Below are 72,089 nucleotides of genomic sequence, written 5' to 3'. Positions count from 1 at the left end.
AAATAACTATTGCACATGTGGAAATTAATTCCCTATAACCTTAAAATACATTAAGCTACTTTGAATTTTGGAATTTGGGTGGATGCATGTGTTTATGCTGTTGGTAGATAGAGTCTTCTTAGTTAAAAAAAAACAAAAAAAACAAAAAAAAATTGGGTTATAATATTTTCAATATTCTTGATGAGTTTTGAACTGAAAATTTACTAATTATGGATATAAAACATGCACAAAATATCTGCTGTGGTGTAGGAGTTAATTATTTTGGAATCAGTCAGCCTACTTTTTATATTGGTATGCTCACACAATATTATGTTGAGAAAAAGTTGTTTTATTTTGAGACAATGATGAAATAAATAGAATCATTCAAAACTCCTTAATACAGGGTTCACATTCATGCCAAATCTATTGTTGCACATATTTAAACAAAATCAGTGTATTAGGTTAGATTATCAGAAGAGAATCTGATTCTAATTTGCATGTAATAAGGAATGGCTGGTCATTCTCCTACTGCACTATTTTAAAATGCCAGAGATATTGCAAATCATATTTTCAAAGACAATGAATAGAGCTATGTAAGAAAACAGAATTATATGAACCAAAATTTCACAGAGTAAATAGCCTTTCTTATGCAAACACTCTATCAGAGGTGGTTTCTTTTCCTGGGGTTATTTCCTGGTTCTAGATGTGGGCTATGTATTGAGCTTTGGCCCACAGACAGAGACAGAGAGACATGAGTTGGCACAGCAACTTGGAAATTTAAAAAGGTCTAAATGTGCAGCCTGTTTCCCCATGGTACATTTATTCTCTTGAAGTCTTCTATAGCAAATGTATGATGGCCTCTCCCTTAAGACAGTCACCAAATTTGGAAGCATAGTGAGTGGGAGATCAATGAATAAAAGCCCAGCTCTCTAAAGGGTTGACAGGGCTAGGGAGAGCCAGAGCTGCCAGATTCTCAGTGTGAAACCCATGTTCAGGAAACAAGAGAGGCAAGTGGAACTTCATCAGACCTGTAATACAGCACTGTATGTCCCAAATGCTCACTGAATTTAGGTAATCAACCTCTAATTCTGCTTATTCAGAGAAATAAAATAGTTGCACTAGAAAATAAAATTACCCAGAGTCGTGATAGTTCCTATACACCCAATCTCTGAAACATAGTTAAAACTTAATAATAGGCATGAAGAAGTGCTATTAAATTAATACTCATTAATAGGTTTAAATAGGATAGTGCTTGAGTGTGCATGCTCAGTTGTGTCCTACTCTTTGTGACCCCACTAGGCTCCTCTGTCCATGGAATTTTCCAGGCAAGAATATTGGAGTAGGGTGCCATTTCCTTGTCCAGGGGATCTTCCTACCCAGAGATCAAACCCAAGTCTCCTGCATTGGCAGGCAGATTATTTACCAGAAGAGGACAGAGGAAAAAACCAAGAATGGATAAAAAAAAAATTTCCAGTTTTTTCATCTTATAAAATTTTTGATATTTAAAACTCATTGGATGAGTTTCACAGTAGACTGAACACATACAAAAACATAACTTCAGTGAACCCAAAGATAGGGCACTCAAGAATATTCAGAGTAAAGTAAAAAGAGGAAAAAAGAATGGAAAAAACATAAAAGAATATAAAAGGAAGAATTAATCCCACAACAAAACAGAATAAAGTACAAAATTGATACAACTGTCTCAATATACATAAAACTAAATTTCAAGAATCTGTTCATTTTTTAAACTGAGGAAATTAATAAATCATTTTTTAAGGTGGACGCTATAATTTTATTTACTTACATTAAATTATTTCATGATTTTTTATTAAATTTATTTTTTAATTGGAGGAAAATTGCTTTACAGTATTGTGTCATTTCTGCTCTACAACATGAATCGGTCATAATTTTACATAAATTCTTTCCCTCTGAGCCTCCCTCCCCTCCCCCAATCCCATCTCTCTAGGTCATCATAGAGCAACAGGCTGGGCTCCCTGTGCTGTGCAGCAACTTCTCACCAGCTATTTCACACGTGACAGTGTATATATGTCAATTACTCAAAGTTCTTTAGTTAAGAGCATCAACTATCCTCCAGTTAACATGAAACTTAATGGTGGAGTTTTAAATACTTTTCCTCTAAGATTATAAATAAAACAGGAGTTTCACTATCAATCATTCAAGTTAACATTGTACCTATAGAAGAGAGAAAAACACCATCATTTTTGGCTCTCTGCTGCTGCTGCTGCTGCTAAGTCGCTTCAATGGTGTCCGACTCTGTGCGACCCCATAGATGGCAGCCCGCCAGGCTCCACCATCCCTGGGATTCTCCAGGCAAGAATACCGGAGTGGGTTGCCATTTCCTTCTCCAATGCATGAAAGTGAAAGGTGAAAGTCGCTCAGTCGTGTCCAACTCCCAGCGACCCCATGGACTGCAGCCCACCAGGCCCCTCTGTCCATGGGATTTTCCAAGCAAGAGTAATGGAGTGGGGTGCCATTGCCTTCTCCGTTTGGCTATCTAGTTGGGCCTAAGAATTGAGTTGACATAAAATGGGATTATAGGGGAAAAGCATACACATTTTATTGAATTATTTACATTTCAAGGGAGCCTTCACAAGAGAATGAAATCCCAAAGAAGTGACTAGAATGGGAAGCTTTTATAACTTTTAGACAAAGAAACAATAAATTCTTGAAGAATTGACAAGACAAAGGGATTTGTTCTAAGTGTAGCAAATGGTGAAGAAGTAACTGGGAAAATAAGGGTGAGATGGATAATGTTTGTTCATACAAGTGTTCCTCAGTATTCATGGGAAATTGGTTTCAGGACCCCTGTAGACACCAAAATCTGTGACAACTCAAGTTTCTTATAAAAATGGTATAATGTTTGCCTATAACCTACCTACATCCTCTAGTGTACTTTAAATCACTCCCAGATTAATTATTATACCTTTTACAATGTAAATGATACATAAATAGTTGTAAATAAAATATATGTGGTAAATGCAAATAGCTACTGATTCTTGACAAATTCAAGTTTTGCTTTTTGGAAAATTTTTGGAGTATTTTCCATCTCAAGTGCTTGAATCTATAGATAGAAAACCCACAGATATGGAAGGCTAACTGTATAACCTTTTTAGCCTTAAATTCTTTCTTTTGTGATAAGAATGTCTTCTAACCTCCTGGTACAAGAAGGGTATCTTTCACATGAGAGACTTGTCTTCTGCCTTCAAGAGGAGAAAGAAGGATCAGATTCTCTGTTTCACAGGCTGTTTCTTTAGTACCTTTAATTCAACATAATTAATATGCCAAAGGTTTTGGGTGTGGTATATTCCAGACTCCTTCACACTGGAAGTTCCAGCCAGTGCAATAAGGCAGATAAAATAAAATAAAGACATAAAAAGTTAGGAAAAGGAATTCAAATTGACAATATTCACTGATAACACAAAAGTACAACTAGACTATCTACAAGCTCCTAAAATTAACATATGAATATAGCAAGATTGTTGTTTACAAGACATATATATATATACACACACATATATGTATATATATATTTCTTGATATTATTAGAAAATAGTGGGGAAATGCAATTTCAAAATACCCTGCACTATATATATACTATAGTTGTTTCTAGTCGCTAAGTCATGTGTGACTCATTGTGACCCCGCCAGGGTCCTCTATCCATGGGATTTCCCAGGCAAGAATACTGGAATGGGTTGCCATTTCCTTCTCCCATATATATATATACTATATACAGCACTAAACTGCCACTATTATCTAGAATTCAAACCAATGAAAGGTAGGTAAGATCTCTGCAATAAAAATGACAAAGCATCACTGAGGGAAATTAAAGAAGACTTAAATAAATGAAAATGTATACCATGCTTCGGGCTTTCCAGGTGGTGTGGTGGTAAAGAATCCTCCTGCCAATGCTGGAGACTGGGGTTCAATCCCTGGATCAGGAAGATCTCCTGGAGAAGGAAATGGCAAACCACTCAAATATTCTTGCCTCGGAAATCCCAAGGACAGAGGACCCTGGTAGGTTAGAGTCCGTCGGGTCCCAAAGAGTCAAGACACGACATTAGTGACTAAACAACACCATATCATGCTTATACTACAAAAGACTCTATATTTTTAAGACATCAATTCTCTCAAAATTGTTCTATAGATATAACGTAATTTCAAACAAAATCCAAACAGGAAATTTTGTTGAGATTAACGTTCCCTAGAATTTGTATGAAAGTGAAAGGCAATCATGAACAAAGTTAACGCTGGAGAACTTATATTATTTAATATCTAGACTTTCTAAAAAGGTAGTGTATATAAAATAGTAAGTATGGGTAAAAGGATAGACATTATAGATCAATAAAATATATTCACAGTAAGCCCACTAAAGGCACACCCCCCATGTAATCAGCCATAATATTTATAAAACAGACACACAAGCAAGCAAACACTGTGATTTTTTGGGGAAAGGACTTCATTTTTCAATAAATTATGCCTGAGCAATTAGATATGCATAACAAAACAGAATGCCTAGACCCTTTCTTGAAATTTACATAAAAATAATTTGAGATGATGTATATACTCAATTGTAGAATATAAAATTAAGAAAAAAACTCTTTAAGACAAAATAAGGAAGAAAAGTATCTTTATGCCCTTGGAGTAAGCAACAATTTCTTAAACAAGACACAATGAATAGTAAACTATCTTTTAAAACAACAAATTTTCATTAAAATTAAAAACATGAATCATAAGATAATATTAATGACAAATGAGGCAAGCCAATGCTTGGGAAGATGTATTGATCATACATATATAAGTAAAAGTACACATATATAATACTAAAACAATTATAAAATTAATAGGAAGACAGAGAACACAATAATGGACAAAACCTTAAACAAGCACTTTGCAATAGAATATACAAAATAAAAACGAACATTATTAGTCATGAGAGAAATTAAAATTACTATCACAACACACTTCCACTACAAACTGATCAGAATATTCCAGATTCATCTTATAGCATAGCAACATTCTGAAAAATATGAATAATTGAGATATTCTTGCATCATTTCAGTTCAGTTCAGTTCAGTCACTCAGTCGTGTACAACTCTTTGTGACCCCATGAACTGCAGCATGCCAGGCCTCACTATCCATCACCAACTCCCAAACTCATGTCCATCGAGTTGGTGATGCCATCCAGCCATCTCATCCTCTGTTGTCCCCTTCTCCTCCTGCCCCCAATCCCTTCCAACATCAGAGTCTTTTCCAATGAGTCAACTCTTTGCATGAGGTGGCCAAAGTATTGGAGTTTCAGCTTTAGCATGAAAAAAACACCCAGGGCTGATATCCTTTAGAACGGACTGGTTGGAGCTCCTTGCAGTCCAAGGGACTCTCAGGAGTCTTCTCCAACACCACAGTTCAAAAGTATCAATTTTTCAGCACTCAGCTTTCTTCACAGTCTAACTCTCACATCCATACATTACCACTGGAAAATCTATAGCCTTGACTAGATGGACTATTGTTGGCAAAGTAAAGTCTCTGCTTTTTAATATGCTATCTAGGTTGGTCACTTTCACTTTTCACTTTCATGCTTTGGAGAAGGAAATGGCAACCCACTCCAGTGTCCTTGCCTGGAGAATCCCAGGGATGGGGGAGCCTGGTGGGCTGCCCTCCATGGGGTTACACAGAATTGGACACGACTAAAGGGGCTTCCCTGATGGCTCAGAGGTTAAAGTGTTTGCCTGGAATGCGGGACACGCGGGTTCAATCCCTGGGTTGGGAAGATCCCCTGGAGAAGGAAATGGCAACCCACTCCAGTACTCTTGCCTGGAGAACCCCATGGAGGGAGGAGCCTGGTAGGCTACAGTCCAAGGGGTCACAAAGAGTCGGACATGACTGAGTAACTTCACTTTCACTTTCAAAGTGACTTAGCAGCAGCAGCAGCAGGTTGGTCATAACTTTTCTTCCAAGGAGTAAGCGTCTTTTAATTTCATGGCTGCAGTCACAATCTGCAGTGATTTTGGAGCCCAAAAAATTAAAGTCTGACACGGTTTCTACTGTTTCCCATCTATTTCCCATGAAGTGATGGGAACAAATGCCATGATCTTCGTTTTCTGAATGTTGATCTTTAAGCCAACTTTTTCACTCTCCTCTTTCACTTTCATCAAGAGGCTTTTTAGTTCCTCTTCACTTTCTGCCATAAGAGTGGTGTCATCTCCATATCTGAGGTTATTGATATTTCTCCCGGCAATCTTAATTCCAGCTTGTGCTTCTTCCAGCCCAGCATTTCTCATGATGTACTCTCAGTTCAGTTCAGTTCATTTGCTCAGTTGTGTCCGACTCTTTGTGACTGCATGAATCGCAGCACTCCAGGCCTCCCTGTCCATCACCAACTCCCAGAGTTCACTCAGACTCATGTCCCTCGAGTCAGTGATGCCATCCAGCCATCTCATCCTCTGTCGTCCCCTTCTCCTCCTGCCCCCAAATCCCTCCCAGCATTAGAAGAGTCTTTTTCAATGAGTCAACTCTTCACATGAGGTGGCCAAAGTACTGGAGTTTCAGCTTTAGCATCATTCCTTATAAAGAAATCCCAGGGCTGATCTCCTTTAGAATGGACTGGTCGGATCTCCTTGCAGTTCAAGGGACTCTCAAGAGTCTTCTCCAACACCACAGTTCAAAAGCATCAATTCTTCGGCGCTCAGCCTTCTTCACAATCCAACTCTCACATCCATACATGACCACAGGAAAAACCATAGCCTTAACTAGACGGACTTTTGTCGGCAAAGTAATGTCTCTGCTTTTCAATATGCTATCTAGGTTGGTCATAACTTTTCTTCCAAGGAGTAAGCGTCTTTTAATTTCATGGCTGCAGTCACCATCTGCAGGATTTTGGAGCCTAAGAAAATAGTCTGTCACTGTTTTCATTGTTTCCCCATCTATTTGACATGAAGTGATGGGACCAGATGCCATAATCTTAGTTTTTTGAATGCTGAGTTTTAATCCAGCTTTTCCACTCTCCTCTTTCACTTTCATCAAGAGGCTTTTTAATTCCTCTTCACTCTCTGCCCTAAGGGTGGTGTCATCTGCATATCTTATGTTATTGATATTTCTCCCGGCAATTTGATTCCAGCTTGTGCTTCTTCTAGCCCAGTGTTCTTCATGATGTACTCTGCATAGAAGTTAAATAAGCAGGATGACGATATATAGCCTTGACGTACTCCTTTTCCTATTTGGAACTAGTCATTGTTCCATGTCCAGTTCTAACTGTTGCTTTCTGACCTGCATATAGGTTTCTCAAGAGGCAGGTCAGGTGGTCTGGTATCCCCATCTCTTTCAGAATTTTCCACAGTTTATTGTGATCCACACAGTCAAAGGCTTTGGCATAGTCAATAAAGCAGAAATAAATGTTTTTCTGGAACTCTCTCGCTTTTTCGATGATCCAGCGGATGTTGGCAATTTGATCTCTTGTTCCTCTGCCTTTTCTAAAACCAGCTTGAACCCATGTATTTAGTGGGACTATAAACTGAAACAAGTGCTCTGGAATTTTATTTGACTGTCTATTCGTCTATACTTGTGTCTACTCTATACCTAGCAGTTTAATTCCTGAGCATATACTCTACAAAAAATGGCATCACATGTTCCTGAAAGACTGATACAACAGTATCTGCTGCAATGTTATTTACAATAAACCCAAATAGGAAAATATCTAAAAAAATTTTAAAATAGTTAAGGCTTAATAACTGATATATCCACCCAGTGGAATACGAAAGAACAAACTGCTAACATGTTCAAGAATATATGTAACCTAGGAATTGAAATGCATATCGTAGGATTGGCCCCCATTGGATTTTGGAAACTCATGATTTATATGGCTTTATAGGTTCAAAACTGGAGGGTAGTTTTGCCTCAGTACTAATCATACCTTGAGTTTCAACCATATCTGGTTTACATGATATATATATATATACACATATAGATGAGACTTTGGACTTTAGAATTGATACTGAAATGAATTAAAAGTTTTGAGGCTGTTGGAGTGGAATGCATGTAATTTTCATGCTACAGGGATGAGAATTTTGAGCAGAGTTGGTGGGGTACAGACAGAATGTTATGACTTGAATGTTTGTGTTCAAAATTCATGTGCTGAAGTCCAGACTCCTTACTGTGATGGTATTTAGAGATGGGGTCTTTGGGAGATAATTAGTTTTGGATGACTGGTTTGATCTCCTTGGACTGCAAGGAGATCAAACCAGTCAATCCTAAAGGAAATCAGTCCTGAATATTCATTGGAAGGACTGATGCTGAAGCTGAAGCTCCAAAACTTTGGCCATCTGATATGAAAAGCTGACTCATTGGAAAATACCCTGATGCTGGGAAAGATAGAAGTCAAGAGGAGAAGGGGATGACAGAGGACGAGGTGGTTGGACGGCATCACCAACTCAATGGACATGAGTCTGAGCAAGGTCCAGGAGATAGTGAAAAACAGGGAAGCCTTCTGTACTGCAGTCCATGGGGTCACAAGGAGTGGGACATGACTGAGTGACCGAACAACAACATAAGGATGGGGTGCCATTGATGAAATTACTGTCTTTATATAGAAAAGAGAAAAGAGAGAAACTGAAGTTCCTTTTCTCTCTGCCATGAGATGACACAGTGAAAAAGCAGTTGTCTGTAAGATAGAAAGAAGGTCCTCTCCAGAACTCAACCACTTGATCTTATATTTCCAGCCTCCAAAATGGTAAGAATAAATTTCTTTTGTTTAAGCCACTCAGTCTATGATATTTTGTTATGGCAGCCCAAGCTGGCTAAGATACAACTCATTCATTTATTCAATCTTATGCCAAAGCCTATTATAGGCAGTATCTTTTCAATGCTTTGTCTTCAATCAGCAAAACCCTGAGAGAAAAACAGACTTAAGTATGTAAACTTCCATACTTAGCTGATATCCAAGATCTCATCTTTCACCGTGTGGCTGTGGATTCCACACTTCATATTCAATCTTAAATTTATGTGTATAAGATAGTCAGTTAGGCAAAAAGAGCAGTATTATTAGGATTATATATATTGCATCCACACATGAGGTCAACTATGTCTAAAATAAATAAAAAATCTTTTTGCTCTAAATGAGTCCAGAAATTAAGTCATTGATTTGGGGTGTTTACATTCCATAACTCTTTCATACCTCTTTTCCTTGCCTTTTTTTTTTTGGCATAAAAAGAGATCTTAAATCATTTTCTTATTGATTATGTTCTGTGCTGCTATAGCAGAAGCACATAATTTCATTAAATTTATATTATTCTATTAGCAAAATATATCTTACATTTTCACCAGTATTCAGTTCAATATTTTCAATGTTCCCATCTTCACTTAATTATCTAACTTTGAGTGTGTGTGAGGAATAGTCAAACAATATTTGGCTTCTTAACATAGCTTTCTTCATGGTTGACATAATACCCAAACTGCACCAAAGCAAATATGTACTTTTGGTGATTCAATCAGTTCAGTTCAGTCGCTCAGTCGTGTCCGACTCTGCGACCCCATGAATCGCAGCACGCCAAGCCTCCCTGTCCATCACCAACTCCCGAAATTTATCCAAACTCATGTCCATTGAGTCGGTGATGCCATCCAGCCAACTCATCCTCTGTCGTCCCCTTCTCCTCCTGCACCCAATCCCTCCCAGCATCAGGGTCTTTTACAATAAGTCAACTCCTCACATGAGGTGGCCAAAGTACTGGAGTTTCAGCTTCAGCATCAGTCCTTCCAAAAAACACCCAAGGCTGATCTCTTTTAGGATGGACTGGTTGGATCTCCTTGCAGTCCAAGGGCCTCCCAAGAGTCTTCTCCAACACCACAGTTCAAAAACATCAATTCTTGGGTGCTCAGCTTTCTTCTTAGTCCAACTCTCACATCCATACATGACCACTGGAAAAACCATAGCCTTGACTAGATGGACTTTTGTTGGCAAAGTAATGTATCTTAATACAAAATATTACAATGACTAAAATTGAATATAATTACTAGTTTTCAGTTTAATATCTCTAATTTATAAAATAGAATGTTTTTCTTCATATTTTCTTTATTCTTAGCTTAATATGTTGCTATTCTTGTGAGAAAATAATAATGTTTATTTTGAAAACTTACTATATTGTAGCTATAAACAATTAGTATTAAAAATAATATACACACAATATCATGGGAAACTGATGATTACATGGAAAGAGCAATTTTTTTTTTTTTTTTTTGCTGTGCTGTGCAGCCTGAAGTTTCCTGCAATGAAAGCACTGAGTCCTAACCATTGGACTTCCAGGGAATTCCTAACAGTACTCTTAGAAGCATAAATTTCCTACTTGAATCTCAGTCCTATCATGTTACTTTGTTCAATCAACTAAATCTTTTCCTTTTTCTAAATTGGGGTAAAAAACACATAATATAGTACATTGTTAATAATAAGCACATGTTGCATCACATATTGAAAAATTTCCCCTGCAAACTATATCCATTGAAAAATAACTGCCCATCTTCCCTGATCCTTACCAATTACCATTCAGCTTTTTGTTTCTATGGTCTTTGTTACTTTAGATGCCTCATGTAAGTGTAGTCATACAGCATTTGTGTGAGATTTCCAAGCAAAGTGTTGAAGATGCAGCTTGACTTTTCTTGTCTGCTTCTATTAAGATGTGAGAAGAGAGAAGATGGAAGATGGACTGTTAAGCAGAAAAGGAAGAAGACATAAAGCTTTGGAAAACTCAGCCTGGTTCATATGAAAAACAAAAAAATGAGGACACAAAAGTTGTGGCCAGATCAGATCAGATCAGATCATTTGCTCAGTAATGTCTGACTCTTTGTGACCCCATGAATCGCAGCACGCCAGGCCTCCCTGTCCATCACCAACTCCTGAAGTTCACTCAGACTCACGTGCATTGAGTCAGTGATGCCATCCAGCCATCTCATCCCCTGTCATCCCCTTCTCCTCTTGCCCCCAATCCTCCCAGCATCAGAGTTTTTTCCAATGAGTCAACTCTTCGCATGAGGTGGCCAAAGTACTGGAGTTTCAGCTTTAGCATCATTCCTTCCAAAGAAATCCCAGGGCTGATCTCCTTCGGAATGGACTGGTTGGATCTCCTTGCAGTCCAAGGGACTCTCAAGACTCTTCTCCAACACCACAGTTCAAAAGCATCAATTCTTCGGGCTCAGCCTTCTTCACAGTCCAACTCTCACATCCATACATGACCACTGGAAAAACCATAGCCTTGACTAGATGGACCTTTGTTGGCAAAGTAATGTCTCTGCTTTTGAATATGCTATCTAGGTTGGTCATAACTTTCCTTCCAAGGAGTAAGTGTCTTTTAATTTCATGGCTGCAATCACCATCTGCAGTGATTTTGGAGCCCCCAAAAATAAAGTCTGACACTGTTTCCACTATTTCCCCATCTATTTCCCATGAAGTGATGGGACTGGATGCCATGATCTTCGTTTTCTGAATGTTGAGCTTTAAGCCAACTTTTTCACTCTCCACTTTCAGTTTCATCAAGAGGCGCTTTAGTTCTTCTTCGCTTTCTGCCATAAGGGTGGTGTCATCTGCATATCTGAGGTTATTGATATTTTTCCCGGCAATCCTGATTCCAGTTTGTGTTTCTTCCAGTCCAGCGTTTCTCATGATGTACTCTGCATATAAGTTAAATAAACAGGGTGACAATATACAGCCTTGACATACTCCTTTTCCTATTTGGAACCAGTCTGTTGTTCCATGTCCAGTTCTAACTGTTGCTTCCTGCCCTGCATAGAGATTTCTCAAGAGGCAGGTCAGGTGGTCTGGTATTCCCATCTCTTTCAGAATTTTCCACAGTTTATTGTGATCCACACAGTCAAAGGCTTTGGCATAGTCAATAAAGCAGAAATAGATGTTTTTCTGGAACTCTCTTGCTTTTTCCATGCTCCAGCGGATGTTGGCAATTTGATCTCTGGTTCCTCTGCCTTTTCTAAAACCAGCTTGAACATCTGGAAGTTCACGGTTCACATATTGCTGAAGTCTGGCTTGGAGAATTTTGAGCATTACTTTACTAGAGTGTGAGATGAGCTTCTGATAAAGAGATTAGTATGGATCAGCCATCTAAACAGAAGCCAGTAGGTGTATTGTTCAAGGCAATGGAAGACTGATCCCAAAGATGATTCAGGGGCCACAAAAGCTCCCACTCCCGCTCAGGTTAGGAGTGTGTGAGCATGGAAGACATGGTTTCCTCCACCTAGGTTTTGAAGGACAAGGATGCCTGGCAAGTCACAGACATGTTACCACAGCCTGAGAGGGCCCCAGGCCCTGGCAGGGAATTGCAGCAGGGGCAGGGCCCCAGTAGAAAACTCCCAGAACTGTCCCACAGAGCCATGTGGTGACTTACCACCGAAGTGGGCAGGGACTAGTAAGCCAAGCAATATTATTCTCAAGTCTAAAGAAATTTTCCCCATTAGGCTTTGGACTTACTTGGGACCTGTCACTTCTTTCTTATTTTCTATTTCTCCTTTTTTTTTTTGAATGGAAATGTTTATCCTGTGCCTGTCTCACTGTTGTATTTCAGAAGCACATAATGTGTTTGGTTTCACAGGTTCACAGCTAGAGAAGAGTTTGCCTCAGTATGACTCATCCTTGGAGTCTCACACATATCTGATTTAGATGATATTTGCAAGAAACTTTAGACTTAAATTTAATGTTGGAATGAGTTAAGACTTTTGGGGCTGTTGGTGAAGGAGGAAATGGACAGAATAAGCTCCGTCTTGAAAGCAGGTTTCCATCTTGGGCCGGACTGTGGACTTTGAGCTATATGCCCAGTATCTATGGAAATGACATACCAACGGGAAAACCAGGCCCCCGGAGGGAAGAGCCCCAGTGCTCGTACCTAGAGCACTAAAAGAATACATTAATTATCTGTGTAACTGAATAGAGTCCTGCATTCTATTATGCTTATTAGGGTATGACCACAGGCCTATTGATAATTGTCCACTGTTAACTACCTAGGCTTAAGGCGTATGAATCATGGGTTAACTTTGATTGTATCTTTCTTTTCCTTTGTTCAGACTAATTTCAAGGAATTTGGGGAGGTGGGTTTGGGTATGTACACTTACGGTATATAAGGTTTTCACAAAAACTTGTCAGGGTCCTTGGCTAAGAGGAGACTGCCTTGGGCCCGCCGGTGTAATAAACTGTACTCCACTATCTGCATTGTCCTTCCGATTGAATTTGTGTCCTGGAACAGGTGGCTACAACGTTGGAATGCAATAAATGTATTTTTCATGCAAAAATGACTGAACTGGGGGGACCCTGGAGTAGAATATGATAGATAATATTTTCTCCTGAAATTCACATACTGAAATCCAAACTGTCATGCCTCCCATTTGATCCTTTTTGAAGATGGACTTTGAGAGGTTATCAGGTCATGATGATGGAGTCCTCATGACTGGGATCAATACTTATAAAAGAGACTCCAGAGACCTCCCTTCTCCCATGTTGAAACACACTGAGAACATGGACATCAACTGTCTCAGCCACCGAGCTAAACCATCTGGGATCTGACACTCAGAAACAGATAATAAATCTTTCTTGTTTTAAACTTTTAATTTGGGGTTTAAATGTTTATATGGCAACAAATAGCTAATAAAATGAGCATTTGACAGCAAATGAAGCAAAATTTATTTAGATATGGAAGGGATAATAAATCATTGGTATAACTATAACTCTTAAACATTGGGATATTGTAAAACTCGTGTAGATACAGCCTATGTTAGGTTTCAGAAAATTCTCTCAGTTTAGTTCCAAATAAGTTGTAAAATTCATGCAGCGCAAGGTCATTTGTTCAAAGCTGATATCCTATAAGCTTGACTTTTAGATGACAAGTTGATCTCTTGCAATCCCCAGGGAAAATGGCTAAATCCAGTGCTTAAGGCAATTGATTCTCAGTAAGTCACAATTCTTAAATTCCAAGCCCTGATCAAACCAGGGAACAACTGTAGCTTCACCAGATAAATGCTGATGTGGTCAATGCTGATACAACTTGTCACATTTTAAAATGGAATTACACATCTTTGGCCTCCTTCTGACTGTGGAAACTGTCCTTTCTTATAACTCAGCTAGCAGGATGGAAGAAGAACTCAGTTAAGTTCAGTTCAGTCACTCAGTTGTGTCTGACTATTTGCGACCCCATGGACCACAGAACGCCAGGCCTCCCTGTCCATCACCAACTCCCAGGGTTTACCCAAACTCATGTCCATTGAGTCGGTGATGTCATCCAACCATCTCATCCTCTGTCATCCCCTTCTCCTCCTGCCTTCTATCTTTCCCAGCTCAGGTTCTGCCATACTATGCATTCTGGAATCTGATAAATGCAAAGGGAGGCTTGGTAATTCCCTAATTATGCGGTGTAAAAGCTCAGTTGCCAAATGGTTGGTCTTCTTCCCAGTGTATCTATCTCACTCTGATTGGTCTTTGTGTAATTGTCTACAAGACAGTGGGCACATTTCCACTGACCATAAAGGAGTAACAGAGGCCAATCTGGAAAAAATCAAACTGTATATATAACATTGTTTACATATTCTCGGCAACAGCTACGGTAGGACTACAATGATAAGAATAAAAACAAAGTGAGTTCAATGCTTACCCCAGTTTTTAAGGGTCACAAAGAGTAGGACACAATTTAGCAACTGAACAGCAACAACAATTTCCATACTATATCACAGGAATGAGGAATCAAAGTAATTTGGGAAGGTAAAGATGGCTTGAATATAGAGGGCAGAACAAGACTGAAATCATACAAAAGAGAAAACAAAACAAAACAAAAACAGAAACTGGAATAGAAACAGGAAATATCATAAATCTTTGCATGAACACAAATGTATACAAGAATATGGTGAAAATCCACGCTTCATAGCAAAGATGATCTTCAAGGAAAGAAAGAAAATCACTGCGTAGCTTCAATCTAAAACATTCCAAAGGCACACAAATGGCCAGAAATCTTTCAAATACCCACCAGAATGGTGAGACTATGATGAATACAAAGGTCTCTTAAAAGCATTCTCAGAAGCAACATTCCTTTCTGATGTACCTAAACCAGTCCTAGGCTTAAAACTCCTTTAGACTATTCCCTCTTATCTTAGGGCTTCTCTGATGGCTCAGACAATAAGCAGTCTGCCTGCAATGTCAGAGACCTGAGTTCTATCCCTGGGTTGGGAAAATCCCCTGGAGAAGGGCATGGCAACCCACTCCAGTATTCTTGCCTGGAGAATCCCATGAACAGAGGAGTCTAGAAGGTACAGTTGATGGGGGTACAAAGAGTTAGACATGACTGAGCAACTTTCACACTTCAGTTTCTCTTATTTCAAGAAGTACTATAAAATTAAGCCTCAAAAATGACAGATTAAGGCAAAGAAAAAGATAAGAAAAAAAAAAAAAACTAATCAAGTAATGACTGTCTTCAGAGACAAAACTCAAGACTTGAATGGAGAAGAGAAAGACTAGTTAAAAAAAAAGTGAAAATTGTAATTGCCAGTGTCAGATAAAAATTCAGATGATTTGTGAAGAGTTAGGAACATAATATCCACAAACATGAAAAAATCATCCATTAAAAGCATAAACAAATGAAAGAGATGATAAATTAGTAGAGAAAGTTACTATAGAAGCTAATACAAATATGCTTAGTGCTCAAATGTATAGAGTTAACCTGTCGGGGTTCCTCGGTTCTGTCTCATTGCAACAAAAATTTGAAGCTATGGACACGGACCAGCGTTGTAGCCCTTGGACAGACCAGTGTTACAGCTCTTGGATGGGCCAATGTTACAGTTCCATGTTATAGCTCAGTTTTACTTAGAAAGTAAAGAAAAATACATCCTTGAGGCATGAGGTAATGCCAACCCAAAAGATATGAAGAGAAGAGAGACCCTGGCCCAATTTTGGCTCCTCTTTTTATGATTTTTTATCCTTTGGGTCTGCCCTATATAAATTGGGCTAGTGAGGAGTGCTGTTTGTTCTGAGGTCTTCACTCCAGTCCTCAGACCTTCCTTTGTTCTATTTTCTTGAGCTTTTCCCTTCCTTGTCTTTTAGCCACCACCATTTTGGACTCATTTTTCCTATTCTAACTACCTTGAGAAACCTATACACAGGTCAGGAAGCAACAGTTAGAACTGTACATGGAACAACAGACTGGTTCTGTTGGAACCAGCAGGAAAAGGAGTACGTCAAGGGTATATATTGTCACCCTGCTTATTTAACTTATATGCAGAGTACATCATGAAAAACACTGGGCTGGAAGAAGAACAAGCTGAAATCAAGATTGCCGGGAGAAATATCAATAACCTCAGATATGCAGATGACACCACCCTTATGGCAGAAAGTGAAGAGGAACTCAAAAGCCTCTTGATGAAAGTGAAAGTGGAGAGTTAAAAAGTTGGCTTAAAGCTCAATATTCAGAAAACGAAAATCATGGCATCTGGTCCCATCACTTCATGGCAAATAGATGGGGAAACAGTGGAAACAGTGTCAGACTTTAATTTTGGGGGGCCAAAATCAGTGCCAATGGTGATTGCAGCCATGAAATTAGAAGATGCTTACTCCTTGGAAGCAAAATTATGACCAACCTAGACAGCATATTAAAAAGCAGAGACATTACTTTGCCAACAAAGGTCCGTCTAGTCAAGGCTATGATTTTTCCAGAGGTCATGTGTGGATGTGTGAATTGGACTGTGAAGAAAGCTGAGCCCTGAAGTATTGATGCTTTTGAACTGTGGTATTGGAGAAGACTCTTGAGAGTCTCTTGGACTGCAAGGAGATCCAACCAGTCCATCCTAAAGGATATCAGTCCTGGGTGTTCTTTGGAAGGACTGATGCTAAAGCTGAAACTCCAATACTTTGGCCACCTCATGTGAAGAGTTGACTCATTGGAAGACTCTGATGCTGGGAGGGTGTGAGGGCAGGAGGAGAAGGGGACGACAGAGGATGAGATGGCTGGATGGCATCACCAACTCGATGGATGTGAGTTTGAGTGAACTCTGGGAGTTGGTAATGGATAGGGAGGCCTGGCGTGCTGCGATTCATGGGGTTGCAAAGAGTCAGACACACGATTGTGTGACTGAACTGAACTGCATATATGGATATAATCAATATAATAAGGGAAGATATAAAGTGTAACAAACTATTCCTGGTGTGGGGATGTCATTTTATAATACTAGAAGGCCCTGCTCCAAGGTGAAGACAGACTCCTCAGTGCTTCAGTTTACATCTGGCTGCCAAATATCTTTTCTTAGGTTAAGTGGAGGGATAGAATGGAGTTCACTTCTTCAGGATAAATTTCTAATTTACTCAGATGGAAGCAGTCTTTATAGATGGCTACTAAGAAGATAATTTTATTTTTCTGAACATTTCCATGTATCCAGGGGACTTTAGAATGTGGAAAACTCACATAGTTTGAAGAATATATTTTATAAAGATGCTTTGTTGGTAAATCAGATCAGATTTTCTAACAGGAGACAGTTTTTACAGGGTAATATTTTGAGTTAACTGAGCCTTTCCCTCCTGATTTTGTGTCGATTGGTGAAAAACAGGGTGTGTGGAAGTTATCTAATTCACGTCAGTTGTGTAATAAGTAACCTGCAGATGTACTGAATTGCCTTTGGTGCAGTCTTGTACTCATTATCCTGTAACACAATAAAATCCCTTTGTACAATGTCTAATGAGCACCATGAGCCATAAGTTGTTAATAAACACATTTTGGGTGATTAAAAAAAAAAGTAACAAACTCAATTTTAAAGACAAAAAATATATTTGAGATGGATATTTCCCTGAATTAGATCAAATGTGCATTGGAGATTGAGATCACAGAACTTAAAAACTGACAAGGAAATTAAGTGGAAAAAAATTCTCTAGAACAATATTCACAAGACAAAGAAGTAACATTGACTTGTATTTTATACCATACATAAAATTAAGTCCATAGGATTAAAAGTCTAGTTATTTAAGTAAAAATTGAACTATTTAAAGGATATTATAGGATCAATGTTTATGATACTAGAATGAGTAAAGATGTCTTAGGACATCAAAATCACAAATCAGAAAATAAAAATGGATAAATTGAAATGAATCACAATTTAAAATTTGTTGAAAAATATCATCCTTAAAAAAATAAAAAAGTAATTGAAAACTGGGAGAAAATATATTATCTGCAGAGGACATATAATAAGATTTCTTACACATCAATAAGAAAACAGAATTCTTAAATATTTATAAAAAGGAGTTAAATAAATTGCCAAAAAATACATGAAAAGAAAACCATAATTAGGGAAATTGAAATTAAACCCACAATGAAATATGGTAAATCATTGGAATGGGTATACTACAAAGTGTCAGAAACATAAGTGTGAGGACATGGAGTACCCACAGCTCACATTAATGTCACTTGGCAACTCGCTTCTTTGATCCTTTCTCTCTTCCTCCCTTTCTTTTAATTTCGGTTTTAGACAATACTGATTGAATCTGTTATGCACGATGAGGAAATTTATGCTTTTTATGCTTTCCTTTAACTTCCCTCTCCTGTATGTATTCATATATGGTAGAAAACATTTATTGATTTGTACATTTGCTTTTTTGAACAATGATCTTTCTCGCTTCTTAAACTGAATAATTTTTTGTTAACCTTCAATGAAAGGGCAAAATGTAATTTCTAAATCAAAGTATAGCAAGTCCTAATACTCATAACACATAACTGGATTTATAGATGAGTACTTAATTATTTGTTGGCTTCATGGTCTCCAGAAATTCTTTTAATGCTTCTACTGATTCTTCTTATTACATACAGAAGTGGTGATGTTTCCCACTTATATAGATTCAAACAGTTTTAGAATGAGTAAATAAATGAATCATTCTAAGAAAATAAAATTTTCAGTTTGTTTATTCAAATTGCACGAATTTATCTGGATTACAAAATAATTATTTGTTCTCTGAAGAGATTTGCCAGATTTCTTTCAAAAACAAGTTGCTCTAAGACACTTAAAATTTATTTTGGCTCATACAACATGACAAGTTTACACCTACAGTTTAATAATCACAAGTATGCTTTACATAACACACTAGAGTATGCAAACTCTTTTTCACATCTTGTGTCTCTCTCACAATAACAGCATGAGGTCAATATTATTACAATCCTTATTTTATGTATTAGGAAACAGACATTTAGAAAGATTAAACAAATTAGCCAAAGTTAAGCACTAAACTCATCATTAAGGCTGAACGTAAGTCTTGTGTCTTTACCAAATTTTTATGCTTAAGTCCTCATTTTTATTTTTTATTTTTTATTTTTTTTGTGGGGAGGGAGGAGGGAGGAGGGTTCAGGATGGGGAACACATGTATACTAATTAAATAATTTTCTATTAAAGAAAAAAAAAAAAAAGTCCTCATTTTTAGATGACCTAAGTTGTTCTCCACTGACCTGTGAATCGGTAGCTTACAGACTTCAGACTCTCTTTTAAGTTTGAATATTATTTTAAATATATGAACTAAAAAAGATAGTTTCTTATAAACACATAGTAGAAATTGTGATAAATTTGTATAGGCACAAAAGACTACTAGTAGGCCTTCTGTTGATATTAAAATAGTGGTACATGTATTACAGGTTGGGCAGGGGAGGGTAGACTGGGAATATGAGAGCTATGCATACTTACACCTCACATAAATAAATAAGCAAGCTATTTTTCACCTACAATATTCATGGTGGTTTACATGTTATACAATTGGGTTTTCTATATTACTTTACTTTAGATTTGCAGATAAGTCCTGTGAAGTAAGTAAAGCATATGTGTACTTCTATGGAAAAAAAAGCTCATAGTGTAGAGAAAAAAAAAAATGATTCACCTGTGATCAAAATAAGTACAAAGTCATTTGTTAGGAATAAAAGGCAAAAATACTCTGTTTTGACAAACTGACTCTAAAATTTATTTGGGTCCCCAAAGTTCAAGAATTGTCACTAACTGGCTAAACCACTTATCAGATGATACAGAAATAGCTGAATAGACAGATGGAACAGAGAGTTGACCAATAACACAAGTATGGAAATTTGATTTATGCTTATAATAGGTAAACAATATTTATTTTATTTAAGCATTGCAAAATATTTAAAAAGGATGGACCATTTATTAATTGGTACTAAAATGACTAGTTCTGTATATAGAAAAGAAAGCTTACATCGAATTATAAAAAGTCAACTTTACATGAACTTTAAATTTCAATTTGAAGGGTAAAAGCACTTAAAAAAAGCTCTATCATTTGAGGAATGTACATTGGCAAGAATAAATATTGTGTACAATAAAAATAGATGAACTATATTTAAAGGTATGAACAAAGTCAGGAAAAAAACTGGTATTGAACAATAGAAGCAATCACAGAAATCTTTGTACATGAGATATTATTTATGTAAATCTTTAAAATATATGATTCAGAGAGATCCATGATTTAGAGATATATGACAAAATACATAAGGAAACTTAGAGAATGAGTAGTACATAATCCTGGTGTGATTATCTTTGGGGTACAGAGACAAGCCTACGTTCTGGGACAGAAACTCACTGAGTTTCTAAGGTGTTAATAAAATCTGTTTCTTAAGGTATATAATGAACAATTGGGTGTTCAGTTCTTACTTGTTAAGTATGTGTATATGCATTAGACCGACATTTTACAATGTGTGTGTTAGTTGCTCAGTTGTGTGCAAATTTTTGCGACCCCTTGGACTATATCCTGCTAGGTTCCTCTCTCCATGGAGTTTTCTAAGCATGAATACTGGAGTAGATTGCCATTTCCTTCTCCAGGAGATCTTCCCAACCCAGGGATTGAACCCTGGTCTCCTGCATTGCAGGCAGATTCTTTATCATCTGAGCCACCAGAGAAGTTCACATTTAACAATAAAAATTACTCTTTAGGTCTCTGTTTCAATTTTGAATATGGAGGAATTTTAAATGGAAGTGTTGAGGCATAGCAGAAAGATGAACAGGGTTTGGAATTGCATGTACCCAGGTTTGAATTCTACTTGATAATTTTCAGCACTTCTAACAGCAAAACATCAAGAAAAATACTCCCTTGACTTTAGTTCTCCAAAGTGTTTTGTGGATTGAGAACTTCAGAATTCTTGGCACATAAAGGCACCATGGTCCAAACCTCTGCACGAAGAAATGACAAACTCTTGCATGGCTTTCAGCAGCCCTTTCCCTAGGATGCCTTTCCCATGGCTTTCTAGCCCTTCTTTAAAATGCCTGCAGGAGACCACTCAAGGCTGCCAGGAGCATGTACTGTTTGTTCCAGGCAGAACCTGGTGATAGGCAGATAGGCTCCTGAACCTGCTCTTACAGCAGTTACTGTGGAAAGCTTGAAACTATAAAGCCTTAACCTCCTTTTTGAGAGACATAAAACTACCACCTCAAACTATTTCCTCAGGGACATATCTCTTTGAAATGCAAATGTTCAGAAAGGAAACCCTTCCCCTCCCAGTCCCTATCTGGAGGACAAGGGGGATACTTCCAGGGAAGGCTTGTTTCAGTTTGCCTCCTGTTATAAAGAAAGAAGTTTATTTCTCCTCTAGATAAATTCCAATTAACAAATCCAGGTGCACTAGTCATATGAATCAACCCCCCCCCCCCACCAAGATTCCTTAGTGTCTTTCCCTTAGTGTATCCCAGTCCTTAAATAGCCTCCAGCCATTTATTTCAGCAAAATTCAGTTTAATTCATGCTAGAGTCTCTTCCCTATGTTGATAGTATTACTGTATAAAATCTTTCCTTACTGCTTTAGTGCCAGGCTTCATCTTTGACAGAATGAAATGATGCAGCGTATGTAAAACACTTGGATCAATGCCTGACCAAAAGAAGATGCTTTACAGTAAAAGTTTCCTTCATTTCTTTCCTCCTACAATCTCACTGCCAAATCTCCTTGGTTAGTGACTTTTTCTAAAATGAGTAGAAAATAAATGAAGTTCTATAGATAAAGCAAAGCATGTTTAAATACTGTATCCAAAGGTTCATAAAGCAATTGCAGAACTGTGAAAGTGATAAGCTGAACTATATAATCAAGAAAATAGTTAACATTTGTTAGCACAAATCTGTGATTGTTAAACTTTGAACCATGGACTACTTCGAATATTTAAGACTGTATATGAATCCCCCGCTTATATGCACATAAACTTCCCATATTTTCATAGCTCAAGAAGCCCTTTGGCCCTTGATTTTCATGTAAGAATCTCTATAGTTTACATTGTTATTTGTTGGAAAGCATGTTAAAATCTTAATATTTAAAAATTAAAAAAAAATAAACTTGTCCTGTGAGATAAGTTGACATTGTAAGAAACATTTATTTTCAAATATTTCATGTATGATTAACGAGAGAGAAGGCAAATGGAGTTACTAGTATGTTTTTATGTTTACTAGTATGCTGTGTATTTTTTCACTTCTCTGCTATAACAGTAATAACTAAGAGAAATAAAAATTCATGAAAGTAAATTTACTGTTTCTGTAGGTGTATTAAATTATGTAATGTGAAAGAGTATTGAAATTTAACTAGTTATTAGCAAAAGAAAAGCATTTTAACATTACACTTTGATGAACTCTTTATATGTTGGTACTTATTCAAATATGTATTATATAAAGGTTTTTGTATATTTGATAATGTCACTAGTAATCAATATGCAAATTATGGTATTAAGTGCAGTGTGTGGTGGAGAGTTTTATTAGAGGTGAGAAAACTTACAAAGTGTCAGAAGCCAAGAAAAAGAAATGTGGCTACTTTATATTCTCAGCATTCTCCAAGTAGTTTCCACCTGTAACAGTCAGTTTAAGTGTCAGAAAAAATGATTGGCTAACTATATTTTGAAACTTTTTATTGTCTTTTGAAACAATACACTTTAGTTAATATTATAGTAGACTATACTTGATAACCCACTTTTATTATTTTTGAGAAAAATTTTTTATCATTTAAATGTTAAGGTAATATAGAAATACAAAAATAATTCATCTATAAATAAATTATTAAGTGTAATAGATATGCATATATGTATACATATACACAATGTATGTAAATTTGCACATGTACCCAGTCATGTCCGACTCTTTATGACCCCAAGTACTATAGCCTGCCAGGAACCTATCTCCATGAAATTATCCAGGCAAAAATAATGGAGTGGGCTGCCATTTTGATGCTGGGAAAGATTGAAAGCAGGAGGAAAAGGGGAAAACAGAGGACACGATTGTTAAATGGCATCACCAACTCAATGGACATGAGTTTGAGCAAGCTCTGGGAGATGGTGAAGGACAGGGAAGCTTGGTGTGCTGCAGTCCATGAGGCTGCAAAGAGTCAGACGTGACTGAGTGACTGAACAACAACTCCAGGAATAAGTAAATATAGGCACATCTAAATATAGATGAGTATATATGTATATATGCATATTGTGAGTATGTGAGTGTGAATATAAAATCATTCAGTTACTCAATTATTTTGTGCCTAGCATGTACCACATCTTCCTTTAGGTACTAGGGATACAAATGTTAATAATAATAAAATACAGTCCCTATATTCAACAAGTTCACAGACTTTTCTGGAAGATAGAAGTAGAAACAAATACTCATGATGTATATTTCAGTAAAAGTACTTGTCCACTTTAGTAGTGATGAACTTCACTATTAAATGTAGAAGAAATTGAAAGTGCCTAGGCATGACTTAGCATTAAACTTTCAGGAAACTTGAACTGTGCAACTATGTCTGGAACATTAGGTGATGGCAGATGAGACTGGAAATATTGTTGAAAGTAAGAGTCATTTATCAGTCAAGGTCATTTATCTTCTGTTCTATAGACTGTGGCAGAGACAGCAATGGCAACCCACTCCGGTACTCTTGCCTGGAGAATCCCATGGACAGAGGAGCCTGGTAGGCTGCAGTCCATGGGATCAATGGGAGTCAGACACAACTGAGCGACTTCACTTTCACTTTTCACTTTCATGCATTGGGGAAGGAAATGGCAACCCACTCAAGTATTCTTGCTTGGAGAATCCCAGGGACGGGCAGCCTGGTGGGCTGCCATCTCTGGGGTTACACAGAGTCGGACACGATTGAAGCAACTTAGCAGCAGTAGCATAAACTATGGGGCTTCCCTGGTGGCTCAGCTGGTTAAGAATCTGCCTGCAATGCGGGAGACCTGGGTTTAGTCCCTGGGTTGGGAAGATCCCCTGGAGAAGGGAAAGGGTACCCATTCCAGTATTCTGGCCTGGAGAATTCCATGGAGTGTATAGTCTATGGGGTTGCAAAGTGTTGGACACGACTGAACGACTTTCACATCACTTCACTTCTATAGACTATGAAAAATAAATGGCAGGCTTAATTCAAAAGAGTGGTAGGATTGTTTTCATACTGTAGGGTGGATTGATTCCATTACATTTGGGGAAAACTGAAGAAATCTGAAGTGGCAATAGTAAAACAATTTTGAGATTACTCCAAAAATCTTAATTAGAGATTAGAAGAAAATTCTTTAAGCTGGTAGCTATATATAGAACATGAAATTCAGAAATGATAGAACTGAGAAACATATTCCTTAACAGATATACTCAACTTAGTTGGAGTGGAAAGAAATAAGCTGGGGAAAACCCAAACAGTTTAATTGAAAAACGAGGATGTGGATAATATGCTGAACAAAAATCAATAAATATCCATGGAAGCTCAAGTTCAGGAGAGATGAGAATGAGGGGCTTGAAACTGTTCCATGTTTAATTAGAGGTAATAAGATGGAAATTTTCAAGAGACATCAGGGACTGTGGAGTCTTGATTAGGGATATATAAATAGAATTTGCATTAAGAATTCAGGTCTTTTACCTAAAATGTTTGTGTTGAATTATTTATTTTTTCCAATAGGACTAATATTTGAATGACTTCCATATGCCCTTGTTTCATCTTCTGGGTGCATAAGTATAACCAAGAAGTACGTTTTCCTATAGATGATTAGTAGAGTAGGAACGATGGAGAAGTCACAAATATGTACAACTAAATGTTGTGGTCTGTAGGGAAAATTTTGAAAAAATTGTAATTTTAAGTGAAAGGAAGAAATGTGTTTCTCTGTCTGGGTGGAAATAGATGGATGGTCAAAGAAAGCACATGAGGGAGGCAGCAAATCAACTGAGTAAATGATTTGATTAGAATTCATGAGCAAAAAGTGTTTGGAGATGAGTGTTCAGAATAGAAAAAAGAAAAACAGATATAAAGAAGAGAAAGATATGAGGATGCAAAGAGTCTAGTTTATGTTAGTCATGTTTTAATTTGTAATGGAATTATTAAGATTTTAAAGAATTACAGTAATATCATCAGTCTACTTGTGTATTTATAATACATGGATCAGTAACCATATACACAGACCAATAATTAAAAATCTAATCTCAAATATTTCTCAAAGTTTACCATTCACTTTATTTTCTATCAGCTTCAGTAACTTGATTCCTATATTACAAGTGATTATTTTCTACACATAATCTGTATTCCTTTTCTATCAGCAAAAAGGTGCAATTTCATATATCACTGATCTTGGGTCTAGAGATACAGGGAAAAGGGCACTCTAGGGGATCACATTACAGTGACTGTAAAAAATATATGATAGTGATGAAATAATTAATTCCTTATTTCATAGGCAGCAGTATAGTTAATTAACTCATAAATAGAGTTTGAAACCCCTTAGTTATTTCATGTGAAGCAACCATTAAGAAGAGGATGTCAAAACGTATGTAACTATAGGTATTTTGATTGTGATTAATCTTTTCAAAAATATATATTTTTTATAAATAATATTTCATGTTGTTCAATGAATCCTTTCCAAATATTGGACTTTTTCCCAATTTTTTGTTCTTTTTTTTTTTTTTTTTGTATCCATAGTATTTAATACACTGCCCTGGTGGCTCGGATGATAAAGCTTCTGCCTGCAATGCAGGAGACCTGGGTTCAGTCCCTGGCTTGGGAAGATCCCCTGGAGAAGGAAATGGTAACCCACTCTAGTACTTTTGCCTGGAAAATTCCATGGACTGAGGAGCCTGGTAAGCTACAGTCCATGGTGTCACAGAGTCAAGCATGACTGAACAACTTCACTTTCGCTTTTTCACTAGCAATAGAAGGCTCAATTACTATTTGTCAAGTAAGTGAATAAATATATGAATGCTTAAATCAATGAATATATCAATTAATAAATTAGTGCTAGAGCTTATTCTAACTTATTATCTTTAAAATAGTATTTAATTTGATTTTCTTCTAGGCTCAAATAACAAAATTTTGTACAAAATCAGAGATGATTATTTTCATTATATAATATAGCCTCATGATGTCATGTGCTTAGTTGCTCAGTTGTGTCCGACTCTTTGCAACCCCATGGGGACTGTAGCCCAACAGGCTCTTCTGTACATGGGGATTCTCCAGGTAAGAATACTGGAGTGGGTTGCCATGCTCTCCCCCAGGCATAATGACATTCTTGAACATATTTTTCAGTGAGTACCTACTATACATCAAGATGGTAAAAAGAAGATCAGTCCCATAGAAATTTGACTCTAGTTCCATGCTAATTATTTTTAAAGTACTTGTTTTATTTAAATATATATATAAATATTCTTTACTATTATTTACTGTTGAATTTTAGAATCAATACTCCTAAATGAGGTACATTCATAGGCATATGTATCTGAAGTCAGTTTTCAGTTAGGAGTCACTTCTAAACATCTTTACTGGTATCTTTACTACCAGTTAGAAGTTAAACAAAGCCCTCTGAAGTATACATTGAGTCAAAAACACAATGTTGAGGGAGGCGCCAAGATGGCGGAGGAGTAGGACGGGGAAAACACTTTCTCCCCCACAAATTCATCAAAATAGCATTTAAACGTCGAGTAAATTCCACAAAACAACTTCTGAATGCCGGCAGAGGACATCAGGCACCCAAAAAAGCAACCCAACTCTTCGAAAGGAAGTAGGAAAAAATATTAAAGACAATAAAAGAGACAAAAGAGGGAGAGACGGAGTTCCGTCCCGGGAAGGGAGTCTTAAAAAGAGAGAAGTTTCCAAACACCAGGAAACCTTCTCACTGCCGAATCCGTGCCGAGCTTTGGAAGCACAGAGGGCAACATAACAGGGAGAAAAAATAAATAAACAATTAAAACTCGCAGATTGCAAGCCCTACGGTAACTCCCCCAGCGGAGAAGCAGCGCAGACGCCTGCATCCGCCATTAGCAAGCGGGGGCTGGGCAGGGAGGCGCGGCGCGGGCTGCATCGCTGAGAGTAAGAATCTGGCCTGAATACCCTGAACACTATCTGAGCGAAATAATTTGGGCTAGCAAACCAGACTGTGTGATATCTACCATGCGAAAAGCCAGCCCTAACCTAAGACACCGCCAGCCCGCACACGGAACAAAGGACTAAACAGAGATAGCCGGCTGCAGACCTTCCCCCTCTGGTGACAGGCAGCCAGAGCCGGAAGGGGGCAATCGCAGCCCCAGAGAGACTTTATCTATAAAACTGGCTTCTTTGCCAACTAAAACTTATTGGGGGTCTGGACGGTCAACATCTGCCTGAGAAGGTGCGCCGGTTTTACACCCAGATAACCAAGTGGCGGGGAGGCGATAAGTCGCAGCATTGGCGCTCGCCAAACACCTCATCACCTGAGCTGCTCAGACCTGGGAAGAGCACAAAACGCAGACCCAACTGAGTCTGTGCCTCTGAGGACTACCTGAGTGCCTGAACCTGAGCGGCTTGGACCTGGGAGGTGCATGCAACCCAGGGCCAGCCTCGGATTGTTCCCGGCGGAACAACCTAGAGCCTGAGCAGTGTGGGCAGGGAGGCTACACGCGCTGTGAGCGGGGGCAGACCCAGTGTGGCTGAGGCACTGCGAGCGCACGCCAGTGTCATTTGTTTGCAGCATCCCTCCCTCCCTCCCCATAGCGCGACTGAACAAAGAGAAGAAATACAGCTCCACCCACCAGAACACCGACACAAGCTTCCCTAACCAGGAAACCTTGACAAGCCACCTGTACAAACCCATGCACAGCGAGGAAACGCCACAATAAAGAGAACTCCACAAACTGCCAGAATACAGAAAGGACTCCCAAACTCAGCAATTTAAACAAGATGAAGAGACAGAGGAATACCCAGCAGATAAAGGAACAGGATAAATGCCCATCAAACCAAACAAAAGAGGAAGAGATAGGGAATCTACCTGATAAAGAATTCCAAATAATGATAGTGAAATTGATCCAAAATCTTGAAATTAAAATGGAATCACAGATAAATAGCCTGGGGACAAGGATTGAGAAGATGCAAGAAAGGTTTAACAAGGACCTAGAAGAAATAAAAAAGAGTCAATATATAATGAATAATGCAATAAATGAAATTAAAAACACTCTGGAGGCAACAAATAGTAGAATAACAGAGGCAGAAGAGAGGATTAGTGAATTAGAAGATAGAATGGTAGAAATAAATGAATCAGAGAGGATAAAAGAAAAACGAATTAAAAGAAATGAGGACAATCTCAGAGACCTCCAGGACAATATTAAATGCTACAACATTCGAATCATAGGGGTTCCAGAAGAAGAAGACAAAAAGAAAGACCATGAGAAAATACTTGAGGAGATAATAGTGGAAAACTTCCCTAAAATGGGGAAGGAAATAATCACCCAAGTCCAAGAAACCCAGAGAGTCCCAAACAGGATAAACCCAAGGAGAAACACCCCAAGACACATATTAATCAAATTAACAAAGATCAAACACAAAGAACAAATATTAAAAGCAGCAAGGGAAAAACAACAAATAACACACAAGGGAATTCCCATAAGGATAACAGCTGATCTTTCAATAGAAACTCTTCAAGCCAGGAGGGAATGGCAAGACATACTTAAAATGATGAAAGAAAATAACCTACAGCCCAGATTATTGTACCCAGCAAGGATCTCATTCAAGTATGAAGGAGAAATTAAAAGCTTTTCAGACAAGCAAAAATTGAGAGAATTCTGCACCACCAAACCAGCTCTCCAACAAATACTAAAGGATATTCTCTAGACAGGAAACACAAAAATGGTGTATAAACTCGAACCCAAAACAATAAAGTAAATGGCAACGGGATCATACTTATCAGTAATTACCTTAAACGTAAATGGGTTGAATGCCCCAACCAAAAGACAAAGACTGGCTGAATGGATACAAAAACAAGACCCCTACATATGTTGTCTACAAGAGACCCACCTCAAAACAGGGGACACATACAGACTGAAAGTGAAGGGCTGGAAAAAGATTTTCCATGCAAATAGGGACCAAAAGAAAGCAGGAGTCACAATACTCGTATCAGATAAATTACACTTTAAAACAAAGGCTGTGAAAAGAGACAAAGAAGGTCACTACATAATGATCAAAGGATCAATCCAAGAAGAAGATATAACAATTATAAATATATATGCACCCAACATGGGAGCACCGCAGTATGTAAGACAAATGCTAACAAGTATGAAAGGAGAAATTAACAATAACACAATAATAGTGGGAGACTTTAACATCCCACTCACACCTATGGATAGATCAACTAAACAGAAAATTAACAAGGAAACACAAACTTTAAATGATACAATAGACCAGTTAGGCCTAATTGATAGCTATAGGACATTTCATCCCCCCCCCCCCAAAAAAAAGACTGCTCACTATGGCAATTATTGAAGCTGACTTAGGGTGACATAGAGGCTTATTTCCCTTTACCCTTCTGAGTTCTTAGCTGAGGATGTCTGTAAGAAATGACAGAATAGCAGGACAAAATCAAACAGAAGTTTATTAACATAAAAAAAATAAAATAAAATAAAAAGGAAGCAAATTCTAACACAGATTACAACATAGATAGACCTTGAAAATAGCTAAATGGAATAAGCCCAGTCACAAAAGAACAAATACTGTGTGATTCCACTTAAAAAAAAGAAAAAGAAAAAAAAAGGGGGGTACTCTTTCTACCTCTTTCTGATGTCTATGTCAAAAGCTTTCTCTATCCTTTCACTTTAATAAAAAAAAAAAAAAAACACACACTGTTGAAATTTTTTGATCACAAATTCTCACAATGATTTGAAGCTACTCTTAAAAACAAACCTACATTCTAAATAATGCCAATTATAAGATAAAAACTTTTATCAGAATTATTTTTGAAAAGAGATAATTTCTTCAGCACAACTGTTGGGAAAATTCTTCCTTAATTTTATTCACTATAAGCCTGTTCACAGATTCTCAGTTGGGAAAGAAACATAGAATTTCATAAATCAAAGAACTTTAGAGATAACCAACCTTAACCCAGTTCTATTGCATTTCACATAGGAAGGACATTGTTCATTGCACTGAGTAAACTTAGGATCTGGTTGAGATCTAACAATAATTTTACGACACATACTTAACAGTTTTGTGTGAATCCCTATATCTATCAGGATACAGTAGGGTGTGATGCATAAACAATCCCAAATTCTCAGTGGTATATAACAAAGAAACTGGCTTTTAAAGTTTCTCTTCCAAAGGATACATGTCATTGCCCCTCCCATTTAGTGGCCAAAGCAGGTGACATGGCTACTCCAGAGACTGATAGAGTGGGAGTTCATTTTCATCTTCAAATGAGAGGTAAGAAATGTTTAGAAAAATAATAAAATCTATCAAAAAGACTTAGTGGATGGCTTCTTAAGGGGAAAAAAATAACAGATCCAATTATAAAACTACTCTCATTCAGGTACCTTCTGTGTCACTAATTCTACCATTTATTTAAAAATGGAACTGTTGGTAGCTTGATAGGGATTGCATTGAATCTATAAATTGCTTTGGGTAGTATACTCATTTTCACTATATTAATTCTTCCAATCCATGAACATGGTAAATTTCTCCATCTATTAGTGTCCTTTTTGATTTCTTTCACCAGTGCTTTATAGTTTTCTATATATATAGGTCTTTAGTTTCTTTAGGTAGATATATTCCTAAGTATTTTATTCTTTTTGTTGCGTTGGTGAATGGAATTGTTTCCTTAATTTCTCTTTCTATTTTCTCATTATTAGTGTATAGGAATGCAAGGGATTTCTGTGTGTTGATTTTATATCCTGCAAATTTACTATATTCATTGATTAGTTCTAGTAATTTTCTGGTGGAGTCTTTAGGGTTTTCTATGTAGAGGATCATGTCATCTGCAAATAGTGAGAGTTTTATTTCTTATTTTCCAATCTGGATTCCTTTTATTTCTTTTTCTGCTCTGATTGCTGTGGCCAAAACTTCCAAAACTATGTTGAATAGTAATGGTGAAAGTGGGCACCCTTGTCTTGTTCCTGACTTTAGAGGAAATGCTTTCAATTTTTCACCATTGAGGATAATGTTTGCTGTGGGTTTGTCATATACAGCTTTTATTATGTTGAGCTATGTTCCTTCTATTCCTGCTTTCTGGAGAGTTTTTATCATAAATGGATGTTGAATTTTGTCAAAGGCTTTCTCTGCATCTATTGAGATAATCATATGGTTTTTATTTTTCAATTTGTTAATGCGGTGTATTACATTGATTGATTTGCGGATATTGAAGAATCCTTGCATCACTGGGATAAAGCCCACTTGGTCATGGTGTATGATCTTTTTAATATGTTGTTGGATTCTGATTTCTAGAATTTTGTTAAGGATTTTTGCATCTATGTTCATCAGTGATATTGGCCTGTAGTTTTCTTTTTTTGTGGGATCTTTGTCAGGTTTTGGTAATAGGGTGATGGTGGCCTCATAGAATGAGTTTGGAAGTTTACCTTCCTCTGCAATTTTCTGGAAGAGTTTGAGTAGGATAGGTGTTAGCTCTTCTCTAAATTTTTGGTAGAATTCAGCTGTGAAGCCGTCTGGACCTGGGCTTTTGTTTGCTGGAAGATTTCTGATTACAGTTTCAATTTCTGTGATTGTGATGGGTCTGTTAAGGTTTTCTATTTCTTCCTGGTCCAGTTTTGGAAGTTGTACTTTTCTAAGAAAGTGTCCATTTCTTCCACGTTGTCCATTTTATTAGAACAAATAATTTCACAATTTGTATGGAAATACAAAAAACCTCGAATAGCCAAAGCAATCTTGAGAAAGAAAAATGGAACTGGAGGAATCAACCTGCCTGACTTCAGGCTCTACTACAAAGCCACAGTCATCAAGACAGTATGGTACTGGCACAAAGACAGAATATAGATCAATGGAACAAAATAGAAAGCCCAGAGATAAATCCATGCACATATGGACACCTTACCTTTGACAAAGGAGGCAAGAATATACAATGGATTAAAGACAATCTCTTTAGCAAGTGGTGCTGGGAAAACTGGTAAATCACTTGTAAAAGAATGAAACTAGAGCACTTTCTAACACCATACACAAAAATAAACTCAAAGTGGATTAAAGATCTAAACGTAAGACCAGAAACTATAAAACTCCTAGAGAAGAACATAGGCAAAACACTCTCTGACATACATCACAGCAGGATCCTCTATGACCCCCCTCCCAGAATATTGGAAATAAAAGCAAAAATAAACAAATGGGATCTAGTTAATCTTAAAAGCTTCTGCACAACAAAGGAAACTATAAGCAAGGTGAAAAGACAGCCTTCAGAATGGGAGAAAATAATAGCAAATGAAGCAACTTACAAACAACTAATCTCAAAAATATACAAGCAACTCCTACACCTCAATTCCAGAAAAATAAATGACCCAATCAAAATATGGGCCAAAGAACTAAACAGACATTTCTGCAAAGAAGACATACAGATGGCTAACAAACACATGAAAAGATGCTCAACATCACTCATTATCAGAGAAATGCAAATCAAAACCACTATGAGGTACCATTTCATGCCAGTCAGAATGGCTGCGATCCAAAAGTCTACAAGCAATAAATGCTGGAGAGGGTGTGGAGAAAAGGGAACCCTCTTATACTGTTGGTGGGAATGCAAACTAGTACAGCCACTATGGAGAACAGTGTGGAGATTCCTTAAAAAACTGGAAATAGAACTGCCTTATGATCCAGCAATCCCACTTCTGGGCATACACACTGAGGAAACCAGAATTGAAAGAGACATATGTACCCCAGTGTTCATCGCAGCACTGTTCATAATAGCCAGGACATGGAAGCAACCTAGATGTCCATCAGCAGATGAATGGGTAAGAAAGTTGTGGTACATATACACAATGGAGTATTACTCAGCCATTAAAAAGAATACATTTGATTCAGTTCTAATGAGGTGGATGAAACTGGAGCCTATTATACAGAGTGAAGTAAGCCAGAAAGAAAAACACCAATACAGTATACTAACGCATATATATGGAATTTAGAAAGATGGTAACAATAACCCTGTATACGAGACAGCAAAAGAGACACTGATGTATAGAATAGTCTTTTGGACTCTGTGGGAGAGGGAGAGGGTGGCATGATTTTGGAGAATGGCATTGAAATATGTATAATATCATATACGTAATGAGTCGCCAGTCCAGGTTTGATGCACGATACTGGATGCTTGGGGCTGGTGCACTGGGACGACCCAAAGGGATGGTATGGGGAGGCAGGAGGGAGGGGGGTTCAGGATGGGGAACACATGTATACCTGTGGCAGATTCATTTTGATATATGGCAAAACCAATACAATATTGTAAAGTTAAATAAAATAAAATTAAAAAATAAAAAATAAAAATGGAACGGATAGCTATGCCAAGGGAGGGTATTGTTCTGACTGATGTTTCTTGGAAACCTCTTAAGTTCCACACTGAGTATGCAAATCATGTTATAAATATTTTGCAAGAAAGGAGAAAATTCCAATACCATCATTTTTACTATAATTTATCCACTAGGTCTAAGGATTTTTCTGAATCCTTTGATGGTAATTTGGAGAAGTCAATGGCACCCCACTCCAGTACTCTTGACTGGAAAATCCTATGGACGGAGGAGCCTGGTGGGCTGCAGTCCATGGAGTCACTAAGAGTAGGGCACAACTGAGCGACTTCACTTTCACTTTTCACTTTCATGCATTGGAGAAGGAAATGGCAGCTCACTCCAGTGTTCTTGCCTGGAGAATCCCAGGGACAGAGGAATCTAGTGGGCTGCTGTCTATGGGGTTGCACGAGTCGGACACGACTGAAGTGACTTAGCAGCAGCAGCATGATGGTAATTTTTCAAGAAAGGGAATGTGAGATTATGAATCTAGTGATTTTAAGAAAATTTTCAGTTATACTAATAATAGTTACCCTTCAACAATAGCAAACATACAGTTAGTTTTAGATATCATTCCAAGAGAAATGATTAATTCCTTATAGAAAATTATAGTAGATCCTCATTCAATTAGTTCTCTTCCAATTTGTTTATATTTTATTATTCTATAAATATCTGGAATGAGAAAGATCTATTGTATTATATAATATTTACCAAAACAAGTTTCATATTAAAAGCTGTTTAAGGGGAAAAAGTGGAAACAGTGACAGATTTTATTTTCTTGGGTTCCACTATCACTGCAGATGGTGACTCTGCCATGAAATTCAAAGATGCTTGTTCCTTTGAAGGAAAGCTATGAGAAACATAGACAGTGTATTAAAAAGCAGAGAGATCACTTTGCTGACAAAGGTCCATACAGTCAAAGCTGTGGTTTTTCCAGTACTCACATTAGGAGGTGAGAGTTGGACCATAAACAAAGTTGAGTGCTGAAAAATTGATGCTTTTGAATTGTGGTGCTGAAGACTCTTGAGACTCTCTTGGACAGCAAGGAGATCAAACCAGTCAATCCTAAGGGAAACGAACTCTGAATACTCATTGGAAGGACTGATGCTGACGCTGAAGCTACAATACTTTTCACCACCTGATGCAAAGAACCGACTCACTAGAAGAGACCCTAATGCTCTGATGCTGGGAAAGATAGAAGGCAAAAAGAGAAGAGGGTAGCAGAGGATAAGATGGATAGATAGCATCACCAACTCAATGGGCATGAATCTTAGCAAACTTCATAATATAGTGAAAGACAGGGGAGCCTGACATGGTGCAGATCAAAGAGTTGAACACGACTTAGTGACTGAAAAACAACAACAACAATTAATTAATTAATTGATTCAATTAATTTAAAATTATTTCCTAACAACTTGTAATTGCCCAGCACTCTTGTCTATGGGATGCTCAAAAGGTATATCTTTTTCAATTTTATTAGTCACACAGAATTTCAGCAATTCAGATTGCTGTCTCTGTCTCCCAAACCGGAAACATTAAAAAGATGTGGGTACTTACATCAGAATCCAGACTGAAAAGGAAGCCTACGTTAGGAAGTTCAATAGATGAATTTAATGATTTCAACAATTGAGAAATTAGCTAGACTGGGAAGCAGCAAAACCTCATGTACTAGGAGACAGGAAAGGAGCAGTGTTCTAACTTGAGTCTGGAAACTAGAATTAAGACAAAAGCTGTTGGATAGGGTCTTAGAATATGGTAGGAATGCATGCCCAATGGGGGCTGGAACCACAGAGACTTTCCAGAAGCATAAGGAGAAGACAATAAAGGCCTTTCCCATCCTACTGCACTACTTACTGGTGTCATATGGTGTACTGCACAAATCTTGTCCAAAGCAGTGGACAAAAAAGTGTGTGGATAAGAATGGCTGTGGACAAAGCTGCTTAAAAAATGTGGTTTGGATGAGGACTGTGCCCTGAGACATGGGCAGAGCACAGGAAAAGTACAAATGGATGCAGCGGTAAAGAGGTAAATATTTGTGATGTATGTGACCAGATTTTGATTGACTAAGCATTTTTTTTTTTTTGATGTCTTTTGTATGTTTCATACTTAGAAGGTAGAAGAATAATATTATCCAGAAAGAATGAGAAAAAAAAAACTCAACACACACATCTGTCTCAAGAAATTTGAAGGCTAAGACCATAGACCAGTAAATTGAAATATTGTGTTTTAAATCCCAGCCCTGAAAAGACAGCTAAGAGCTATCTGTAGGATTTAAAAATAACTTAGGAAAGATATTCATTCTCTAAACAAACCACTTATTTCCTTAACAAACTACCCCAACTTTCACACTTAAAAATGTTTCTTTTGTCACAAGCCACAAGATCTCCAGATACAATAATAAACATAGGACCATGGTGACACAACTCTCATGGATAATGTGCAGTTCAGTTCAGTCCAGTCTCTCAGTCGTGTCTGACCCTTTGCAACCCCATGGACTGCAGCACACCAGGCTTCCCTGCCCATCACCAACTCCCAGAGATTACTCAAACTCATGTCCATTGAATTGGAGATGCCATCAATGATCTCATCCTTTGTTGCCCTCTTCTCTTCCTGCTTTCAATCAATGTGTAGGTCCACTCCTAATATACAAATGGGCCAAAGCAAGAGAACAGATGGTGGCCATATACCATATGTCAAATATTTAAAAATTATAAATAAACTATGAAAGTTTTAAATAAAACATGCATTTTCCTTCATTTAAAAATATAAACCTATTTGCAAAACCAGAGATCAAATTGCCAATATCCACTGGATCATCGAAAAAGCAAGAGAATTCCAGAAAACATCTACTTCTGCTTTATTGATTACGCCAAAGACTTTGACTGTGTGGATCACAACAAACTGTGGAAAATTCTTGAAGAGATGGGAATACCAGACCACCTTATCTGCCTCCTGAGAATTCTGTATGCAGGTCAAGAAACAGCAGTTAGAACCGAACATGGAACAATAGACTGATTCCAAATAGAAAAAGCAGTACATCAAGGATATATATTGTCATCTAGCTTATTTAATTTATATGCAGAGTGCATTATGTGAAATGCTGGGCTGGATGAAATGCAAGCTAGAAACAAGGTTGCTAGAAATATCAATAATCTCAGATGTACAGATGACACCACCCTTATGGCAGAAAGTGAAGAAGAACTAAAGAGCCTTTTGATGAAAGTGAATGAAGAGAGTGAAAAAGTTGGCTTACAACTCAACATTCAAAAAACTAAGATCATGGCAACTGGTCCCATCATTTCATGGCAAATAGAAGGAGAAACAATGGAAACAGTGAGAGACTTTATTTTCTTGGCCTTCAAAATCACTGCAGATCATGACTGTACCATGAAATTAAGAGATGCTTGTTCCTTGGAAGAAAAGTTGTGACCAACTTAAGCAGCATATTAAAAAGCAGAGACATTGCTTTGCCAACAAAGGTCCATCTAGTCAAAGCTATGTTTTTTCCAGTAGTCATGTATGGATGTGAGAGTGGACTATAAATCTGAGTGCCAAAGAATTAATGATTTTGAACTGTGGTATTGGAGAAGACTCTTGAGAGTCCCTTGGACTGCAAGGAGATCAACCTGTCAATTGTAAAAAAAAAAAAAAAAAAATCAGTCCTGAATATTCATTGAAAGGACTGAAGCTGAAGATGAAACTCCAATACTTTGGCCACCTGATGTGAAGAGCTGATTCTTTGGAAAAGACCCTGATCCTGGGCAAGACTGAAGGCAGGAGGAGAAGGGGATGAGATGGTTGGATGGCATCACCGACTTGATGGACATGAGTTTGACTAACCTCAAGGAATTGGTGATAGACAGGGAAGTCTGGCATACTGCAGTCCATGGGGTAGCAGAGTCAGACATGATGAAGTGACTGAACTGAGCTGAACTGATTTGCAAAACAGAAATAGAAAACAAATGTATGGATACCAAGGGGGGGGGGAAGGATGAATTGGGAGATTGGAATTGATGTATATACACTATTGATGCTATGTATAAAACAGGTAACTGATGAGAACTTAGTAGCACAGGGAACTCTACTCAATGCTCTGTGGTGTTGTATAAGGGAAGGAAAACCAAAAAAGAGGGGATATAGGTATACATATATTAATAGCAGATTTATTTTGTCCTACAGCAGAAACTAACCCAACTTTGTAAAGAACTATACTTCAATAAACATTAAATATATATAATTTTGAGATAATTAAACATAAAAATTAACTTAAAGTTAGTAAAATATCAATGATGATGAAATTTGATCTTGCAAATAAGTGGCCAGCAAAACTGAGATTAAAAACAAAATAGAGATGTGTAAAACATACGGTATACATTTATACCATGAAATTAGTTTGTGCCTTTGTTTCAACCAAGCCATAAGTTAAACCATATGTTCTTTATTTTCAAGTAATTTGTCTTCTATTTATATTAGTTCAGTTCAGTCCAGTCACTCAGTTGTGTCCGACTCTTTGAGACCCCATGAACAGCAACACGCCAGGCCTCCCTGTCCATCATCAACTCCCGGAGTTCACCCAAACCCATGTCCATTGAGTCGGTGATGCGATCCAACCATCTCATCCTCTGTCACCATTTCTCCTCCTGCCCTCAATCTTTCCCAGCATCAGGGTCTTTTCCAAAGAGTCAGTTCTTCGCATCAGGTGGCCAAAGTACTGGAGTTTCAGTTTCAACACCAGTCCTTCCAATGAATACACAGAACTGATCTCCTTTAGGATGGACAGGTTGGATCTCCTTTCAGTCCAAGGGATTCTCAAGAGTCTTCTCCAGTACCAGAGTTCAAAAGCATTGATTCTTCTGTGCTAAGCTTTCTTTATAGTCCAACTCTCACATCCATACATGACCACTGGAAAAAACATAATCTTGACTAGATGAACCTTTGTTGGCAAAGTAATGTCTCTCTTTTTTTAATATGCTGTCTAGGTTGGTCATAACTTTCCTTCCAAGGAGTAAGCGTCTTTTAATTTCATGGCTGCAGTCACCATCTGCAGTGATTTTGGAACCCAGAAAAATAAAGTCAGCCACTGTTTCCCATCTATTTGCCATTAAGTGATGGGACCAGATGCCATGATCTTTGTCTTCTGAATGTTGAGCTTTAAGCCAAGTTTTTCACCTTCCACAAGAGGCTCTTTAGTTCTTCTTCACTTTCTGCCATAAGGGTGGTGTCATCTGCATATCTGAGGTTATAGATATTTCTCCCGGCAATCTTGATTCCAGCCTGTGCTTCCTCCAGCCCAGGGTTTCTCATGATGTACTCTGCATATAAGTTAAATAAGCAGGGTAACAATATACAACCTTGATGTACTCCTTTTCCTATTTGGAACCAGTCTGTTTTTCCATGTCCCATTTTAACTGTTGCTTCCTGACCTGCATATAGGTTTCTCAAGAGGTAAGTCAGGTGGTCTGGTAGTCCCATCTCTTTCAGAATTTTCCCCAATTTATTGTGATCCACACATACTATTGGCCTAGTCAGTAAAGCAGAAATAGATGTTTTTCTGGAACCATCTTGCTTTTTCAATGATCCAGTGGATGTTCACTATTTGATCTTTGGTTCCTCTGCCTTTGCTAAACCCAGCTTTAACATCTGGAAGTTCATGGTTCATGTATTGCTGAAGCCTGGCTTGGAGAATTTTAAGCATTACTAGCGTGTGAGATGAGTGCAATTGTGCGGTAGTTTGAGCATTCTTTGGCACTGCCTTTCTTTGGGATTGAAATGAAAACTGACCTTTTCCAGTCCTGTGGCCACTGCTGAGTTTTCCAAATTTGCAGCACTTTCACAGCATCATCTTTCAGGATTTGAAATAGCTCAACTGGAATTCCATCACCTCCACTAGCTTTGTTCATAGTAATGCTTCCTAAGGCCCATTTGACTTCACATTCCAAGATATCCTGCTCTAGGTGAGTGATCACACCATCGTGATTATCCACGTCATGAAGATATTTTTTGTAGAGTTTTCCTGGGTATTCTTGCAACCTCTTCTTAATATCTTGTGCTTCTGTTAGGTCCATACCATTTCTGTCCTTTATCGAGCCCATCTTTGCATGAAATGTTCCCTTGGTATCTCTAATTTTCTTGAAGAGATTTCTAGTCTTTCCTATTCTATTGTTTTCCTCTATTTCTTTGCATTGATCATGGAGGAAGGCGGTCTTATCTCTACTTGCTATTCTTTGGAACTCTGCATTCAGATGGGTATATCTTTCCTTTTCTCCTTTGCTTTTTGCTTCCCTTCTTTTCACAGCTATTTGTAAGGTCTCCTCAGACAACCATTTTGCTTTTTTGCATTTCTTTTTCTTGGGGATGGTCTTGATTCCTGTCTCCTGTACAATGTCACGAACCTCCGGCAATAGTTCATCAGGCAATCTGTCTATCATATCTAGTCCCTTAAATCTATATTAGTTATTTAAACATTAAAAGTAAAAAATTATCATTTTCCATTCTATAATGTTAACTATGCTTATAATATTTTTACTTCCTTTCCTATAAAAATCCACTCCAGACTTATTTTCTCACTTGTATACATTATTCCTGAGCATGTTACTGAGGTACTCTCTCCCTACTTGGAGATTCTCAGTTCAGTTCAGTTCAGTCCCTCAGTCGTGTCCAACTCTTGCGACTCCATGAATCACATCATGCCAGGCCTCCCTGTCTATCACCATCTCCCGGAGTTCACTCAAACTCACGTCCATAGAGTCAGTGATGCCACCCGGCCATCTCATCCTCTGTCGTCCCCTTCACCTCCTGCCCTCTATCCCTCCCATAATCAGAGTCTTTTTCAATGAGTCAACTCTTCGCATGAGGTGGCCAAAGTTGGAGTTTCAGCTTTAGTATCATTCCTTCCAAAGAAATCCCAGGGCTGATCTCCTTCAGAATGGACTGGTTGGATCTCCTTGCAGTCCAAGGGACTCTCAAGAGTCTTCTCCAACACCACAGTTCAAAAGCATCAATTCTTTGGCACTCAGCCTTCTTCACAATCCAACTCTCACATCCATACATGACCACTGGAAAAATCATAGACTTGACTAGACCGACCTTTGTTGGCAAAGTAATGCCTCTGCTTTATAATATGCTATCTAGGTTGGTCATAACTTTTCTTCCAAGGAGTAAGCATCTTTTAATTTAATTATCTAAATACGCAATTAATCAGGTAATTGCTTATGAACTGTGTTGTAATGCTGCCTGTATTTTCACCTTAAATTATTTTTTTTAAGTTTACTTTTCAGGTGTCTATATTTTTTCATAATAATGTTATTTCTCCATTGTGTTATCTATTTTTATTCTTAGCTTGAGGCTAAGGATTTTGCTTCTTGGGAATTCAGTGTATACCATATTAGCTCTTTATACACATAGAGGATAGTCAGTTAAGTTTGCTTAGAATTTCTTTTTTTTAATAATTTTTAAAATTTAGACTGTGTTGGGTCTTCCTTGCTGTGCAGGCTTTTCTATAGTTGCGATGAGCAGGGGATACTCTCTTGTTGCGATACATGGGCTTCTCATTGCAATGGCTTCTCTTGTTGTGGAGCCCAGACTCTAGGGCACTTGTGATTCAGTAGCTGCTACTCATGGGCTCAGTGGTTGCAGTTCCTGGGCTTTAAAGCAGAGGCTCAAAGTAGTGACACAAGGGCTTAGCTGCTCTGTGGCATGTGGTATCTTCCTGGACTAGGGATCGAACCCATGTCTCCTGCATTGGCAGGCAGATTCTTTATTACTGAGCCATCCAGGAATCCCTGCTTAGAACTTACAACGTTGATTAGTTGATTCAAACTGAACTTAGTATCCCTGAGTCTACTGATTCCTTTCAGGCTTCCATACACACTCAATAAGTAATGTCATCACTCTTTGCTTGTTTAAAGTGCCCAGTATGAAACCATTAACAGTCAGAAGATGCCCCACCTGACTTGTAGACCTAATCTAAATAATAGACAAATAAACCGTCTGAACAGGTGTTCCAACTCAGGTCATCAGAAGCACAATTGCACATTGTTCCAGTATTGGCAGCTTCTATGGAGGACTAGATGAATACTAGTGAGTTACAGATTATCAACTGTATATCAGACACCCTGTATATGTTGGTGCTCAGGCCATTCATTTAGACTGCCTGGGTTCAAATTCAAGTTCTCTGTGAATTTAGGCAAGTCACTTTAAATTCTTTAATATTCAATGTTCTCATCTATATAATGGGTACAAATGTGATGTAACAGTTTTCATGCCTTGGTTGTGAATATAAAATGAGCTCATTCATGTGAAGTACTTTAATGTGTCCATCTAGTCACAGCTATGGTTTTTCCAGTAGTCATGTAATGATGTGAGAGTGAGCTATAAAGAAAGCAGAGTGCTGAAGAGTTGACGCTTTTGAACTGTGGTGTTGGAGAAGACTCTTGAGAGTCCCTTGATCTGCAAGGAGATCCAACCAGTCCATCCTAAAGGAAATCAGTCCTGAGTATTCATTGGGAGGACTGATGTTGAAGCTGAAATTCCAATGTTTTAGCCACCTGATGCGAAGAACTGACTAATTTGAGAAGACCCTGATACTGGGAAATATTGAAGGTGAGAGGAGAAGGGGATGGCAGAGGATGAGATGGTTGGATGGCATCACCAACTCAATGGACATGAGTTTGAGTAAACTGTGGGAGTTAGTGATAGACAGGGAAGCCTAGCATGCTGCAGCCCATGGGGTTGCGAAGAGTCAGACATGACTGAGCGACTAAACTGAATTTTAATGTGTGGAAGAGAGTAAGTTCATAATTGTATTTTGTGTGCAAATTTATAATTGCATGTGTATACCTATAATATGCTTATTATAATGAATAGGCAGCCATTAGGAAACTCAGTTGGAGAAGGCAATGGCAACCCACTCCAGTACTCTTGCCTGGAAAATCCCATGGATGGAGGGGTCTGGTAGGCTGCAGTCCATGGGGTTGCTAGGAGTCGGATACGACTGAATGACTTCACTTTCACTTTTCACTTTCATGCATTGGAGAAGGAAATGGCAACCCACTCCAGTATTCTTGCCTGGAGAATCCCAGGGACAGGGGAGCCTGGTGGGCTGCTGTCTATGGGGTCACACAGAGTTGGATATGACTGAAGCGACTTAGCAGCAGCAGGAAACTCAGTTGGGTAGTAGTCGTGCACTCCAGCACATTGAATCATTGTTTATATATTACAAAAACATACTTCCTTACTGACATTATAATCCCTCTTTCTGCACTAGAAAACATTTGACTTAACTTCTCAATTTGAAAATGTTATCAGATTGAAAACCTATAATTATAGACAGTGATACAACTTGTGTTTTTAAAGATATTAACAGAGACCTGGCTTTTTATACTAAAAGGAAAGAGTGGTAATCTGGTCCAACTCTGCATTCCACAAAGTGAGAAAACTACAGATTTGAAAAGGAAGTAAATTGCCTGAAATCATAGATGTTGGTGTTCCTTCTCTCTGAAGTTCCTCCACCACATCAGAGACTATGATGTGGGCCTCTTTGCTCAAACAACTCTGATTCTGCTTGGCTGCATTGCCAGGAACCCAAGAAAAGCAAACATGCAAAGATGTATTTAAAATAAAAAACATATGGGCATTTCTTTTCATTTAGCATAGTGAAGAAGTAGAATGTGCTTTTTAAGAGAATGATAACCAAATTCTTATACAGAATTAATAAAAGACTTGGAAACTTAGTCACTTATTTTGTGAGATTCATGAGGAGAGAGGCTCTCTCTTATTCATCATCTTTCTTCCAAGATGATGAACAATTCTGATCTTGGGTTCACCAAATAAAAAGGTATCACCAAATCAAATTAAAGATTCTCAACATAAGTGTATTTATTACAATGATGAGAGTGGATCAGCCACCATCAGACACTATGAAATTATTCAGGAATTTCTCTTTAAATATCCATTCCATCTGATTTTCTGAAGGGGAATGTATAGCATTTCCTAAAAACAGGTTCCAAGATTTTGTTAATTGTAGGAAGAGTACATGTCAGCCAAGGTAAATGTCTGCATAAATTTCAGTGAGTTCAGTGAGTAAATTTTCCATGGTCATTGAAGAATCAGTTTTATTAAATTACAGCAAACTTCATAATTATGCAGTTAAAGGGTTCTCTTCCTATGGAAACACCACATTTATTTCACTGTCTTTTGTCAAATGTATTCTGAAGCATATTTATGTAGCACGTTAGTTTATACATAATTGATGAATAGAAGGATGAAAGTACAATTCAGAAGTCAGATTAGTTCACCTTTGTTATTGCCAAGAATCCACATCAGTGCTAAGCATGCTAACACAGCTGAGTGTTGACTGGAGAAATATAACCTAGTTCACAATGGCAATTCACCCCCCATTTTTCGCCTTTGCAATATTTGGTTGTGTGCTCAGTTTTGAAAGTATTTATTGGCTTGTTCTGTGTTCTGTGCTCTTGGTGATTTTCCTCTTGCCTTCATAACAACAGCCTCAAACCCACCTTACACTCCCTCTGTCAAGATAATTTAGCCTTTATTTTTTCAAAGTTTATTTTTTTTTACAATGGTTTATTCTATATATTAGAAACTTAATATTACTTTTTAAATGCTTTAGAAGCAATACTTATTAACCAGATCCTTACAAATTCATACAATTTGTCTTTTGTTAGTGCTTTGATTACAAACTCCAGTTGATGGTGATAGACTTATTCAACTTTTATTCTCCCATTAACTCTATTATTTTTAGTCCATAGTTTTGAAGACTGCAAGGTTTTGTAGGAATTTATTTATTCTGATATCATGCAAATTGGGTCACAATCAGGGGAAACTAAGGTAATTAAGATGAAACAAGAGTCTTAAAAGAGTCGATCTTTATAAGACATTTTGACAATACAACTGTAGATCTATAGACAATAAATTGTTCAAACACGGGGGGGGGCGGGAAATCCAGTCTAGAGGTGGGATTTGCCAAAAAGTCAGGATGGTAGGTGAAAAATGGAGTGATGAGTATCTCAAACGTGCTCACAGACACCAAAAAATAAAATTAATAAATAAACCAGCATACCTTAGCATAAGTAGGGTTTTCCTAATTCTTGGGATATCTAACCCAGAGTCAGAAACATAGTTTTGAATTCATTATATATTTTTGGTCTGAGTTGTTCTGTAGTTTATTCAGACTATCTTGTCAAAATTGAGTGAATAATATTGAAGAGTTGTCAGCAGCAAGAAGAAAGAGCAAGATATTAATAAGGAACAAATTTCGTACAAGAGAAAGTATATCCTGTTGCTAAAAAAATTTTCACAAAAAGTGGATTTTATAATAATACATGCATATTTTTATACAAAAGAAGGAGAAAATGCTAGGAATCCAAAACTAATCCAAGAGTTCACAGCCTAAGGAGTGTAATATTAGCAAAAAAAGAGCCAGGAGAGTGCAGAGTGCTCTTCCGACATACAGTTTTTCAAACATTACACAGAGAACTAACAGACTGGCATTTGCAATTTTTTTCCTGTGAATAAAAAAAATAGTGGATTAATCTGCAGTGAACATATTCAGAATTTCATTACAAAGAAAGGCCAAAACATGAAGTCAACTTCTGAAAGCAGTGGTGCAAACACACAATGAAAAGACCTGTGACAACAAGGCCTGTGTTGGAAGAAGAGTTAATAACAGCGGTTATGGATGGACTTACATGGGTTGTAGCAGAAAATGTGATTTGATTCTTTTTGTTATGAAAGAAGGATCTATTTCACTTAGGCTTTTAATGTCCTTATCATTCTATAATTGGGGATTAGTTAAGAAATGTCAGTAAACAGGTAGCCACTGTGTGGTTCCTGAAAATGCAGTATAAACTCAGAGAAGTATGAAAAGTATGCAACTACATTGTAGATGCCTGGTGATTGGGGTTGGGGGGTTTCAGGCTATTTAATTAAAATAAACAGTTTGTTTTCAATGTACTGCTCTATGAAATTCAAGGACCAGGGGTTTAAGCAATTCTTTACAAAATATCAAATTAGATAGGTGACTAAAAAGCAATGCATGGCTTTGTAAACAACCAGTGGCTTTGTGTAAATCTTACTCAGAGGAAAAATCAATTTTCAAAAGTTCTTCACACTTTCTTAAAAGGTCAAAATGGAGAAGATACAATCAAAGAAGGAAAAAATAAAATATTATTTGGATTATATGACTCCATGATTTTAACCTGATTATTTAAAACAATAATCTAGGCTATATTTTAATGACTTGACTGATTTTTCAATTTCACTATTGGAAAATATTTTGATATTTTCTCAAAGATGATATGCAACTGTTCATATTGTTAGTCTTGATTCAACCAACTTACAACAGTTAAATGCCTACTGTATGCAAAGACATGAAAGAAATCATGATTCCAACCTCTCAAAGCTAAAGATACTCATTATCACAGATAAACATGCAAGAAGACAGAATGTGAAAAAAATAAATGAGCAATGAGTTGTGGGAACACAGAAGAAAATGTCATTGATGTTCAAGGAAATAAAGATTTGTGGAAGGAAAGCATCAAGTGGGCCTCGAAGTTTGTGGGAGGGTTTTCCATAGGAACATAAAAGAAGATGGAGAAGAAGGATATTACGGAGATGCACAGGTTTGAAAGGGAGAACGTTAATTACTGGCTTTTATGGTCCTCTGAGTACCCTTAGAGGCCTGGGCTGTGCTTGGGAAAAATGAGACAAGAATAGACTTGATCTGACAAAGATCACAGAGAGAGGGGAGTAACATTATGATGAACTTAGGTTACATTTTTTTGCAACAGAAAATCATCAAAATTGCTGATTAGTGGGTAAGTGGACTGGAGTTTTTTCTTTAGGAAAATCCTATTTGTCTAATATGTGGAGTCTTGATGAGTCACAGAATAAAGTTCCCTTAACTGAGCAGCATTTTAAGAAAAGGCAAGCAATTGTATCTAATGACCAACTGTCATTACTGGCTACATGATACCTATCAAATTTACTTCAGTGAAAAAATAGTCACTAAAAAAGTTGTTAATTCACGTTCAATCTGGGTTCGATCCCTGGGTTGGGAGGATCCCCTGGAGGAGGACATGGCAACCCACTCCTGTATTCTTGCCTGGAGAATCCCCATGAATAGAGGAGCCTGGCAGGCTACATTCCATGGGGGTCTCAAAGAGTCAGACATGACTAAGCACACAAAGCCTGCAAATACAATAGAAGGTATCAGTTCATATTAATGGATTTAGCTGTGGTTAACAATGTGAAAGTGAAAGAGGAGAGTGAAAAAGTTGGCTTAAAGCTCGACATTCAGAAAACTAAGATCATGGCATCTGGTCCCATCACTTCGTGGCAAATAGATGGGGAAACAATGTCAGACTTAATTGAGGGGCTCCAAAATCACTGCAGATGGTGACTGCAGCCATGAAATAAAAAGACGCTTACTCCTTGGAAGGAAAGTTATGACCAACCTAGATAGCATATTCAAAAGCAGAGACATTACTTTGCCAACAAAGGTCCATCTAGTCAAGGCTATGGTTTTTCCAGTGGTCATGTATGGATGTGTGAATTGGACTGTGAAGAAAGCTGAGCACCGAAGAATTGATGCTTTTGAACTGTGGTGTTGGAGAAGACTCTTGAGAGTCCCTTGGACTGCAAGGAGATCCAACCAGTCCATTCTAAAGGAGATCAGTCCTGGGTGTTCCTTGGAAGGACTGATGCTGAAGCTGAAACTCCAATACTTTGGTCACCTGATGTGAAGAGTTGACTCATTGGAAAAGACCCTGATGCTGGGAGGGATTGGGAGCAGAAGGAGAAGGGGATGACAGAGGATGAGATGGCTGGATGGCATCACTGACTTGATGGACATGAGTTTGAGTGTACTCCGGGAGTTGGTGATAGACAGGGAGGCCTGGCGTGCTACAATTCATGGGGTTGCAAAGAGTCGGACATAACTTAGCGACTGAACTGAACAATGTGAATAAGACCACAAATTTAATTTTGAATGGCAAAAGACAAGTTTTTAGGGAGCCAAATCTATTTATGTTCATTGAAATACAAATAAGAAATAAAATTACTTTGTTCAACACTTTAAGAAAAGCATAAAATGTCTATTGTGAAGAATGCACAGTAACTTCTGATGATCAGGTATTACTTTTTGTCTGAGGAAGAATGGTAAATATGAAGAAGTGTGGCTCAATCTATCTGATTTCATTTCTTATAAATAAACAAACATGAAGCAAAGAAGGCAAAATATTATCATGTGTTTAATCTGGTCATGAATACCTGGGTGTCTATTATATGATTTTAAGCATTTTTTCATGCTTTCCAAATATTCTATGATTAAATTTTTTAATACAAATGTTAATGAGTAAATGAATACCAATATTATTACTAAGTAGTACTAAGCTCTAACGTCACTTTCATTGCAATTTTTAACTGATAAATATAGGTAATGAAATTGAAAAGCAACATGCCCAGGTAACATCTAGGAAATATGCAAATTCTTCTTAAAAGAAAAAAAAAATGTGATCCATGATTTCTATTTCAGGTCTGTAACATTTACTAAAGGGCTTCCCTGATGGCTCAGTGGTAAAAAATCCTGCAGTGCAGGAGATGTGGAGATGGGGGTTTGATTCCTAGGTTGGGAAGATCCCCTGGAGGAGGAAATGGCAAGCCACTCCAGTTCTTGCCTGGGAAATCCTGTGGACAGAGGAGCCAGGTGGGCTATAGTTCCTGGGATCGCAAAAGAATTGGACATAATCTGGCAACTAAACCACAACATTTACCAGAGACCAAATTAGAATACATGAATTTCAGAAGATATGAGAAGAAAAATCGAGCCCAAACTGTTTCAATTATCACTGTTATGCATCACTGCCCTCCTGCTACATAATGCTTACTCACAAATCTCACCACATTTCACTCCAGTATAGCAGATATGAATTGGCTATACAAATTTGATGGGTGTCATTATAATTTTATTTCTCTAATAGAAATTAATTTGCTGTATGAATCTCTATTGCTATGTGGTATAGAAAATATGTTTGTTTCAAGGTATTTTAATCTTTTCAACTATAAAAATCAGTAAAATTCTAGCTAGATTAATTAAATGAGTATTTAAAATTCCCTCTGAATGTTTTCACCTTCTCAAGGGTTTTCCTATGTCTTTAGTCCTTGTTCTGGTTCTAATTTCACTGACCTTACCTGGACCCTGGCCTGGTAGTAGCATGGGTGGTGGTGTTAGCTTGTATTTTTTCCCAAAGCTCAGTTTTTATTTTCAGTTTCCTTCAGTCAGCAGTCTCTAACTGCCTTAAGTTTGTGGCTTGAATTAGGGGCACTCTAGTCCCACTCACCAACCCTACCCTCCAAAAGCGGTTCCTATTGCCTTGCTCCCAGTGAGACTGATTGGTGGATTTTCGTGGAACAGGTTAGGCACTCCAGACTCACACTAACATCTGCATCCTATTCTTGCTACCAAAGAAACAGACTTTTTCATTCCAAATTCATCTCCATAGGAAACTATGACCAATCTTATCATCTCCCATGTAGAAGGTCCTACCCCACGGACTTTAAGGTTCTTCCCCGAAATTGCTCAAATTCTGGGCTTTTCTGAGGATTTGGCTGTTTAGAACAATTCTGAAGGGAACACTGAGCAAAATACAGAAGACTTCTATTTTGTCCAGCAACTTCATGTGTATCTTCAATTATCCATATAAAAATTTCAAAAGTAATTAAAAAGTCTATTTGTTTCTACAAAAATGTTTAAAAATTTCCCATATATTTATATAACAAAGACCAATTATGACCTGTTGACTTCTTTTTAAGAATGCACTCAGGATCTCTGAAGTTAATCTGTTTTTTATTTATTATTTTCAAAATTTAATTTACTTAAGATAAGTTAAAATATATATTTTTAACACACACATATATTCTTCTATCTCTAATTTTCTTGAAGAGATCTCTAGTCTTTCCCATTGTGTTGTTTTCCTCTATTTCTTTGCATTGATCGTTGAGGAAGGCTTTCTTATTTCTCCTTGCTATTCTTTGGAACTCTGCATTCAGATGGCTATATCTTTCCTTTACTCCTTTGCTTTTTGCTTCTCTTCTTTTCACAGCTATTTGTAAGGCCTCCTCAGACAGCCGTTTTGCTTTTTTGCATTTCTTTTTCTTGGGGATGGTCTTGATCCCTGTCTCCTGTACAATGTCACGAACCTCTGTCCATAGTTCATCAGGTACTCTGTCTATCAGATCTAGTCCCTTAAATCTATTTCTCACCTCCACTGTATAATCATAAGGGATTTGATTTAGGTCATACCTAAATGGTCTAGTGTTTTTCCCTACTTTCTTTAAGTCTGAATTTGTCAATACTGAGTTCATGATCTGAGCCACAGTCAGCTCCCAGTCTTGTTTTTGCTGACTGTATAGAGCTTCTCCATCTTTGGCTGCAAAGAATAGAATCAATCTGATTTCGGTGTTGACCATCTGGTGATGTCCATGTGTAGAGTCTTCTCTTGTGTTGTTGGAAGAGGGTGTTTGCTATGACCAGTGTGTTCTCTTGGCAAAACTCTATTAGCCTTTGCCCTGCTTCACTGTATATTCCAAGGCCAAATTTGCCTGTTACTCCAGGTGTTTCTTGACTTTTTACTTTTGTATTCCACTCCGCTATAATGAACACGACATCTTTTTTGGGTGTTAGTTCTAAAAGGTCTGATGGTGATTGCAGCCATGAAATTAAAAGACACTTACTCCTTGGAAGGCAAGTTAAGACCAACCTAGCATATTGAAAAGCAGAGACATTACTTTGGCAACAAGGGTCCGTCTAGTCAAGGCTACGGTTTTTCCAGTAGTCATGTATGGATGTGAGAGTTGGACTGTGAAGAAAGCTGAGTGCTGAAGAATTGATGCTTTTGAACTGTGGTGTTGGAGAAGACTCTTGAGAGTCCCTTGGACTGCAAGGAGATACAACCAGTCCATTCTAAAGGAGATCAGTCCTGGGTGTTCACTGGAAGGACTGATGTTGAAGCTGAAACTCCAATACTTTGGCCACCTCATGCGAAGAGTTGACTCATTGGAAAAGACCCTGATGCTGGGAGGGATTAGGGATAGAAGGAGAAGGGGACAAAGGAGGATGAGATGGCTGGATGGCATCACCGACTCGACGGACATGTGTTTGAGTAGACTCCAGGAGTTGGTGATGGACAGGGAGGCCTAGCTTGCTGTGATTCACGTGGTCACAAAGAGTCGGACATGACTGAGCGACTGAACTGAACTGATACTCCTCTATTAAAACTCTTCCCCTTGCACTCTCTGAAACTGAAGTTTTCATGTCAGCAAAGTCTCCTATATCATTAAACTATTGTGTGTATTCCCTTAATGTTTCAACCCAAACTGAAATTTAGTGCTCCCCAAGAATTTTTTTTTTTTTTTTTTCTGAAGGCCTCCCAAGTGATAGTTACCATATGAAGGAATAGCACTGACCTGGGTGTCGGTTAGTACTTCCTTTCCTTTTATTATACTTTAGGGTCTTTTCTCTTTATCCTCTCTTATTATAAAAATATCAAAGAAAACAACAACAAAGCAGTTTCTAAGCTCAGGCATGAAACACAGTTGACTAGAGTTCACAGAACTGCTTCCTTGATTCCTAGAGTGTCTAACCTTTGACTTATTCCCATTCTTTCCAATCCAGTTTTATTTATCGTATTTCTTATTCACTCAGTACACCCAGACATGATTCAGTTCTCTGAACTCTTTGATCCCCTTAGATACAGAGTCCACTGTGATGATTATGGTAATCACTTCATGTATTCACGTCTTGTTCTTTTCTCTCTTCTTAGTACTCAACAGACAAAGCCTCAGTTAAATCCAGTGCTTTCTGCTTCATACTTATTCTCATTCAGTTGATTATAATTAAAGAAAAAACTCATAACTCATTCAATTGGCTTCAATTAAATGAATCATTCCTAAATGTAGGTGGACTCTTAGTACTCTGTAGATTCTGTTACTTTCCCATAGGACAATAACTTTCTCATTCAATAGACTCCTATGTCAAACTGTTTAGTCTGACCTCACCCAAGAGGACTTGGGTTCCTATTTCTCATAGAAAATAGGCGTAAGCTAGAGAATATCTACATGATGCCACCAATGTCATTACAGATCTGTCTACATTTATACTGTGCCTTCCTTCCCATTGCTGTAGATGAAATGTTCTTACTTTTGGCATGAGCCAAATTCTTCCCTTTTCGAGTAAAATCCATATCTTCTCATCTACTTTTGTGTAGTATTCTAGAATTCTTCTTCTCCCACATTATCACTTTTTCCTTCTTCATTGATCATCCCCTAAGAATACAGACATAGTAAAAGGAAACATGTATCAAGTCACGGAGGAAAGATATTGTATAATATGGTTTGTAAATTTTGTGTAAGTCCACCAAATGAAGAAAAATTTGTACGACAAAGACTATCAAGAAGAAATAAGTCATATTATGGAGGAATTGTATAAAATTTTGTTGGTCACCCAATTAACTTTATCTCATTATTTCATTTCTTCTTTTTCCTCATTATCTCCTCCTCAAAATGACATCAGTTCAGTTCAGTTCAGTTCAATAGCTCAGTCGTGTCCAACTGTTTGCGACCCCATGAATTGCAGCAAGCAGGGCCTCCCTGTCCATCACCAACTCCTGGAGTTTAGTCAAACTCATGTCCATTGAGTTGGTGATACCATCCAGCCATCTCAACCTCTGTAATCCCTTCTCCTCCTGCTCCAATCCCTCCCAGCATCAGGGTCTTTTCCAATGAGTCAACTCTTTGCAGGAGGTGGCCCAAGTATTGGAGTTTCAGCTTCAACATCAGTCCTTCCAATGAAAGCCCAGGACTGATCTCCTTTAGGATGGACTGGTCTTATCTCCTTGCAGTCCAAGGGACTCTCAAGAGTCTTCTCCAATACCAAAGTTCAAAAGCATCAATTCTTCAGCGCTCAGCCGTCTTCACAGTCCAAATCTCACATCCATACATGACCACCGGAAAAACCATAGCCTTGACTAGACGAACCTTTGTTGGCAAAGTAATGTCTCTGCTTTTCAATATGCTATCTAGGTTGGTCATAACTTTTCTTCTAAGGAGTAAGCGTCGTTTAATTTCATGGCTGCAATCACCATCTGCCGTGATTTTGGAGCCCCCCCAAAAATAGAGTCTGACAATGTTTCCACTGTTTCCCATCTATTTACCATGAAGTGATGGGACCAGATGCCATGATCTTCGTTTTCTGAATGTTGAGCTTTAGGCCAACTTTTTCACTCTCCACTTTCACTTTCATCACAAGGCTTTTTAGTTCCTCTTCACTTTCTGCCATAAGGGTGGTGTCATCTGCATATCTGAGGTTATTGATATTTCTCCTGGCAATCTTGATTTCAGCTTGTGCTTCTTCCAGCCCAGCGTTTCTCATGATCTATAGAGGGCAGAAAATCTTTGACTATTATTAATGATCTATGCTTGTAGTTTAACTTTTGTTTAAATATACAAAAGAGAATTTGCATTTACAGGTATATTTTTATTCTGTTAGAAAGTAGTTATTTCACCATTAATGTCTATCAATTGATTAAAAAATAGCTCCAAAAGTATTTTATCCAAGGCTTCATTAGTGTATTTAAAGTACACCTTAAACCTCATTCTTCTTAATACCAGAATGAGGTTTAAATTATACTTTAGTTAGTCACTCAGTCGTGTCTGACTCTTGCAACCCCATGGACTACATCATGTCTGCCTTCCTGTCCATCACCAGCTCCTGGAGTTTACTCAAACTCATGTCCATTGAGTCGGTGATACCATCCAACAATCTCATCCTCTGTCATCCCCTTCTCCTCCTGCCTTCAATCTTTCCCAGCATCAGGGTCTTTTCCAATGTGTCAGTTGTTTGCATCAGGAGGACAAAGCATTGGTGTTTCAGCTTCAACACTAGTCCTTCCAATGAATATATCAGGACTGATTTCCATTAGGATGGACTGGTAGTATCTCCTTGCAGTGCAAGGGACTCTCAAGAGTCTTCTTCACACCACAGTTCAAAAGCATCAATTCTTCGGTAATCAGCTTTCTTTGTAGTCCACTATCACATACATACATGACCACTGGAAAAATCATAGCCTTGACTAGACGGACCTTTGTTGGCAAAGTAGTCTCTGCTTTTGAATATGCTATCTAGGTTGGTCATAACTTTTCTTCCAAGGAGTAAGTGTCTTTTAATTTCATGGCTGCAGTCACCATCTGCAGTGATTTTGGAGCCCAAAAAAATAAAGTCTGACAACTGTTTCCACTGTTTCTCCATCTATTTCCCATGAAGTGATGGGACCAGATGCCATGATCTTAGTTTTCTGAATGGTGAACTTTAGGCCAACTTTTTCACTCTCCTCTTTCACTTTCATCAAGAAGCTTTTTAGCTCCTCTTCACTTTCTGCCATAAGAGTGGTGTCATCTGTGGTTATTGATATTTCTGCCATAAGGGTGGTGTCATCTGAGGTTATTGATATTTCTCCCAGCAATCTTGATTCCAGCTTGTGCTTCATCCAGACTATAATATACTTCATCCAAACTATAATATACTTCATCCAAACTATACTTTAAATAGGTGACTGATTATTGCAATAGAAAATCACTAGAAAATTAATTTTGAACTGGAAATAAATTGGAAGGCTAAACTTAATGGTTTTTTTTCAGTAAAACACATACTTTTATTCTTGAGTTTCACATTAAGGGAGCATTTGTGGAAATCTGAATTAGGACTGTATATTTGATAACAGTAGTTAGTGAATGTTAAATTTCCTGTGTGTCATAATTTATTATGTTATGTGAAGTAAGGCCATGCCAGCTTTATTAAAATAGTTTGTGTGTGCATTTATGAAAATCTTTATTAGTAATCTTCTGTCTTTAAGTAACAATATTTTATTTATCCATACTTCACCACACATTTTCCCTGTATAAATTTAACAATGAGAGATAGATTTTAGGTAGGTTATTACCTCAGTTATCACCAAATATATCCTTGAATTTAGACATTTGTTTCATCAAGCTTCTTTTCTGAAATGCTTGGCTGACTTTCTCAGAACACATTTTCTAAGCCTTTATTCTTTTGTTCCTAAATCCATGTGTATATGTTTGTGTGAAGTTTTGTTTTGGAGTACGTTTCTATGTTGTTTTTATTTTTGATTATTGAATTTATTTTCATTAAAATATGATAAAAATTGAGAAAATTTTGCTTGCATATATATGACTAGTTTAGAATCCTGATATTGAATATATTTAGATTTGACTTTTGGCAAGAATACACAGAAGAACTGTACAAAAAATATCTTCACGACCCAGATAATGACGATGGTGTGATCACTCACCTAGAGCCAGACATCCTGGAATGTGAAGTCAAGTGGGCCTTAGAAAGCATCACTACGAACAAAGTTAGTGGAGGTGATAGAATTCCAGTTGAGCTATTCCAAATCCTGAAAGATGATGCTGTGAAAGTGCTATACTCAATATGCCAGCAAATTTGGAAAACTCAGCAGTGGCCACAGGACGGGAAAAGGTCAGTTTTCATTCCAATCCCAAAGAAAGGCAATGCCAAAGAATGCTCAAGCTACTGCACAATTGCACTCATCTCACACGCTAGTCAAGTAATGCTCCAAATTCTCCAAGCCAGGCTTCAGCAATACGTGAACCGTGAACTTCCTGATGTTCAAGCTGCTTTTAGAAAAGGCAGAGGAACCAGAGATCAAATTGCCAACATCCGCTGGATCATGGAAAAAGCAAGAGAGTTCCAGAAAAACATCTATTTCTGCTTTATTGACTATGTCAAAGCCTTTGACTATGTGGATCACAATAAACTGTGGAAAATTCTGAAAGAGATGGGAATACCAGACCACCTGATCTGCCTCTTGAGTAATTTGTATGCAGGTCAGGAAGCAACAGTTAGAACTGGACATGGAACAATAGACTGGTTCCAAATAGGAAATGGAGTACGTCAAGGCTGTATATTGTCACCCTGCTTATTTAACTTATATGCAGAGTACATCATGAGAAACGCTGGACTGGAAGAAACACAAGCTGGAATCAGGATTGCAAGGAGAAATATCAATAACCTCAGATATGCAGATGACACCACCCTTATGGCAGAAAGTGAATAAGAACTAAAAAGCCTCTTGATGAAAGTGAAAGTGGAGAGTGAAAAAGTTGGCTTAAAGCTCAACATTCAGAAAACGAAGATCATGGCATCTGGTCCCATCACTTCATGGCAAATAGATGGGGAAACAGTGGAAACAGTGTCAGACTTTATTTTTCTGGGCTCCAAAATCACTGCAGATGGTGACTGCAGCCATGAAATTAAAAGACGCTTACTCCTTGGAAGGCAAGTTATGACCAACCTAGATAGCATATTCAAAAGCAGAGACATTACTTTGCCAACAAAGGTTCGTCTAGTCAAGGCTATGGTTTTTCCTGTGGTCATGTATGGATGTGAGAGTTGGACTGTGAAGAAGGCTGAGCGCTGAAGAATTGATGCTTTTGAACTGTGGTGTTGGAGAAGACTCTTGAGAGTCCCTTGGACTGCAAGGAGATCTAACCAGTCCATTCTGAAGGAGATCAGCCCTGGGATTTCTTTGTAAGGAATGATGCTGAAGTTGAAACTCCAGTACTTTGGCCACCTCCTGCGAAGAGTTGACTCATTGGAAAAGACTCTGATGCTGGGAGGGATTGGGGGCAAGAGGAGAAGGGGACGACAGAGGATGCGATGGCTGGATGGCATCACTGACTCGATGGACGTGAGTCTGAGTGAACCCCGGGAGTTGGTGATGGACAGGGAGGCCTGGTGTGCTGCGATTCATGGGGTCGCAAAGAGTCGGACACGACTGAGCGACTGATCTTTGGAACATAAATATTTGGTATTGTTCAGTCACTCAGTCATGTCCACGTCTTGCAACCCCATGGACTGCAGCATGCCAGGCTGCAGCTTCACTGTCTCCTGGAGGACGCTCAGACTCAAGTCCATTGGTGATGCCATCCAACCACCTCATCCTATGTCATCCCCTTCTCCACCTGCCTTCAATATTTCCCAGCATCAGGGTCTTTTCTAATAAATCTTCTCTTCGCATCAGATGGCTCAAGTATTGGAGCTTCAGCTTCAACATCAGTTTTTAAAATGAATATTCAGGATTGATTTCCTTTAGAATTGACTGTTTTGATCTCCTGGCAGTCCATGGTGTGGGGAGCGAGCTCCGCCCCTGGCAAAGGTCATGAGGAAGGAGGCTTGACATACGCAAAGGCGGGATCAAGCCTCAGGAGTCTCCCTGGAAATTCTCGAGCAATCTGCCCCCAAAACCAGAGTCTGCCTACTTTCTGCTTTGTGCTTTCACCTACACCTCTGACTTTACGGGGGCTGTCCCCCACTACCTCTCTCTGAAAAAAGAGTTAGCTTACAGCTCCAGTTAATAATTCCTGGGTGTGACAGTGTTTCAACCTACAAACTCCTTTGGAAGTCCTCTAGCCTGCCTGAATAGGTTTTTTCCCACAACATGTGATTGTTCAGAGCCTCCCAACTGTGAGAGGCAGGAGATGTTCTAAACTGTCTAAACACAGATTCCTTTGAGTAGTTAAAAGATTGATTAGAAATTGTATTGGTGAAGGATTTTTCACTTGTTGGGCCAATGTTTGCTGCTAAGCCTCCATATCCCTTACCTACTGTGTCCTTGGCGGTGTATTGATTGATATAATGGGTGTATAAAAATGTAAGCAGTTGCCTCAATGTTTGTAATCTTGGACCCTTGAGTTAATTCTTTTCTTGATTGAGCCCACCTGACCTTTGCCCTATAGGAATGCAACTTTCTCCAATGCTTTTTGGAGGCTGGCGCCTGACTTTAGAATAATCACCTTTAGAGAAAAATAAGTTTCTTAAAATGTTAACAGGCTTCCTGGCCAGAAGATGATGTAAATCACCTAAACTTTTGCATATGATAAGTTTGAAAGCCTGACTTCGATAAAGATCAGGAACTGCTGTCTTTGCATGACTCTACCCCTTCCCCCATTAACCTCTATGCACAACTTAAGGTATAAAACTGCTTTGGAAAATAAAGTATGTCCTTTTGTTCACTGGAATTTGGTCTCCCCATGTCATTCTTTCTTTCACCTTCTAGCTGAACTTTTCCTCTGAGGCAGGGAAGCTCGTCAAGCCTACTAATTTTGCCTGGGCTTCTAAGATCTGACTGGGGAGGCCTTAGTGTCTCCTCTCCTTCGGGAGAACGGGAGGACGCCTGCGGCCTTCGTAGGTGACGTAAATTCCCTGCTTTGGAATTTTATTCAGCCTCTTTTCTTCACTGAATTTCTTTGCTGAGCTATCCTTATTTCACCACTCTTTATATCCTTAATAAACGTTTAGTTAAGCAATTGTTTCCTGATCCTCGCCGACGCCGTCCCCACTTCGAATTCCCTGGATCAGCCGGGGCTGGTCCCCGGCACCATGGGACTTTCAAGAGTCTTTTCCAACTCCACAGTTCAAAAGCATCAATTCTTTGGTGCTCAGCCTTCTTTATGGTCCAACTTTCACATCTATGTGTGACTACTGGAAAATCTATGGCTTTGAATATGTGGACCTTTGTCAGCAAATTAATGTCGCTACTTTTTAATATGTTTAGGTTTGTCACAGCTTTTCTTCCAAGGGGAAAGTGTCCTTTAATTTGATGGCTGTAATCATAACTGCAGTGATTTTTGGAGCCCAATAAATAAAATCTCTCACTCTTTCCATTGTCTTCCCATTTATTTGACATGAAGTGATTGGACCACATGCCATGATCTTCATTTTTTTCAATGTTGAGTTTTAAGCCAGCTTCACTCTCCTCTTTCACATACATCAAGAGGCTCTTTACTTCTTCTTGGCTTTCTGCCATAAAGGTAGTGTCATCTGCATAGCTGAGATTATTGATATTTCTCCCAACAAACTTGATTCCAGCTTGTGTTTCTTCACCCTGGCATTTTGCATGATGTACTCTGCATATAAGTTAAATAGGCAGGGTGACAATATACAGCTTTGAAATATTTATTTCCCACTTTGTAACCAGTCTGTTGTTCCATGTCAAGTTCTAACTGTTGCTTGCTGACCTGCATACAGATTTCCCAGGAGGCAGGTAAGGTGGTCTGGTGTTCTCATCATTTTAAGATTTTTCCACAGTTTTTTGTGATCCACACAGTCAATGGCTTTAGCGTAGTTAATGAAGCAGAAGTAAATGTCTTTTTCGGAATTCTCTTGCTTTTTCTATGATCCAATGGATGTTGGCAATTTGGTCTCTGGTTCCTTTTCTAAATCCAGATTGAACGTCCGAAAATTCTTGGTTGGCATACTGTTGAAGCCTAGATTGGAGAATTTTGAGCATTACTTGGCTAACATGTGAAATGAGTGTAATTGTCTGTTAGTTTGAACATTCTTTGACATTGCTTCTCTTTGGGATTGGAATGAGAACTGACCCTTTCCAGTCCTGTGGCCACTGCTGAGTTTCCCAAATTTGCTGGCCTATTGAGTGCAGCATTTTCACAGCATCATCTTTGAGGATTTGAAATAGTTCAGCTAGATTCCATCACATCCATTAGCTTTGTTAATAGTGATACCTCCTAAGGCCCACTTGACTTTGCACTCCAGGATTTGGCTCTATGTGAATGATCACTCTTGTGGTTATCTGGGTCATTAAGAACATTTTTGGATAGTTCTGTGTATTCTTGCCACTTCTTCTTAATATCTTCTGCTTCTATTAGGTCCATACCATTTCTGTCCTTTATTGAGCACATCTTTGCATGAAATGTTCCCTTGGAATCTCTAATTTTCTTGAAGAGATCTCTAGTCTTTCCCATTCTATTGTTTACCTCTGTTTCTTTGCATTGATCACTTAGGAAGGCTTTCTTATCTCTATTTCATATTCTTTGGAACTTTGCATTCAGATAGATTTATCTTTCCTTTTCTCCTTTGCCCTTCACCTCTCTTTTTTTCTCAGCTATTTCTAAGGCCCCCTCAGAGAACTATTTTGCCTTTTTTCATTTCTTTTTCTTGGGGATGGTTTTGATCACCACAGATTTTTATCATCACAGATGTTAAGAATCTCTGACCACAGTTCTTCAGGCACCCTTGTCTATCAGATCTAATCCCTTGAATCTATTTGTCGTGTCTACTGTGTAATCATTAGGGATTTGATTTATGTCATATCTACTTTCTTCAATTTAAGTCTGAATTGTGCAACAAGGAGTTCATGATCTGAGCCACAGTCTTATTATTGCTGACTGTATAGAGCTTCTGCATCTTTGGCTGCAAGTAATATAATCAATCTGATCTCAGTTTTGACCTCTGGAGAAATATTATTCTAGAAAATTATCTTTGGTATTGTAGGAAATTATTTTTGCCAAAGATAGCATTTTCCTGCTTTAGAATGAGTTTTTATATCAGACAGCACTCAAGATCTATATATGTGTATGCGATATTGTATACATATATATAATGTAAATAGAATTGTTCAGTTTACCTCAGAACTGTGCAGCCATCATCACAATCTACTTTAGAATATTGTCATCATCCTAAAAAGAAGTCCTACATCCATCAAGAGTAACTCCCCATTCCCATTCTCCCCTCCAACTCTCTCCTAGCCCTAGTGACCATTAATCTACTTTGTAGCAAATTTCAGTACTTTTTTCCTTTTTAATATGGAATAACATTACATCGTGTTTACCCATGTATCATTTGATGGACATTTGGAGTTACTATGAATAATTTGTCTTTGAACATTTCTTTATTTTATTTTTTTTAAAGATTTCTATATTTCTATATTTTAAATTTATTTATTTTAATTGGAGGCTAATTACTTTACAATATTGTGGTGGTTTTGCCATACATTAACATGAATCCACCATGGGTGTACATGTGTTCCCCATCCTGAACCCCCCCCGTCCCAATTCCCTCCCCATCCCATCCCTCTGGGTCATCCCAGTGCACCAGCCCTGAGCACCCTGTCTATAAGATTTTATATGAACATATATTTTTATTTCTTTGGGAAATGGAATTTCTAGTCATATAGTATCTCTTTGACATTTTAAGGGAAACTCCTCTCATTGTTACAAAATGGTTTCACAGGTGTGATTACAACAACAATAGCAACAAATATTTATTTAATGGGTTAATCAATTATCTTAAAGCGTGTCTTAAGTGCACAGAGACTGAGACTTATTCTGATTTATACTTGTTTATTAAACATAACTGCAACAATAACCTTAAAATATTTCTTGGTTCAAACTAAACTTTTCCTTCACAATGTTCATTATTTTGTGCTTTTGGGGTTAATATTTACTTCCAATTCTTGACCTTTGGAAAGCACCTCAGAATCTTACATTGCTTGTAACCAAGAAACTAATAGGTTAGAAAAAATTTTTAATTAGAATTTAAAAAATATCAAGCAGTCAATTTGACATTTTTCCCCATATTAGACATCTTTTGAGTAGATTATAACATAGATAAATTAAAGGAATTTATATAATTAAGGACATTAGAAAGAGCTTTGCTCTCAAATTAGGCTACTTTGTGCACATAAAACATGCTGGCCTCCCTTTGCCTTGAAGTGAACATGTGTATCTTAATAACCATAAGGAGATTAATTTTCTATATTACACTCATAAGCATTATCCTTTTAAATTCTGTTTTATGTGGTGTATTCAAATGAAATGTGATCAAATAGAAGCCTTGATATTTAGAATCTTAAGTATTTCTTTCTCCTTCCCAAGTAACAAACGGGCTCTAAAAGCAAGTCTCTGTATCAATTTGCAAATGAACAAGGACTTTGGAGTTATATGCACATTGGTCCCAGGCTGCTGTTATATTAATTATTAGATAGATTAACTACACACTGAGCTGGCACTTTTCATTAAACAGCTGCTAAAACATGAGGGATGAACAATGCCTTGTGCTTTAGCTTCAGATGCACGCACCCTGAGGCCATTTAACATGCCTTAATAAGCCACAGTTTTCCATGAAGACAAACTTCACTTAATTGGTGAGTGTTCTGAGATACCATAGGTCAGGATTTGTCAGTGTCTACCTAGCTTACGAATACCAAAAATGTCAAATGATCATTCCTGCTTAGCTTTCTAAATTCATATTAAAATATTTTAATTATAATTAGGCAGTGTAAGTAAAGAAAATAAATATACTGTGATATCAAAACCAATAAAGATAACTTGTAAAGGCCAAGTGAGGTCACAAAGGTGTGTGATCCAATAGGATTAATGTCCTTTTAAGAAATAACACCAAGAGTTTTCTCTTTCTCCACATGCATGTACAGAGAAAAGACTACACGAGGACATAGCAAGAAGGAGGCTGTCTGAAGGTTACCAAGGGGAAAAGGAGGAAGAAGAGATAGCTTGGGATTGACATATGCACACTACTATATATATGGCAACCCACTCCAGTACTCTTGCCTGGAAAATCCCATGAATGGAGGAGCCTGGTAGGCTGCAGTCCATGGAGTCACTAAGAGTCGGACACGACTGAGCAACTTCACTTTCACTTTTCCCTTTCATGCATTGGAGAAGGAAATGGCAACCCACTCCAGTGTTCTTGCCTGGAGAATCCCAGGGACGGGGGAGCCTGGTGGGCTGCCGTCTATGGGGTCGCACAGAGTCAGACACGACTGAAGTGACTTAGCAGACTTAGCAGCAGTAGCAATGACCTAAATGGGAAAAGAATCTAAAAAAGACTCACTAATTCACGTTGCTGTGCAGCAGAAACTGACACAACTTTGTAAATCAACCATATTCTAAAAAAAAAAAAAAAAAAAAAAGAAAGAAAGAAAGAAAGAAAATAAAAAAGAAAAAGAGAAAAGAGGCCATCTGCAAGCCAGAAAGAGTGCTCTCATCATAAACTAAACCAGTTGAAACCTTGATCATGTACTTCTCCAGAACTGTGAGAAAATAAACTTAGGCTGTGTAAAACATCTAGTGCATATAGTATTTTGCTATTTCAGTCCAAGTAGACTAATATACAATGAAAGATGCAGAATCAGAAAATCAGGAAATGTGTGATCTGAAAGATTGTATAGTTTATTTAAAGCACATTTCTTGTTTCATACAGCCCTGACTTCCTTGAGGTTCAATGATGTATATTTTAAATTCTGCTAAATAGACACAGTTAAACACTCATTAGAGACTCAATCTTACTATAGCTAACCCTGAGCTTACTTTCTTCTCCCTCAAATCATCTCGTTGCTCACTCATTTCCTATCAAAATGTATGGCATTACTATTGTTCCACTCATCTTGAGTCATCCTTTTTCGTTTCTTCATTCATTCAACTAGCCAATGTTACCAGCTACATATGTCTAAAATTTGCCTCCTCCCATAATGAGCACTTAACTGAATCACTCCATAAACAATGTAGATCATATCAAAAAAAAATCAGTATTAAGTACTGGATACTTAAAGAGAAATGCATAATGGACAACTTGAGCTTACATTTTACTTACTTTTCCAACAAAATTTGGATTGATTCATAAGCAAAGAAATGCCTGCTGGGTGAAAAGGAAAAGGAAGAATAAAAACGACATGCTTCTAAACAGATATTGGGATGCTAATATATTCCTGCCACTTACAGCCTTCTGTACATTCTTGAATAGGATAAATTCACCTGCATATATGCATGTAGTAATAATATTTACCACTGCCAGCTTATAACAATTTTAATAATTGCTATTATGTAGGTAATTGGTTTGTACCATCAGCTGCACTCTTGCAGGTCTGTTCTCTCTCTTTTTTATTACAGTACTTGGGAAAAGTTAGGAGGGCATTTTATGCCTATGGGTTTATTTTATTATATTTTTCTTTCATGCAAATCTGGCTGATAACAGTGACATTTCAACCAAGAACTTATTATTATCATCTCATTAGTACTAAGTCTCTAAATAATTAAACAAACAAGAATTAAATTCCCTAGAAGGTCACCAGCTCTATTTATACACTGAACTCTTATGAGATTCACAAATCAATCTAGCTAGTTCTAAACTAATATATTCCACACACAAAATAGGTGTATTAGAGTATTTTAATATTATATTTATCAACCTATTTGTGGGATGATTACTTGAAAGACACGAACATCAAAATTTTCACAAGGATAAAGATTAGCTGAATAGGCCAATATCTATCAAAAATAGAGTCAATAATTTGTTGTTCAGTCCTTAAGTTGTGTCCAACTCTTTGCCGCCCCATGGACTGCAGCACGCCAGGCTTCCTTGTCCTTCCTTATATATGTGTTAATATTGAAATATATATTCAGCTCAGTTCAGTCGCTCAGTCGTGTCTGACTCTTTGGACCCTATGAATTGCAGCACGCCAGGCCTCCCTGTCTATCACCATCTCCTGGAGTTCACTCAAACTCACATTCATTGAGTCTGTGATGCCATCCAGCCATCTCATCCTCTGTCGTCCTCTTTTCCTCCTGCCCCCAATCCCTCCCAGCATCAGAGTCTTTTCCAATGAGTCACCTCTTCGCACGAGGTGGCCAAAGTACTGGAGTTTCAGCTTTAGCATCATTCCTTCCAATGAAATATAGATTAGTGCAAAAGTAATTGCAGTTTTGCATTGTTGAAACTTGCCATTTGATATTTAAATGTTTTCTTAAATAAATGTGGTTATGTTATATAGCATGGAGATGGCAATGGCACACCACTCCAGTACTCTTGCCTGGAAAATCCCATGGACAGAGGAGCCTGGTAGGCTTCAGTCCATGAGGTCACTAAGAGTGGGACACGACTGAGCAACTTCACTTTCACTTTTCACTTTCATGCATTGGAGAAGGAAATGGCAACTCAATCCAGTGTTCTTGCCTGGAGAATCCCAGGGATGGAAGAGCCTCGTGGGCTGCCTTCTATAGGGTCACACAGAGTCGGACATGACTGAAGAGACTTAGCAGCAGCAGCAGTTATATATCATTTTAATTCTACTTCTCTGTACATGAATTCTACTAATTTCTGAGAGTTTAATATTGAAACTCCAACTAAAAACCTTCATTTATCTACTTAAAACAAGCAATTGTAATATGTAATAGAACTATATGTAATTTTATTCTGTATTTGCCAAGTCTCCTGTAAATGAGTTATAATATTTTCACAATTAAAAAAAATTAAAAAGATGAAAAAAAATGAGTTGTAAAGCAGCAGAGACAACTCGCAACATCAACAAAGAATTTGGTTCAGGAATTGCTGATGAATGTACAGTGCAATGGTGGTTCAAGCAGTTTTGCAAAGGAAACTTGAGAGGCTTGAAGATGAGGAGCATAATCGATGACCAATGGAAGTTGACAACAACCAACTGAGAGCATCATCAAAGCTGATACTCTTATACCTACAAGAGACATTGCCAAAGAACTCAAGGCCAACCATTCTATGGTCATTCGGTATCTAAGCAAATTGGAAAGGTGAAAAAGCTTGATAAGTGGGTGCTTCATGAACTGAACCAAAAAAAGAAAAAATCATTTTGAAGTGTCATCTTCTCTTATTCTATGCAATAACAATGAGCCATTTCTCAGTCCATTGTGACATACAATGAAAAGTGGATTTTAATAAGACAACCAGTGATTTCCAGCTCAGTGATTGGACTGAGAGGAAGCTCCAAAGTACTTACCAAGGCCAAACTTGCACCCAAAAAAGCTTATGTTCACTGTTGGGTGGTCTGCTGCCCATCTGATCCACTAAGCTTTCTGAATTCTGGGGAGACCACTACATTTGAGAAGTATGCTCAGCAAATCAATGAAATGCACCAAAAACTCCAGTGTTTGCAGCCAGTATTGGTCAACAGACCAAGTCTTCTGCATGACGATGCCTGAAGATACATAAGACAACCAGCTCTTTGAAAGTTCAACAAATTGGGCTAGGAAGTTTTGCCTCATCCACCATATTCATCTGACCTCTCACCAACTAACTACCACTGTTTCAAGCATCTCAACAAGTGTTTTCTGAGAAAATGGTTCCCCAACCAGCAGGAGGCAAAAAATACTTTCTATGAGTTCTTTGAAACCTGAAGCATGGATTTTAATGCTATACAATTAAACAAACTTATTTCTTATTGACAAAAATGTATTGACTGTAATGGTTCCAAATTTCATTAATAAAGATTTATTTGTGACTACCTTCCCTGGTGGCTTAGATGGTAAAGAATCTGCCTGCAATGTGGGAGACCTAGGTTCGATCTCTGGGTCTGGAAGATTCCCTGGAGATGGGAATGGCTAGCCATTCCAGTATTGTTGCCTGGAGAATCCCATAAACAGAGGAGCCTGGTGTACTACAATTCATAAAGTCACAGATAGTTGGATATGACTGAGCGACTAAGCACAAACATACTTATAATGATTTAAAGTTCATGATCCAAAACCGCAATTACTTTTGTACCAACCTTACCATATGTAAAATAGATAGCTAGTGGAAAGTTGCTCAGCTGGTGATCTGCGACAATCTAGAGTAGTGAAATGGTAGGGTGAGAGGGGGGCCCAAGAGGTAGGGGATAGATGTGTACTTATGATTCATACTGTTGTACAGAAGAAACCAATGCAACATTGTATAATGGTTATCCTCCAATTAAAAATTAAAATAAAAAAAAGTCAATGGCACTACCTTACTAATCACTTGAATAAAATATGCTCTTGGGTATCAATATTCAGACAGAGTATGTATTTATATAATCATCATCAAAAAATGATTATTTATCTAACTCTAACAAAATTAGGTAATTATGAAGAAATAGAGTTATAGCTTTCAGTGAACTCGTGAATTCATATTGCTTTTATTGGCAGTATATATGTCATAAAAGGGATATTCATCATAAAAGTTGCTATTCATTGAGCATCTACTATGAATCAAGTATATAAACTGATACACACAATGTACTTATCTTGCCCAAGATTATCACAAGTGTTTCTTAAAACCTAGACTTACCTACAGAAATGATTATTTTCAAAATACAAAATATAATTCTTATTCTAGAGTTTACCAAAAAAGTCAGCTCTTTTCTAGAGCTTCTATTACCTTCTTGAACTTTGAGAGTTTCAGGTGCATTCCTGAGAATATGATTAAATTAAATTTAATAATATAATCCTCTCCCTGAACTCATTACCATAATTTCTGTTGTCTATTATTAACACTTCAAAAGACAATTGGGGGAAAATTCTATTGATCATGCAAATCTTAGTTTATTAGATTTATAGGGAGAATACCTCTTTGATAGGCTTTTAGCTAATGGCTCAAACAAAATGATTTATAGCATTTTAGGATATGGGGGAGATACTTTTAAGGAAGATCATTTTAAGGTAGTAAACTGGTTAAGACTGGACAGTTTATGACAATGACAGCTTTGAGCTGGTAGGCAGAAAAAGTCAAGAGTCTTTAATCAAGTTTTTATAGGTAAGCTTTAATCTTTATAAGTAATGTTTTAGATTGCATACAGTTTTACATTTCAAGGCACCTATTCCCAAGAGCATAGGAAATACAAACCAGAAACACAGAGTAGGAATTTCCTTTAAGATACAGGGGATCATAGAAGAAAGGAAGGTGAAATACAAAAGACAAATACTCAGAAATGAGATAAGGAAATCAGCAAGAGGTTCTCCATATGTCCTTAAAACACGCAGTTCCAGAATTGATCTTGCGCTAGATACCAAGAGTACATATGTTCATACTGACAATAGTTCAGGAAGAAGGTGGAGAACATTAATAAAATATTTTAACAATGCAATTGTGCTATTTTAGTATCTATTATCTTGAAAAGATGTGAAAACTTTTAAAACATATTTCCCTATACTCTTCCCAGAAATTTTTCCAAATATGTATTTATATTTTATATAGGAGAAAACTGATGCTTAAAATATTTAACCACATCCTCAATATAACAGAACAAGTAACAGAGATTGAACTGAGTATCAAATCTAAATCTTTGGTCTGTGTTAATATTAAAATTACTGTTGCTTCTTTTCTTTCCTTATTAAGTTATACTTCTTTTCTTTTCTAACTAAGAAAGAAGAGTTTGGACAAAACATAAACTCTAGTTTAAAAATCTATAATACATGTATATTTCTTTGAAAATTTATTTTTTAAAACCATCTTTTCTCCCCCACACAACTCAAAGACTGCTTATGCTTTTGTGCAATTTGTAACTTCTTTCTTTGTCTTCCTGCTGTTTTTTTTTTTTTTTTAATGTTGTTCCCATTATTTCTTACAGTGTAGAGTTTACTATTTCTTTATCTAAAAGTGAGTGGTTTCCTAGGTTACAGCTAAAGTCTGTTTAAGTGCCAAAATACTGTAATTAAAACTTCAATTATCTGTATTGCAGCCTCATCGGTTCAGTTAGATAATGTTCTCTATACCAAATGGCAAACATCTATGCTTATCTGACGCAGATAGTCATAACTAATAACATGACCTTGAATATATTTTAAGATACAAATGGGATGGCTTGCATGTTCAGTAATATTCTGAATTGATTTTGTCTTATAAAACCTTAAGTTAGTAAGAATGCTATATACAAGTCTCTCTCTCTTTTTTTTTTTATCCATTTAAAGTTTTTTTTTTTAATTTTATGTAATTTTTAAACTTTACATAATTGTATTAGTTTTGCCAAATATCAAAATGAATCCACCACAGGTATACATGTGTTCCCCATCCTGAACCCTCCTGCCTCCTCCCTCCCCATACCATCCCTCTGGGTCGTCCCAGTGCACTAGCCCCAAGCGTACAGTATCGTGCATCGAACCTGGACTGGCATCTCGTTTCATACATGATATTTTACATGTTTCAATGCCATTCTCCCAAATCTTCCCACCCTCTCCCTCTCCCACAGAGTCCATAAGACTGAAATTGATCCAAAATCTTAAAATTAAAATGGAATCACAGATAAATAGCCTGGAGACAAGGATTGAGAAGATATACAAGTCTCTTGAAGCAGTTTCCCTTTATGGGATCGCTGATTTCTACTTCCTTTAAACTTATCAAAGGAAGAAAAACCTTAAAATTACAGCATAAAGTCTCCAGAAAACCACATAAAAATTTCACTCAATTCTATGAGTATGATAATTTCTTATGCCTTCTTGACAAAAGCATGTTATATCCTGGTAATTTTTGTTATAGAATTCATTATTCTGGAGTTATTAACCATTTGTTTCCAGACAAATGGCTAATGAAAGCAGCAACAAGTTTGGGAAAGATGATTTTCTACTTAAAAACTGGGGCATTAACAGATCTACATTAGAAAATATCAATCCTTTTGTTTTTACATTTTAGAATAACTACAATGCTTCTGAGAGTATTCATCTGTATTCAAATTTATTTTAGATTGATAAGTCTATTTAGTTCTCTCATGAGATTGTTTTGTTCAGGAATTATATGTGAAACTTTGCAAATGCTTAAATGATGCTATTAGTATTTCTATATTTTATTTCCTCCATACTAAAAATTAATGAAAAAGGGCTGACTTTTTTTTTACTAGAGAGTTACTTTTATAGTATAAATTAAAGATAGTGAAGATAAATAAGTATGAAGCAAAATAGTATCCTTTCCACAATTATTGAGAAGTTCATAATTTATGTTTTAATTTATTACTTCAACAAATTTTTATTAGGAGCCACTAAGCATTAGGAAAGAAGCTATGTTCTAACATTAGAACTAGATCCAAGATGGACAAGATCTAAGTATCATGACACTCACGTTATAGGGAAGGAAGAGAAGTAAAAGCAAATAGACAAAAATACTAAAAGGTATACATTTTAGTATTTATACATTTAGATTTTCTTCAGGAAAAAAAGAAAGAAACAAAAGCAGGATTCTAACATTGAGGCTAGCAGGAAGAGCTTTAGATTAGATGATTGATACTGGTTTGCCAAGGTGATATTTAGATTAAGATGTGATAGGTAATAAGGTGCCATCATTCACACCTGGGGAAAGGAAAAGACCTTAATATTTACTTTGGGAGTCATAGAAAATTTATAGAACAGATGCATTATAGAAGTAGGGTGGAAACTATGAAACAATGCATTTGGAGGGTGGGCAAGAACCAATGATCAAGGTGTGGTAGGTAACAATACAGTTTAATGTTGCTAAAGTGTAATGTGAAGCCATATCCATGCTTTACATGATCTTTGCATCCACATACATGCAAACACAGAATTCACGTAATCCCAAAACAGGATCTTTGTCTGACTCATTATTATCATTTATTAATTAGTTAATTGGTTTTTCTATTGAGATCATGGAAATATTGAGAGAAGGAAGACAGCTGAAAAAGAAAATTTCTCTGCTTTGAAATTCTATCCCTGTCTGAGAGTGCTAATAATATTTTGATAATATAAAAACATTCTGAGCACATCTCTCATGGCTACAAGCAGAAGGGAAAAATCTAGATTTAAAATAAATATAAGTTCTACTCATGGAACACTGCAGGACAATAAGCTATTGTATGATGAAATGGCTAAGACTCTTGTGCCAGTGCTCTGTCTTCGGTCAGTTTTCTACAGGATAAATTTTCTTTGAGAATTCTCTTAAGTCACTGAAATTAAATGGTGTAGCTGGTTCTTAATCACCTTATTCTTCTCCCCTAAGGAGGTAGACTAAGATGTGGAAAATAATGGGATTAGGAAATACAGAGTAAACTCCCTAGCTTGACAGTTTCTCCAGTTTTTGTCTCCTTTAGTATCACAACTTTTTAATTTTTTGAGACTTTTCAAGTACACTATTTTGGGAAGTTATTTTGAAAAATTATTTCAGATTTTTTAGTGTCCCATTTTGGGCTTTCCTGGTGGCTCAGGCCATAAAGAATATGCCTGCAATGCATGAGACCCAGGGTCGATCTCTGAGTTGGGAAGATCCTCTGAGAAGGGAATGGCTACCCATTTCAGTATTCTTGCCTGGAGAATTCCATGGACAGAAAAGCCTGGTGGGCTACAGTCCATGGGGTCACAAAGAATCAGATAAGCTGAGCAACTAACATTTTCACTTTCAACTGTTATTTAACTTACCTTATTATCCTTTCACTTTCATAAGAGACTACCACAGGATACTGAATTTTGTGTGTGTGTGTGTGTGGAAAAAAAAGAAAGGAAAAGAAATGTGCACATATATGTGAACATAGGCATAAATCAGAAGTTACATATGAATTGATAGACTGATATAGATAGGTAGAAATAAATTTGCACCTTGGAATGTGTGTGTGTGTATATATATATATGTATATATATACATATATATATGTAATATGTTTACAGAAAATAGTTTTTTGTTTCCTCCTTTTCTCAGATTAAACTTTTATTTCACTATTTAGTTGTATATACAATGAGTGCCTTATCTTAAACCTATCTCTATAAGACATAAATGTATCTTCCAAAGATCTAAAAAGTAAGAACCCTAGTACTTTCTGGAAGGAGATGAATGACAGCTAAAATGGGGAAAAAAAAAAGAAAAGATTTTATATGGACATATATCCTCTAAAGATTAGTACTTTAAGCAGACATGTTAGTTTATTTAACAAGAGACAAAGAAGGCTATTAATCACTAAAGGTCAGTGAGGAAAAGCTCTACTTTTTAAAAATGAGCTAATGAGCTTGTTAAGTAGATGGCCAATTAAAGATATATGAGAAAAATAATTATGTATTCTTCCAGTAAGCAGTTATAGAATTTATTTTAAAAAATTACTATATTTAAACTAAAAATATATAATGCTAGCAAAAAAAAAAAAAAACAACCTAGTAAGACCTACAAGAAAATATACAAGTTTAGCAGATAAAAAGTTGCCAACATAAAAGAAAATACATATTGTGTTACTGAAGAAGGTAATTTAATATTGTGAAGATGCCAATTTCCTTCAAATTAATTTAACAATTTTTAAAATCCTGATCAACATAAATATTTTAAGTAAAATTTGAAGAGTATATGCTAAATATAATATGAAATGAGAAACTGAAAATAATCCAAGAACATCCTGAAAAGAGAAAACAAAATGTGTTTTGCACCATCAAATATTATTACTAATTATTGTTGTGCTTAGTCACTCAGTTGTATCCAACTCTTTGCAACCCCATGAACTGCAACACACCAGGCTCCTCTGTCCATGGAGATTTTCCAGGCAAGAATACCAGAGTGGGTTGCCATGCCCTCCTCGAGGGGATCTTCCCAAACCAGAGATCAAACCCAGGTCTCCTGCATTGCAGGCGGATTCTTTACCATCTGATCTACCCGGGAAGCCCATACCAATTACAGGTTCACTAAATTTATAAGACCATAGTATGGCACATAAACTAGTCAGTGAGCCTTCCTGTTTTCTTTATTAAATGTTTTCTAGGGAGTTTGTTATGAT

The sequence above is a fragment of the Bos grunniens genome, chromosome 28 (assembly GCF_055505025.1).
Source record: "Bos grunniens cultivar Pamir isolate PY7600 chromosome 28, Bosgru_T2T1.0, whole genome shotgun sequence".
Classification (NCBI taxonomy): domain Eukaryota; kingdom Metazoa; phylum Chordata; class Mammalia; order Artiodactyla; family Bovidae; genus Bos; species Bos grunniens.
Note: the sequence above shows the minus strand (reverse complement) of the source record.